This window comes from Heterocephalus glaber, unplaced genomic scaffold (genome assembly GCF_053883595.1).
Source record: "Heterocephalus glaber isolate CG9 unplaced genomic scaffold, H.glaber_assembly_v1.0 deba00001729, whole genome shotgun sequence".
Classification (NCBI taxonomy): domain Eukaryota; kingdom Metazoa; phylum Chordata; class Mammalia; order Rodentia; family Bathyergidae; genus Heterocephalus; species Heterocephalus glaber.
Window position 1 is genome coordinate 225295 of NW_028258440.1, and position 72089 is coordinate 297383.

A 72089-nucleotide genomic window follows, 5' to 3' on the forward strand; every position below is an offset into this window, starting at 1 on the left:
GTCTAAGACATCCAGTTTGTGGTATTTTGTTACAGCAGCTTGAGAAATTCATATACAACTTGTTTCTGCCCAGCATATATTTATGTTTAGACTTTAGGAGATAATTAACTATAGATTGAATGCTTTCAAATCTCTTGAAATGCAAGCTAAGTTGTTATTAGGAAAGGAAAACTACACAAATAAAATAATGCCTGAATACTTAGGAAGAGTTATTATATGCTTGTAAAATTAACTTCAACTCTCTAATTAACCTAGAAAACAGCTCATAACTACAGCTAAGAAGAAATTGTTTATTAGCTGTCTAATAGGAAAAGTCCAATTTAAATCATACACTGTCCTAAATGTTAACACAGAACCTAACATTGACTTGGAGCTGTGTGGTTTTAAAAATAAAATCAAATTTCATAAAATCAATTTACAGAAAATACAAGGAATAAAAAACATATCAACACCACATGGAAGCAAAATCAAAAAGTGGGTCATTCTACAGGACAAATGGCCTGGTTTTGTCAATAAATAAATGGCATTAAAAAAAACAGGAGGAAAAGGCTACCTTAAATAGAGATCTAAAAGATATATCAAACCAAATGTCATGTTTGATCGTGTTTGAATCAGTAAAAAAAAAAGGATTTTCAAGAATCAGGAAAAATCTCACATGAATTTAGATGACATTAAGAAATTAATGTGTTACATGTACTGATGGTACGGTGAAGATGTCTTTCTCATGTCCATAAACTTAAGTAAAAAGATATGTTAGGGATTTACTTTAAAGTACTTTCCCTCCTTCCCTACCCCAAATAGAAAGGGCTAGATGACAAAGTGACATTTCATTTTTTTATTGTTGTTTTGAAAAATGATTTTTTAAATGTGGATAATTTTTAAATTTGAGTGTTGGGTATATGGGAGTTCTATTTATATATATATATATATATATATATATATATATATATATGTTTTAAAATTTCCATTAAAACATTAATGCAGTATGCCTGGAACATATATACATTAATTCATTTCACGTGCAAAACAGTCCTGATATACCTATTATTATTTCTTTCATTTTTACTGAAACATTCAGGAATTTAATGGGGGACAGAACCAGAGATTTCTGTTTTATACTTAAAAGGTTAAGTTCAATAACAAAAAAAGTCATGGTTAAATAATGTATATAAAGAAACATTCAACTTAAGATATCTATTAGACCATGAAATTGCTGAGAATAAGTCATTATTTTCCATTTAATCAGTACTCAGGTTGAAGATTAATGCTATTTCTATTTTCTTATCTCATTCATTTTCTACTTGATTTTCACTTTAAATGTTTATAACATATATTCCATCACTATAGAAATAAGCTGCTTTACAACCTGTATTACTAACAGGTTCAATTAGACTTTGTTTCAAATTTCATGAACAAACAGTACCACACAGTCAATTTTCATATTCTCAGTTTAATTTAGAGGAAGCAAAGATACAATGTGCACAGATATATCAGAGGTTATTTTAAGTTCTAGTTTGAAGATCTTTCATTCTTTAAGAATCTCTAAAATAGCCTCGTATTCGCAAAGACCAATAAAAAAGAAAAAAGTTGTATCTGTAAAAAGAATTTTTAAAATTTCAATTAACAGTCAAGAGATTGGAAAAAAACACTACACATCCATCAGTACAAGAAATGATTGTTTACACTATATAATGGAATGTTATTTAGTCTAAAAATAAAGAAAAGAAAAAAATGGAAACAAAGTCTATGTAAATAGGGAAGAGTGGAGGGGGTGAAGAGCGCACAGGTAATGGGGAAAAAATAAGAACCAAGATACATCATGTACAGGTACAAGCACCCAATGATAAATGTAAATGTATTGTATACCTAAAATGTACCAATAAAAGAATTTAAGCAAAATAAATAAATAAAGAAATCTTGTCATATATAAAAAAAAGAATATTTTTGTCATACTTTCTTCCTAGTGGTTGGTAACCTCAACCTTAGGGAAGCATGGTTCAGGAGAGAGAGAGAATAAGAGGAAAAGGAAGCAAGAGTTGGAGAGCTAACAACTAGGATTACAAAACTGTTACAGGGTTTGTGCCACTGAAATAGGCAAAAGGGAGTCAGAAAGGATCTAGTAATTTGGGGCTCCATCTTGGCTCTAACATTCATGAAATCTGGACTTTGGGTAAATCACTACATTTCTCCCATCTTTAATCTCTGACCGTATAAAGTTGTGAGATTGAATGAGACCACAGATGTAAAGTACCTATTATAGTGCTAAGTGAATAATAAAAGCCTTAAAACTGTTAAGCAGCTCCTTGAAAAAAGTCTGCTTGTAGCTGGGGCTGAAAAATCCTACCACCTGTGGTGGAGTGGTGATTTGATCTTTTGAGTTCTGTGGCTAATCCTCAGATAATTAAAAGATTTAATTCTGTACTTGGCTTGTGCTATTAAACACACATACACACACATACACATGCATGCACACATAAACCAGTGAGGTACAATGTGTCCTTGAACTCAGATCACTAAGAACTTAACACAAAACACTTGCATAACACCATTTTATCTGTCAAAAAACAAATTCTTCATCTGAGAATTTTTTTAAAGTGATAGCTGTTTATTATGAAGCCCCAAATTAATTTTTATATCTAGCATTCTTCTCTGAGGCTCTTGGAAGAAAGAAGCTGGATTCAAGATAGAACGGTATGTAGTATTTCTGAAAACTATCAATGCATTAAAATAGTAATTCAAATAAATAGAAGGTTTTGTAGTTTGGTTTTCATAAGAAACCAATCCTGGGATTAAAAACTTAATAACATGATCTGGTTTGAAATTACTAAAGCATAAGTCTTTTTAAAAAATAAAATAAGATTTTACTTTTGTTAATGAACAGCTGTCAATTTTGAAGCTCTCCTTACCTGTTCAATTTGATGCAGGCAGTTGGCAGAAGGACAAATAGAAGTAGAAACAACTGAAATTTAAAACATAAAAATCAAGCACGCTTTAATGTTTCTTATTAGTTCTAAACAACACGGCAATGTTGACTTACCGAAAATATTTATTGGGTGCTTAAGGTATGCCAGCAATGGTAAGAGTTAAATTCAAATTTTTAAAAATTCAATTAATTCTTCACTAAATTACTGAAATCAGATGTCTATATGTTTCAAAATATAATAAAATAACTTAACATAAGAAATATGGGACAGAACATCAATAAAATATTTTATCTCTACCTTTCCTAAGGCACAACATCTTAAAATCACCTCATTTTTCTCGCCCATTATAGCCCATCATTAAAGCTTAGTGAGGCATTACCAGAACAAACAGCTGAAACAGTCATTATACCAGCAGCTAATTTGCCAAGCATACAAAAACAAAACAAAACAAAACAAAACAAACAGAATAACTTCATCAAATATCTTGGAATCTAGCCAGGTAAACCAAATTCTCATAATATGGATTGACTTAAGGCAATCACTTGCAAGTAGTTTAGCACATTTCATTCTTGGTTGCTAAGATACTTGTTTGAATCCTTTCTCTGTTTCAAGGCTATTTTCTCCCTTTAGGTCTTTTCTCAGTGCTTATGAGTACCCATACAAGAGGGGCACAAACAATGGAGGGATTTAAAGCTAAGTGTGAATATGGAACTTGAAAATCACTCTCAGAATTTATTTACCCATTCTATCTGTACCCTGGTTGTTTTTGGAAATGTTAGATAGTGAATTTATCATATTAAACTTTCACATTATAGTATATCTTAGAAGTACACAGAATTGTGCATTCAAAATTATTTAATGAGCACCTACTATGTGCTAAAGTATTGTGCTAAGTCTTGAGGATCCACAGATAAATAAACCATTTTCCTGTCCTTGAGACATCCAGTGTGTGTTAAGGAAAACCAGGCACATTATGAAAATAAATAACCTTCCAAAGCGAAAGTGTGATTTATACACAGTTTTGGATATTCATCCTCAGTGTTCTCCTTCAGTAGCACTAATCATTGAGAAGTTGTGCAGTGACATGAACTGAATCTGAACATTTTGTTTTGCTCCTCCTCAAACTCTCAACTATATGTGTGTGCACATATACATTTCTTTAAACAGGGAGAATTTTATTAAATTTAATTCACTCTACTGATGTTCATACCTTCATCATTCAAATGTCCAGAAAGCTCACAATATATGATAAAACACTAAGATTTATAATCTAATTGAGGAGACATGCTAACCTAAATTTAAATATATACATATACTCTTTATATAGAAATTGTGGTACTGGGCCGGGGATTTAGCTCAGTGGTTCCGCTGCTTGCCTCGAAAGTGCAAGGTCCCGAGTTTGATCCCAGGTACCAAAAAAAAAAAAAAAAAAGAAAGAAATTGTGGTACTTTAGCTGCATTATAAAACACGTTATTTTTTTCACAAGGAATTGCAATAATGTGGCAAATTGTTCTAAACTAATTGTGAAAGATATCCTGGAAGAGATTGCTTTTAACCGCTACTTAAAAGACGGGAAGGAACCAGTTTAGTTTCAGGTAAAGACTCAGAATTTCCCTTTGGAAGACTTTATCCAGGAAATCACAAGATCACCTGACTGAAACTGATGACATTGACAGGGCTGTAGTGTGAAATATCTACATTGGGTAGGATTTAAACATGAGCTACAGAATCATAAGCCACAAGAAAGTTTTTTTAATTTAACAAAATGTAGATCAAATGTTCAATTAGCTGATTCTTTAAGTAACTGTGTAGGAAATTAGTTGGAGAAAACAAGGCTTCTGGAAGAGAATTTTCTCCAAGGTTAAGTATACAGGTGGTGCTTGCAAGGGATTGCTTTAGATAATTTTTTCTACATTAAAGTATGTACTAAAATAGAAATAGAATTTCTTTTTTTTTTATTAAATTCTTTTATTGGTACATTGTAGGCATACAACACAATTACATTTCTCATTGGGAATTGTACCTTTATATAATGCATCTTGTTTCTTATTTTTTCCCCATTCCTAGCCCTCCCTTCATGCCCTCCACCCTTCCCTATTTACAAAGACTTTATTTCCATTTCTCATCATTTTTTCCTTTCCCTTCTTTCCTTTCCCCTGTGCCTCCCACTACCCCTACCCCTTTGGAACTTTTCTTCCTTAGAAATAGAATTTCTTGAGATGTTAATAATACTCTCTAGTATCTTTTGTGCACAATTTTCACTGTGCCTTTCTCTTACATTTTAGGGGGAAAAAGTCTTTGGAAGGAAGCCAGAGTCCACCCCAAGTACTGATATCATGGGGTGTGTGTGTGTGTGTATGTGTATGTGTGTGTGTATGTGTGTGTGCATGTGAGCTGAGGGGGACAGAGGTAAGATGGGTTTTTTACCTGGACTCCAGGGGAAACTGATTCCCAAGAATTATTTCCAGTGAAGAAATTAAGATAGGAGGAAAGAACAACATGCACCATTCGAGAGAAACCACAAAATTAATATTGTAGACATTCAATTTTTAAAAATAATTTTAACTTCCTAAGTTTGCTATATTTAGCTCATTTTAAACTGTAGTTACCAGAGACAAAACATTTGGAAAATCCTAAATGAAGGTTTGCACGCTATGTTTAGAAATGTCTTTGCTTGGTTCCAGAAATGACTGTAGATGGCTTACAATGGTAGTTAACAAGAATTGAATGCAGGCTGGATGGACAGGGCACAAAGCAAGGCCTGGAATGAATTATACACTTGTTACTGGATTTAGGGTTTGTAGCTGCCAATGTGAAAAGCAAAGCCTAATCTGATAAAGATCAGTAGCCATGAAATTAAAATAGATGAATTGCTCAAGAAAAGCACAATCTTTCACTAGGAAGATAAGACATTTTTGCTGCTTCTTCTTTTGGAATAGGAGGGGGCAGGTGGGGATGGAGAAATGTTACAGCTGCACACAGTTTCAGCAAAAGTGCCAGGAGGAGAATTCCTGGTGGAGGGGTGGGGAACAGGCATGCCAATCTTAGAATTCTTAAGAGACAGAAGGGCTGATTTAGAGGAAAGGCATAGTCCCAATAGTCTGGAGAGGCCCTTGGGTTTCTGCTTGTCAAGACTGGAATGAAGTAATCTCTTGAGAGCAGTGAAGAAAATAATGCTTAAACAAAATAATTGTGAAATAACTGTTTTTTACAATGCTTGAGAAATGTTTATCTTGTGTGTAGAGACCATGAAATCCATGGTTCTCTAATGCCTTTTCTCACAGAGTTTTTTTCTAAAATATGTTTTACCTATACTAAAATACATGGAAAGTAGCACAGATTTTAATTGTGGTTAAATTTATAATCTTAACTAGGTTTAAGTGTACAATTCAATAATTTTACATACATGCACATTGTGCAACGGATCACCAGAACTTTTTCCATCTTCCAAAACTGAAACTTATAACTATTGAATAATACCTCTTCCTTTCTTCTTCTTCCTAGCCCCTGGCAACTACCATTCTACTTTCTGTCTCTATGAAATTGACTGCTCTAAGTACCATCAGTATCATTTTTAAGGATAATTCAATATGAGCTAAGACTCTTCAAATATAGTTTATGCTATCCCTCAATACTTATGTTTTTCAGGAATAATGGTTTTATTTTGTAATGTTATACGTTAGCTAGGAATGAAACCATATTTTATTCTTCATACTTTGTGAAAAATATATAAGTACTATAGAAATGATCAAAACAAGTTACATTCTTCCTATAATTTTATGTTCTAGAGATAACTGTTAATAATACATTGATACATATCTTTGTTGCCATCTATAATATATATGAAATCATACTACTCATAGATCTTGAGGCTTGGGTCAATTACTAGGGGCATTCGTTAGTGAGGCTGCTGACAATAAGAAAGTGAAAAAATGAAAAGAGCTTGGGTTTCTGATGACATTGCTGAGCCACTGAACCCACCAAGCATGACATTGGGTCCAGTGGACCCATCCCTTCCTTTTCTACTGTAAATTTGTACTTTAGCATAATAGTAGCTGGCTGTGTGTCACAGTACCTTTCCCTGAGGGATACAGGAAGCAATGTATGTGTTTACCCCCTTGGCATGATGAACAACAAGGTGTGTACATGTGTGCAAAAGTGAAAAAATGGGATTTTTACCCACATTAGGCTCCATTTAACTGGTTTTGCATATGCTTACTTAAGAAACACAGAGAGTCCAATAGAAGCACACCACTCCAGGGTTTGTTTAAAAAACTTTTCTTTTGATTTTTCTGGTAGAAGTAGCCCGATTCAGTACAATAGCACATGAAAAACCCGATTTGCAAGTTTTGGAGGAAGTCGAAAGTGAATCATCAGATTACTCATGCATGGATGATGAAGATGATCCATTACGGTAAAATACATGTTTGCATAACAGAAGAGTGGTGTGCGTGTACGATGATGATTATGATGATGATGATGATGATGACGACTTTGACATTGGCCATGTGAGCGAAAGTTCCTGTGACATTGAAATGGACCAAGAACTGACTGACGCAGACACAGGGAATGCAGACTTCCTTGATTCAGATGATGAAGAACACAGCAATGTGAGTACATATTTGACGAGTTGAAATGTTGCAAAATGGCCATGCAACCAAATGGAATGATCCAGTGTTAGAACTAGGTCCAAAAATATAGCAAGGGTCTTGGCAGGGGTGAAATGTATTGGACAGAATGCCAGCACTGCCATTCAATTTGGACATTTGTCCTAGAACTCAACCATCAGGTCCTTATTCATATAGTAATAAACTGAATGATGCTGTGAACAGACTTGTTGCTCCCATCTCCCAAACTAATCAGAATGTGACATTTGGTATTTGGTTTACCAGTTTCCAGTTGATGTTACAATTGGTAACAGAGCACAAGTTGACCAGTGCAGGAACTGCATGCAAGAACAAAACAGAAATTCCCAATGAAAGGTTGCAATTTCAAAACAGAGAATTGTATAGTACAATCTTTGGATATCAGAAAGATTTACATTGGCCTTGTATATGGCAAAGAAAAATAAACTGGTACTACTCATGTCAACATTGCACCATGATGGAAATATTGATAGGGAAACCTCAATAAAGAAGAAGGCTGAGATGGAAACTTTCTACAACAAAACCAAAGGTGGAGTAGATGTTATTGATGAGTTATGCAGCAACTATTATGTCATTCAAAACACAAAGCGTTGGCCAATGGTTGTGCTTTACTCCATCCAAAACATGTGTGGCATAAATAGTTTGATAGTTTACAAAGAAAATAACAAGTGTCAAATATCACAGATAAATTTTCTTAGAGGATTGGGACTGGAAGTCAAATAAGAGATCATTTACAGCAGAGGAAAAACAAAATATTTCTGCCCAGGGAACTATGCAAAAAGATTTTGGAGCACGCTGGTGAGCTGACATGTGAACAGGCAGGTGCAGCATCCCAAAGACCTACTACGACAACAAGAAAACCAAACAGATGTCAACTGTGCCCTACATGACAGGACAGGAGAACAAAACGTATGTGCTATCAGTGTAAGCAATACTTGTGTATGGAACATGCAGCTGTCATGTGTGAAGACTCCCTTGGGTGTGATAGTTGAAGGAAAGATTATTTCTGTGGTAGACTTTTGTTTGTGTTTCCATAGGATTTTATTTATGATGTTATCTTTTGGGTTTTGTAAGCAAGTACACAGCTGATGTGAAAATGTTGATGTCTATTCTATATGTACAATACATATTAAGAATTTAATACTTTTTATTGATATTTTATGTTCCTGTTAACTGCACATTGTATAATATAATAAGAAACTCCTGACAAAACAGCAAGACCAATGAGATGTCAAGTATGTCCTACAAAAGAACCAGGAAAGCAAAACACATGTGCTGTCAATCTAAGTGATACGTGTGTATGGAATGAGCTGTTGTCATTCGTGCAGACTGACTTAGGTGTGATAATTGAAGTAAAGGGGTTTTTTTGTAAAGTGCTGTTGGTATTTTCATTGTAGTTCATATAAGAATTTACTTTTGTTGTTCTTTTTTAGACTTTGTATACCAAAAAACAGTCCACGTTGAAAATTTTGATGCTCTTTTTTTTTTCTTTCATTAAGTGTATTGGTACATTTTAGTTATAAAATACAGTTACATTCATCGTTCGGATCTTGTACCTTTACATGATGTATCTTAGTTCTTATTTTTTCCCCATTTCCCTGCCCTCCCTTCACCCCCTCTACCCTTCCCTATTTACAGAGACTTTGTTTCCATTTTTTCCTTTTCTCATATTTTCCCTTTTCCCTTCTTTCCTTTGCCCTACCCTTCCCACTTCCCCAACTCCTTTAGACCTTTTCTTCCTATTTCACAGGGGCTGGGGGCAGAAAGGAACCCTCCATTGCTGGTGGGAGTGCAGACTTGTGCAACCACTGTGGAAATCGATATGGAGATACCTCAAAAAACTAGGTTTAGAGGTCCCATTTGACCCAGCTATTCTCCTGCTGGAAATCTTTCCAAAAGAATTAAAAGAATCATACCACAGTGATATATGCACACCCATGTTTATAGCGGCACAGTTTGTAATAGCTAAAACTTGGAAACAGCCCAAATGCCCATCAACAGGAGACTGAATAAAGAAGATGTGGTTTTTCTATAAAATGGAGTACTACTCAGCCATAAAGAATGAGAAACTAGAGACATTTATAGCTAAATAGATGCACATTGAGGCCATACTCTTAAGTGAAATAAATAGGACACACGTGTAAATACCAAATAATTTCTCTAGTGTGAGAAACTGAAAGTGTAAATAAGGTTCATTCAATACATTATTTTTGTGATTTTTTTTCCTGTAAAGTATTCATTGTTTAATATAATAAAACTCATAAAATTAAAATTAATAATTCATCAGTAGAAATATTCTAAAAACTAAACATGGATCTAACAGACCCACGTTTATGTACCTTTATGAGAAAATTAGCGTTATGCTCCATGAGTTAACCAAACTTGGAACTTCCTTTCCTTGGGTTATCTTACTATATGAAGTAATAAATACGGTATTCCTTCTTGTTTAAGTCTTTTCTAATTGAATTTTGTTGCTTTTGCAAAAAGCCTTCTACCTCATCATATCATTCTCCTAGATAAGTCAGCATTTCTACACTAAAGACAAACCTATACTTACATTAGTCTTATAATAATGAAGTGATACTTTGACACAATATAAACTTTTGCTTGGTGCTGCTGCAGCAAGTTAGACCAATAAGCCTTGAAATTCCTATCATCAAATAAGTTAAAATGACTTCCATTCTGTCAAACATATTCTGTTATGTAAGATAATTTATTTTAACTAATCATTATATTAAACTGAACATTACACAAATTAAGAGCGTAAGATTCCTAAGGAACATTTTTGCATTAAAAATGTCACATATATGATATACTATTATGAATAAAGAGGTCTAATATTTATTAAGCATTTAGTATGTTCCAATGCTGTGCCAAGTGCTTTACACTGATTAATGCAATCAGCACAACAAATCTATATGGCAGATATTATTGCATTCTCATTTTACAAATGAAGGAATTAAGGCATAGAAAGGGTAATATGCCCCCCCAAGGAACTGAGCTTGTATGTATAGTGCTATTTATAGGTACTCAGCTCTCAGTCATTCTTCAACACAATACAACATGGCTTCATTGCACCCCGCCCCTCTTTCCACTGAAATTGCTTTCAAATATAAGAAACTCGTGAACAATCTCAGTTTCAGTAACCCAAAGGACACTTTTCAATCTGACCACTTGACAGCATATGACTTATTATTTTCTATGGTTTTTCTTAAACTCTCTTCTGAGTTTCCTTCTGTCTGTCTCACTCTCCCATTGTAGTCGTTGGGTTCTTCTGACTGATGTTTAAGTCCTGGTAATCTTTAAAGCTTTCTTCAATACTCTCTCTCTCTCTCTCTAGGTAATGTCATTCATTTCAATATGTTATGAACTGGATCCAAACTGTTCTCCAAAAATCTCATATTTTAGGTATTTGATCCCCAATGCAGAAATGTTCAGAGGTGGGGATTTGGGGAAGTGACTAGATCATGAGGGTTCTAACTTCATCAATGAGTTAATTTATTAATGAGTTTATAGCTCAATGACCTTATTAGGAGGTGGGGCCAATTGGATGAAGCAGCTCACCGAGGGTGTGGCTTTAAAGGATGGAAATATTTTGTTCTTAGTCCCTTTTCTCTTTGGCATCTCCCCCCTCCTCTCTATTTCCTGGTTTCCAAAAGGTGAACAACTTTCCTCTGCCACACACTGCTGCCATGAGGTTCTGTCTCACCATATCCTAAAAGTAATGGAGCCAGCTGACCATGGACCAAAACCTCTTAAGCTGTGAGCCAAAATAAATATTTCCTTCCGTATCAGTCAGTGCTTACTAGAGAAATAGGTTTAATACAAGATATACAAATATATAAGTATTTACAAGATAGGCTTACAATGGCCGCCCACAGAGTCAGGAATGAAAGAGTGCAAAAGAGCTATCTGTATGCTGGAGATCTGAAGGATCCAGCCAAAGGCATGGTGCTCACTGCAGTGTCCCGTGCAAGTCTGGATCAGGAGGCTGAAGGGTCTGCTCTGGAAGGCTGAAAAGTCTGCACTAGAAGCCAGGAGATGATGTCCAAGGTGAAGGTGAAGATGAAGACGAGCTCCTCTGAAGAAACAGAAGTGAGCCTTCCTTCATTTCCCTTTTGTTGGCATTTAGGCAAAAAGCCTATTGGTTGGTGCCACTCACACACAGGATGTATCTTCTGTATTCAGTAGAACCCTTCAGCCACACCCAGAACTATGCTGCTCCAATTTATTTGGGCATTTCTTACTCAAGTTGATACATTTAACTATCACACTTCCTTTAATTTGATATTCTCAAGTATTTTGTCACAGTAACAAAAGCTACCTAACATGTCATAGCTTTAAATAATGATCTACTGATGGTTCCAAAATATGTATCCCTAACCCAGATTTTTATCATGAGGTTCAAACTAGTATATCCAACATCTCCATTTAGAGGTCCCAAAGAACCTCAAATATATCAGCTCCAGTGCTAAATCTTTCTAAATCTCCTCTAGTTCCAATATTGCCTTCCTTTGAATGTAGCCTATGCAGATCACAAACTCACATTCCTCCTTCCTCAGCCTTCCAAGTGCTGTGATTACAGGATTCCGTCACCATGCAATATTGCCTTGTTGTTCTATACGATCACTGTCTCCTCAGTTGCATAAACCAGAGATCTAGGAGTCATCCTTGCCTCCACTGTTTCGTACCCTCCATTGAATCTAACATTGTTGAGTCTGTTTGAAATATCTCATTAATCTTCCACTTTTGTCCCTTCCCACTACCACCATATTAGTCCAAGTTACAATCAGCTCTTTGTCAGGGTTATTGCAGGAGCCTCCTGTCCAATATTTTGCATTCATATTTGCCCTCCTCCAATCCACTTTCCAATCTGCATCCAAGGCAATCATTTAAAAATGCAAATATGTTCATGCCAACCACTGACTTAGAATTCTTCAAATGCTTCTTATTGGCTATAGGATAAAGTGAAAAATCTTTAGTATGACTTGAAGGCCCTACCAGATTTTGTACTAGTCTACTGCTCCAACCATACTTCGCATTACTTTGTCTCAACCTCTACTGTGGCTATAATGTGCTTCTTCCTAGTCTGTACACACTCCATTTTCTATACACTGCATTCTTTTCACTTCAAGCCCTTCCAACATGCTATTTTCTAATGGGAATATTGTCTGTCCTGCCACCAATATCCCAAACGAGCTAACTCCTATACAAGTAATATCTCAACTAACATGTCATTTCCTTCCTAAACTCCCAAAACTAGGTTAGTACATCTTGGCACTTAGATCATGTCCTAATACATATTAGGTTCTAAAATATTTGTTGACTTGGCCAAGTGGAAAGATGGGTTAGGTACGGGGAACTTTAATAAGCAAGTAGTTGCTCAATAGATAATACTGAATGAATATGTAAATGACAAAATATTTAAAAATGATCAATTCTAATTTTTCTTACCATAACTTTAATGCACTTGTGAGAGTAATATTGCATATCATCCTATGAAGAAGAAAATGTCCAGTTTTAAGATTAGGAGATAATATTTTTAAATTGGTTCCAAGCTGTAATGTTTCAATGAAATAGATTCTATCAATTCAAACAGAAATTCATAAGAGAAATTATGAATAATTACATGACAAGTTAGATAATCTATATGAAATGGAGAAATTCCTAGAAACATATAAATTACAGAACTGATTCAAAACTATAACAACAGATAGAATCTGTAGTTAAATCTTCCCAACAAAAATAATGTCCAGTTTAGGCGCCTGCCTCGCAAGCGCAAGGTCCCGAGTTTGATCCCCAGTACCAAAAAAATAATAATAATAGTAATAATGTCCAGGAATAGATAGCTTCATTGGTGAAATGCACGAAACATTTAAGAGTCAATAACAATCCTACTCAAACTATTCCAAAAATAGAACAGGAGGGATTAAGGGTGTAGCTCAGTGTTAGATCATGAGTTTAGCATGCATGAGGCCCTAGGTTCAATTCTCACTCCTGCAAGAAAGGCTTATTTTATTTATTTTTTTTGTTTTGTTTTTTGGTACTGGGGATTGAACTCGGGTCCTTGCGCTTGTGAAGCAGGCAGCGAAACCACTGAGCTAAATCCCCGGCCCAGGCTTATTGTTTTTTAATGTGGAAGGAAAACTTTCTAATACATTGAACAAGGGCAGCATTACCCAGATACCAAAGCCAGCAAAAATACCACAAGAAAAGAAAAATACAGACCAATGCTCCTTATGAATATAGACGCAAAAAGATTTATCCCAGGAATTCTAGAGTGGTTCAACATAAAAAAATCTATGTAATACATTATATTATAGAACAAAAGAGGAAAACACATGATCATCTCAAAAATATTTAAAAGCCGTTGCAATAATCCAATATCCTTTTGTGATAAAAAAAAAAAAACTCAGTGAATAGGAGTAGAAAGGGAACTCCTAAACATGATAAAGGGCATTTACCCAAAACCCAGAGCTAACATCATAGTCAATGGTAAAAAATTGAAGAGAGACTTCCAGGAGACAGCAGAGTGGTAAGCAGCAACAAATCAATCTCTCCAAGGTTGGAAATCCAGACACTAGAAATAACAACTTGGGGAAGAAAAGAAAGAGGGAGGTGGATCTCTGGGACTCAGGAAGGATCCAAAGGGAAAATTGGAGCCTGCAAAGAAAGTGAAGAGACAGACAACAGCACAGAAAAAGGAAGGGGCAATCTGCACTTTCTCCCCAGGTCCTGGGTCATGGCAAGAGAAAGGAAGATTGAATCTACAGAGACACAGTGAAAGCAGGTGACTTCAGAGGCCTCCAGGGAGAATTCCACCAGTACAACAGAGCAGTGGATGCTCTGTGCTACCAATGGCTGGTGATTGACACTGATCTAAGCAACTGTGGTGACCTCTGGAAACAGTGCTTGGTCAGATGTCATTTTAGGGAGAAGCCAACTGAGCCTGGGGCTCAGAGCAGCCATAGTTGGCTTCATCTCAGGGCTCCCACAGTGACTGGGTGATGGACAACAACAGGAGATGTCTAGGGTGAGAGAGCCACAGTTAGGCCAGCAAGAGACACCCAGAGTGTTATAATCTAAACAACTCAGGCCCCAACCCCACAACCAGAGGCTAGGATCAGCCTGAACTTCTGTGGATTTGAAAGTACCAGAACTGTTACCGAGCCCTAATCCTGCTGCTAGCTTGCTAGGATTATCCAGCACAGATCTGGGCTCTGACTGCCTCCTTTGTCTACCAGCAAGAGCAGAATCATGCGCTGAATTGGACACCAGCACAAAACTGTAGACCCAAGAAGATAACCACAGGCTTGAAATCATGGAGAAACTTTTTTTTTCGGTGCTTTTAGAGTTTTTCCTTTTTTGTTCATTTGGGTTTCATTTGGGTTTTATTTTTGTTTTGGGTTGTTTATTTTGTGTGTGTGTGTGAGTGTGAACATGTTCTGTTTTGTTTTTGTTTTTGTTTTTTCCCTTTTTCTTTCCCTCCTATCTTCTTGACTAGTTTCTAAAGGCTTGAGTAATCTTCCATTGTCCCTCAGCCTTGCTCCTGATCATTTTCTCTTTTAGTTCTCTTTTAGTTCTCTATTTTTTCTTTTTATCCCTTTTAAATTTTCTTCCCTTATGGTAAAAGTACTCTACTGAGTGGATATTGACTGTATATATTTCTGTGCTTTGTTTTAGATTTTGTTATGTAACTATAAATTTTGTACCTATGGTTAAAAGTGGCAAATTAATAGCTATCACAGTTTGTCATTTTCCAGTCTATGTTTGATGCTATTGTTATTACTGATTGTACTACTTTAGCCAAGGTGACACAATTGTAATCAATTGATCTTCCCTGTATGCTAATATTTAGATTGTCTGAAGGCCATAAACAATACTCTAGTCCAGTACCAAAGAACTGGGTGCTAGGCCAAATAGGCAATAACAATTCACTCCTAATAAATTGAAGAGGCAGGATCCTGGGACAGACTCAAAAGCCAACAGCCAGCCACACCTAGAAGACATTTCTGAAAAGTAAAAATTTCTTAAGGAGGTTTTGATACTAGTAGTAAAGTAATCTATAAGCAATTTACAAGGCTCAATGCAGAAAACAAATTTTAAAAAGTAGAAAATGAGAATACATGGAAGCAAGATGCAACCGTAACCCCAACTCACCCTAGGAAAATCAAGGTGGCAAGGGTCATCAAGATGGAAGAAATCAAAAGCCACGACTTTTATGATGTGGTAGCAGTGAAAGTAAAAAAACAGATGAATAAGACTCCTGACAAAAACAAAACAGATAATTAAAGAAATGAAGATCATAATGAAGGATTTGGTTAGTGAATCTAGAGATTTTAATACAGATTAAAATATAGAGGAGCTTAGGAAAGACATGGAAACCATGAATGCTCAACATAAAAAAGAACTGTATTCCATAAAACAGATTCAAATAGAAATCCAGGAGATGGAAAATATTACTGAAAGTATACACAGCAGAGTCAACCAAAGTGAAGATAGAATATCAGACCTAGAATTCAGTGTTATGGTTGGTGATCATTAAATGAAAGATCGCTGAAAAAGAGCAAGAGGTCCCGAGTTCAATCCTTGGCACCACCACCACCACCAAAAAAAAACCCCAGGGATTTAGCTCAGTGGTTCCACCTCCTGCCTCGAAAGCTAAAGGTCCTGAGTTCGATCCCTGGTACAAAAAAAAAAAAAAAAGAGCAAGGGACCATGAAAAATCAATCCAACAGCTGCCTGATGATGCAAAGAAGACTAATATAAGATTAATTGGAATCAAAAAAGAATCAGAAGCTAGCACAAAGGCCATAAAATCCTGTTCACAGGAGTAACAGCAGAAAACTTTCCAGGTGTGGAAAAGGAATTTGACATACAGATAAGTGAGGCATGTTGAACTTCAAATAGTTATAATCAGAAAAAAACTACACCAAGGCATATAATAGGCAAGATTCTAGAAATTTAATACAAGAACAAAATACTAAAAGCTATTAGAGAAAATAAACAAATCACCTACAAAGGAAAACTCATCAAAATCCCAATAGACTTCTCAATGCAAACACCTAGGTCAAGGAGAGCTTAGGGTGAAGTATTTCAAGCTCTAAAAGAAAACAACCCTCAACCCAGATTTGTATACCCTGCAAAATATCTTTCAAAATTGCTGGAGAAATAAGATACCTCCGTGATAAAGAGCACCTGATGAAATTCATGACCACCAAACCAAAACTCCAGAAAGTTCTGAAGGATATTCTAGAAAAAGATAATGAAGACAATTCCAAGAATCCCAATAAAATGAATCCACCAGGCAAGCCAAGCAAGAAAACAGAAGAGAAAGAAAGGGAACCAAAAAGGGAAAATAATATGAAAAGGATAAGTAAAACATATGACTTGTAACAAGTAATGTAAATAGTCTCAACTCACCAATCAAAAGAAACAGATTGGCAGAATGGATCAATAAACAAGATCCAACAATATACTGCAGGAAACAGCTCAAATGCCCATCAACTGATGAATGGATAAAGATGTGGTTATTTTATACAATGGCATACTACTCTGCCACAAAGAAGGATAAACTTGAGACATTTCTAGCTAAATGGATGCACTTTGAGATCATACTCTTAAGTGAAATAAATCGGACACACATGTTTAAATATCACATTGGTTCTCTAGTGTGAGGAACCAAAAGGGTAAATTAGGACCAAAGTACATAATAGACATTGGGAAATAGGAAGAAAATGTTCAAGTGGGAGGGAACAAGGGAAGGGAGAAGGAGAAAGGAAGGAAGGGAAAAGAAAAAAAGAGAATAGAAGGGGAAAAGTGGAAACAAAGCTTTTGTAAATAAGGAGAGGAAGAGGGGTTGAAAAGAGAGGAGGGGACTGGTGAAAAAAGAAGAATCAAGATATATTCTGTACAAATACAAATTCCCTATGATGAATGTGATCATTATGTATATCTAAAATGTACCAATAAAGTTAATTTCAACAAACCAATATACTGCATACAAGAAGCACATTTAATTAAAAGAGAAATTCATAGACTGAAAGGCAATACAATACTCCATGTGACAGGAACCTGGAAAAAAGCACGAGTAGCTATTCTATTTGCAGACAAAATGAATTTCAAGCCAAGACTGATCAGAAGAGACAAAGAAGATCACTACATACTTGTTAAGTGAACAATCTTAGAAAAAAAGACAACAATCATAAATATATATAAAATATAAATAGAATATATATAATATAAAACAAACATTAGTGGATATGAAAAATCAGATAAGCACTAATACAGTTGTATTGCGGGACCTCAATACCCCACTGGCACAAATATACAGATCATCTAGACAAAAAAATCAACAAAGAAATATCAGAGCTGAACCAAACCTTTCAATAAAGGAATTTAGTGGATATCTACAGAGTGTTCCGCAACACTCCGCAGCTCTCCAACAATAGAATACACATTCTTCTCACCAGAACATGGGACTTTCTTCAAAATAGAAAATATACTAGCTCATAAAACATGCTTAAGTAAATTCAAAGAAATGGAAATTATCCCATGCATATCATCAGATAATAATACAATGAAATTGCAAATCAATGCTTAAAAACTTCATAAATATATGGATATTAACTAACACACTCTCAGACAACCAATGGGTCATGGATAAAATTAAAGACGAAACTATACAGTTTCTACAAATAAACTATAACTAATATGATATACTGGTACTTAGGAGATGCTATGAAAGCAGTCCTACAAGAGAAATTTATAGCAGTGAATTCCCACATCAGAAAAATAGGGCAAGCTCAAATAAATAACAATGTTGAACCTCAAGTTTCTAGAAAAAGAACAAGTTAATCCCAAATCTCATACAAGGAAGGAAATTATAAAGATTAGATCAGAGATCAATACAATTGAGACTAAGAAAACAATACAAAGAATCAATGGATCAGCAAATTGGTTCTTTGAAAGATAAAATGAAATAGACTAGCCCTTAGACAACCTTATCCGAAAAGGAAAGAAAAGATGCGAACCATGCAATTAGGAAATGGGAAAAAAGGAGAAGCAAGATATATCATGTACAGGTACAAATTCCCTATGATGAATGTTATCATTATGTATATCTAAAATGTACCAATAATTTTTTTTAAAAAATTGAATGAAAAGGGTGAAATAACAATGGATCCCACAGAAATCCAGAAGATCAATATCTACTTTGAGAACTTGTTCTCTAATAAGATAGAAAACTCAGAAGAAATGGACAAATTCCTACATGCATATGTATTACCAAAGCTGAATTAAGAAGATACAGAAATTCTAAATAACCCAATATCAGACAAGGAAATTGAAGAAGTCATAAAAGAAACTACCAACAAAGAGAAGCCCAGGTCTCATGGATTCACTGCTGAATTCTACAAGAATTTTAAAGAAGTTGTAATGCTACTAGTCCTCAAACTCTTTAATGAAATTTAAAGAAAAGAAACACTCCCCAAATCATTACTGGAAGCAAACATTACCCTGATACCAAAACCAGAGAAAGATCCAACCGAAAAAGAGAACTATAGGCCAATCTCCTTAATGAACATAAATGCAAAAATCCTCAATAAGATACTGGCAAACAGAATACAGCAAATAATAAAAAAGATTATATATCATGAACAAGTAGGTTTTATTTCAGGCATGCTTCAACATACATAGATCGATAAATGTAATGCACCACATTAACAGAACCAAGGACAAAAATCACATGATCATCTCAAAAGATGCAGAAAAAGCATCTGACAAAGTTCAACACCCATTCATGATGAAACACCATACAGAAAGTTGGAATGGGTCTTTTCGTTTTGTTTTTGTTTTTTTGAGACAGGGTCTTGCAATTGAACTCATTATTTAGTCCAGGTTGGCCTCATGGTGATTCTCCTGACTCTGCCTCCCTAGTGGTGGATTTACAGGCATGTGCCACCAAGACTAGCAGAATAGAAGGTCATTATCTCAATCTGATAAAAGCCATCTACAGCAAACCAACAGTCAACATCATACTAAATGGACAAAAACTGAAAGCTTTCACTTTAAAGTCAGGAACTAGACAAGGATGTCCACTGTCACCAGTCTTATTCAATATAGCTCTGGAAACATTAGTCACAGCAGTTAAACAAGAGAAAGAAATAAAAAGAATAAGGATAGGAAAGGGAGAAGTTAAATTATTATTTGCAAATGGCATGATACTCTACATAGAAGACCCCAAAAACCCCACCAAAAGACTCCTAGATTTCATACCCAAATTAAGTAGAGTAGCTGGATACAAGGTCAACACTCAAAATCAATAGCCTTCTTGTACACAAATAACAAACTCACTGACAGAGAACTTAGGGAAACAACACCTTTTACAATAGCATCCAAAAAAAAATGAAATCCCTAGGAATCAATCTAATGAAGGAAGTAAAAAGCCTTCACATTGAAAACTAAGGTACTCTGAAAAGAAGATCCAAGAGGATATCAAAAAATGGAAAGATACCCCTTGTTCTTGGAGAGGAAGAACCAATATAGTGAAAATAGCCACACTTCCAAAATTGTTATAGAGATTTAATGCAACCCCAATCAAAATTCCAATAGTATATCTCACAGAATTAGAAAAAACAATCCTAAAATTTATTTGGAACCAGAAGAGAGCTAGAATACCAAAGGCAATTCTGGACAACAAAGGCAAAACAGGGAGTATCACAATCCATGACTTTATTTATTTATTTGGTTTGCTAAAAGATGTTTTATCGTTATCTGCTTAAACTAGTTATTGCTTTGAATTCTTTTTTTTAAATTTTATTTTATTGGTACATTTTAGGTATACAATATAATGACATTCATCAGTGGAAGTTTGCACCTTTTCATAATCTCTCTTGGTTCTTATTTTTCCCCCTTCCCTGCCCTCCCTTCAACCCCTCCATTCCTCCTTATTTACAAAGACTTTGTTTCCATTTTTTTATTTTCTCATATTAATTCCATTCCCTTCTTTCCTTTCCCCTACCCCTCCCACTTCCCTCTCCCTTTTGCCCCTTTTCTTCCTATTTCATATTATCTATTATACCTTTTAGTCCTTATTTACACTTTCAGGTTCTCACACTAGAGAAACTATTCAGTATTTACACATGTGTGTCCTATTTATTTCACTTAAGAGTATCGCCTCAATGTGCATCCATTTAGCTATAAATTATACTACAAAGCTATGGTGATAGAAACAGCATGGTACTGGCAAAGAAACAGACCTGAGGATCAATGGAACAGATTAGAAGATGCAGAAACAACTCCAGACATACTCATACACCTTATCTTTGACAAAGGAGCCAAACACCTCCACTGGAAGAAAGATAGCTTCTTTAATAAATGGTGCTGGAAAAACTGGCTTTCCACATGCCGAAGATTGAAACTAGACCTATATCTTTCATCATGCACTAACCTAAAATCAAAATGGATCAAAGGTCTAGATATTAAAACAGAGACACTGAATCTGCTGAAAGAGGGAATAGGTAGAACATTTGAGGATATAGGAGGAGGCAAAGACTTCATGAACAAAACCCAGACCACAGGGGAAATACTACAAAGAATCAGCAACTGGGACCTCATCTTATTAAAAATAATTTAGAAAGCAAGAGAAACCACCAAGAAAGTTAAGAGACAGCCCACATCATGGGGAAAAAATTTTACCAGCTATTCATCAGACAAAGAACTACTATCCAGAATATATAGAGAACTCAAGAAAATCAGACTCCCCCCTAAATTTAAAGACCCAATCGAAAAATGGGCATCTGAAATGAATAGACACTTCTCAAATGAAGAAGTAGAAACAGCAAATAGATACATGAAAAAATTTTCACCATCACAGGTCATTCAAGAAATGCAAATGAAAACAACACTGAGATTCCATCTCACTCCAGAAAGAATGGCTGCTATCATGAATTCAACCAATAACAAATGCTGGAGGGGCTGTGGGGAGAAAGGAACCCTTCTCCACTGCTGGTGGGAGTGTAGACTGGTGCAACCACTGTGGAAATCAGTGTGGAGATTTCTCAAGAAACCTAAAACTAGAGATCCCATTTGACCCAGCTATTCCCCTTCTTGTTATCTTCCTGAAAGAACTAAAAGCATCATACCACAGAGATATACGTACACCCATATTTATAGAGGCACAGTTTGTAATAGCTAAAGCTTGGAAACAGCCCAAGTGCCCATTAAGCGATGAATGGATAAAGATGTGGTATTTTGTATACAATGAAGTACCACTCTGCCATAAAGAAGGATGTGCTTCAGACGTTTATAGCTAAATGGATGGACCTTGAGACCATACTCTTAAGTGAAATAAATCAGACATACATGCTTAAATACTGCATTGTTTCTCTGGTGTGAGAAATCAAAAGTGGAAATAAGGACTAAAATGTATACTAGATATTGGGAAATGGGAAGAAAATGTTCAAATGGGAAGGGGAACAAGGGCGGGGGGAGGGAGAAAGGAAGAAAGTTACAAGAAAAAAAGAAGGAAAATATGGAAACAAAGCTTTTGTACTTAGGGAGGGAAGAGGGCTTGAGGGGAGGAAAGGAATGGGAAAAGAGAGGTGGGATGTATCATGTACAGGCACAAATTGCCTACCATGAATGTAATCATTATGTATCGTTAAATGTACCAATAAATGTTTTGCTATTAAAAATGAAACAAAAACAAATCTCAGTGTTAAATCCACATGGAATTTAAAAAAAAATTGTATTTGGGTTTTCTTTGAGACAGGGTCTTGCTGTGTAGTCCAGGCTGGCCTAGAACTCACTATGTAGCCCAGGCTGGCCTTGAACTTGTGACAATCCTCCTGCCTCTGCCTCTGTTATGGTGAGATTATAGGCGTGTGTCACCACAACTGGATTCCATGTGAAATTTAAAAGTTAATTCTACCTCAGCTGAAACAAAACTGTCATGTGTTGATTTGTTCCTTCAGTAATGTTTAAAGCAGTGTTTCTCAAAGTAGAAACTTTTTAGAAATACTGAATCAGAAACTCTGGGGCTGAGACTTGGCTATCTGAATTTTAACAAGCCCTAGGTATGCACACTCAAATTTGAAAACAACTGTCTAAGATCAATAAGCACATGTTCTGGTTAAGGAGGCTGCTGCTATAAGCATTTTTTTTTAATCAGGCCATGTCAGTTCATAAACATTGCTTTGTTTCTTCTAATTCTTAACATGTTAGCTTAGGACACCTGTGAATTACCACTAAGAAGAAAAAGTAACACTTGCCATATAAAAGCCATTTCAAACTTCCTAAAGAAGTAAGATTGCTAATATTTAAACAGAAATGTTATGAATGTAAGTGGCTTCTCTGTGGAGAGAGCTGTGCTGATGTGAAAATCACGAGAGAGAGAGAGAGAGAGAGAGAGAGAGAGGCTGCTAAGCTTTAATAAGTTTCCATGTAAGGTAAGGAATTCTTAAGCATTCTACTTTACCTCTTATCATGTTACTAAGAATAAGAATAATTTATTGTGACCTTGGAAATATATCATTTTCAGCATCAACCTGTAAGTGATTTGGATTTCTGTTTGGAGCTACAACTTGCAAACACAAATTCCCCTCAACTCCCAAACTTTTACATGAACAAGAGGGATAACCAACAGCAGGGATCAACAGAACTGAAATCTTTCACAGACATAATTTGTTTTACCTACATGGTGTTCAAAATGCTTTTGAACCTAGGCATAAGGCATAGTGCCATATGCCCATAATCCCAGCTCTTCAGGAGACAGAGGCAGGAGGATCACAAGTTTGAGGCCAGCCTGGGTAACTTAGTGAGAAAATAAAAATTGTTGCAAAATAAAAATTGCTGGGCTGTAGCTCAGTGGTAGTGTGCTTGTGTGTGGGTGCCTCTGAGTTCAATCATCTGCACTGGAAAACGTTTTAAAATTCATTTTGCACACTGAGAGATTTCACATAAAATCCAGACTTCACATCTCTAGCTTCTTTTGAAAATTTGGACATTTCTGCAGTACTCGGCTACATTTTCATGTGCAACATTGGACTGAAACCAAGCAGCTGCTGCCCCCTGAAAATGCAGTCTATGTCCTCAGCTTTGATGCTTGCCTACCCAGGTAACCTCAATTCCATTTGCATTTTATAACTCTCAAGAAGTCATCTTTTCCATCTAATGTTTGCATTTTATTATAACTTTTTATTTTGAAACAGTTTAAGACTTACAGGAAATTACAAGGAGAACACAGATGGTTCCCATGTACCCTTGATCCAGGTTTTTCCAAAGAGAATAATAAATCACTTTTTTTTCATTAATAATTTGGCCTTCTCCATCCCCTTCACAGTGGGCCATGAGGGTGGAATTCACAGTATCCGTCATCCTTCATGTGTTTCCAAGGCAGACAGGCAGAGCACACAGAAGGGCAAGAACATCTTCCTAACCTCAATTCACAGTCACTTACATAAAAATGAGAGAAGGGGAACTATTGTGGGGGATCTTCTTAAATGACAGCCATTGCAGAAGTGGCCAGCTGAGAGCCAGGCCTTGGAGAGGACAGGGGAGGGGCCCAAGGACCTTAGCCCCACCCTCGGAGCCAAGTGGCTCCTGGTTCCAGGCCTAATGCAGGCCCTCAGCAAAATCATCATTTCCTAAGGTGGGGACTTGTGCTGTTCCTGTCCCCAGGGGGCCCCAGCACTTGCACAAGATGGCACACACAGCAGGGGCTCAGTGGGGATTTCCTGAACTGTGGCACTCACTCGGGAGACACAGCCAAACCCAGGCTGACTTTCTATGGGTCATGTGACACCCACTGTGGCCTGGATCTGAGAGCGGGGAGGTGAGCCTGATTTGTTCATCTGTGTCCATCTGGCAGGGAAGGCCAATGTCACAACAGAAAGGTGAAAGGCTGGAGTGATATGCACTGCCACCTCTGCGAAGAGGCAGGGATGTGACAGCCATAGAGGCAATGGCCACATATCACACATGTGGGTTGGCAAGGTCACTCTGGAGAGGTGATGTGGGAGACCAAAGGGATCATGGGGGTAAAATTACAGTCCTGTCATGGAACACAAGTCATCCACACAGAGCTGAACCCAAATGTTTTATGGCTCCTCTTTCTTCTCCCCACACTGAGTGGAAAGATTTCAAAGCCCCCGACCCAAGGGGAGCAAGGCTGCTTGGCATGGAGAGTAGAGAGGCAGCTCCACAGCTTTTCATCAGTGGCTCATTTTATGTGACTTGTGAACTGGACTCTGATGCTAGGAATGGCTCTGAAGACTGTGGCTTTGCCAGATGGATCTCACTGAAGGGGAGCAGCCACATGGTCACCCTCTTCTGAGCTCAGAGGACAGAGCCTGGATCCAACCCCGTCCACTCCCATCGCACTTTTCCTTTCTGGATGTGGAGCCTCCTGCAGCCTAACCTCCACTGGTGGGCCTCTTTGCCACTGGGAACTTTCCTCTGTAGGTGATGGTCTCTGGCAAGGCCAGGCGGGATGCTCTCACATCAAAGACTCTCCAGATCCAGCTCCTCCTACTCGTTTGACATAAGCAGAAGGCCTGGCACTGTTGGGAAGGGGTCTGCAGACAGGGCTCATGAGGTGGGGAGACAGGGAGGGACAGTCTCATGCCCTCAGCTGAGCTTAGACCTTGGACTAAACAATCTGGAAGAGGAAAAAGAGTTTCACTAGGGCAGGGAAGTGGAAGAGGTGGACAGGTCTAGAACCTTCTACCATGACTGACAATGGGTTTCTAAAGTGCCAGGGTCACCCTGTAGCTAGGACAGGGGTTCAGGTACTTGCTGTCCACTTCTGCCTCTCTCTCTCCCTCCACCATTTTCTCTGTTCTCACTCATTAAGCCTTATGGTGCCCTCAGCTGTAGGGTCAGATGCCGGCAAGGGGCCCTGGCTCCCAGGGTTTGCCCCAGGGCTTCACACAAGAAACACTAGCTCAAAGATATCACCTCAGCTGGCAACAGAAGCCCTGGCTAGGAACCACTAGATCTGTCCCGATATTACTTGGATTCTGTCTACTGTTCCACTGGATTAGAGGGGTTGGAAGGTGAAGCCAAGGTCTCCAGGACTTCTTATCCCCTGTAATTTGCCTCAGTTCCTAGGCAGGATTTTCTCGGCAAGACAAGGAAGGGACCTGGCCAAAGCAGGGGCCAGGTCAAACCTTGTGCTCCCACCTCTTCCAGCCCTACCCTTAACCCAGCCATAACCACGTTTTTCTTCCTTCTGGCCAAGCATTGGGCTCCCCAGCCCTATAAGATTCTCCAAGTGCCTTCTTCCATCCCCAGGTGCAAGTGCCCTTATGCACGGACTGTGTTATTATCTATTATAAAACATCAAGTTCACTTGGCAGAAATATATGTCTGAACATTTGCTGTCAGTTAGGACCAGTCTGGTTTTTGTTGGGGTCTTACTAAGATGGCAGGAATGGTTCTATCTCCGGGGACCCATGTGTCTTTGTGACAAACAGTCGGAATGGAGGACTTGCCCTCCTGGTTTGCACTGTTGGACAGGTGGAGTGGTTTCTCATTTTTGTTGTTGCTGTGATGGTTGTTTGTGTGTTTTTAAAACACATTTAAAAAACAAGCAGGCAGCAGAACAACTGCACATCTGGCTACATCTTTTGGTTACTGGACTCCAGGGCACTGAGGCCAAACCTCTCAAAACAGGGTACAACTTTGCTGCTGTTAATGTGAGCTGACTTCCAGAAGTGCCCGGCTTTCAAGAGCCACCGGTTCAGCTTGAGCATCTTCTCCAGCAGGTCCACCAGCAGGCTGAAGCAGGGTCTCTCCTGCAGGTCAAAAGCCCAGCAGGCAGACAGGATCTCACTGACTTCCTTCCCCAAGCTGATGGAGCCCAGGACCTACTCCATTCCTTCCTGTTTCTGATCTGCCAGATCAGGGTCTCTGCAGGCTGGTGCTTAAAGGGCCAGTCTCTTGCTTTTAGCTTACACCACACAGTCCCAAATGCATAGATTTCTGCACCCTTGGAGAAGGGCAGCTGGTCCTTGTCCTTCCCAGGGGTCATCTTGTGCACAATCTCAGGGGCCAGGTGGCACAGCCAGTCATGGGACAGCTTCAGCTGATTCTCATGCCATTTGTCTCGGACCATACCCAAGACCCCAAACAGTCTGAAGTCTGTGATGGCCTCTTTGCCATTGTCATAAAAGACATTCTTGGGTGTGAGGTCTTTGTGCATGATGCCCTTGGCATGCAGGTAGCCCATGCCCTTGATGATGTCCTGAGCAATCTGCCTCGTCTTGTTGACGTCCAGCGATGTCTTGGGGTCCCTCACAAATGACTGCAATGTCTGCCCCTTGCAGAAGCTGGTGATGATGGCTAGGTGGGGAGGGTTCCTGCAGGCGCCTGAGAAGAGCACCATGTTCTCGTGCCATGTCTGCCACAAGTTCATTGCCTCCTTCTTGAACAACTTCAGGTGGTCCTGGTTCTGGCCGTCTATCTCCAGCAGGTGAGTGGCCACCTCGCCATGCCAGTGGCCACGGTGCACCCGGCCCCAACAGCCCTGCCCAGTGAGCTCACCCAGCTCCACCTGCTTGAAGGGGATGGCCCACTCCTGCAGGTATATGCTGGTCTGGCTGGCCTTGTGGGAGATGGGGCCCCACCAGGGCCAGCAGGAGCTCGGCAGGTTGTCCACCCCATCCTCATCATCTTTTGCCTCTGACTTGCCAGCCTCTGGCTCCTCAGCCTCCACCTCATGATTCTCCAGCACCTCGGCTTTTGGCTGGTCACTGGGCGGGCACTGTCAGCAGCATCTTGGAGTGGGGCTGCCTGTGGAAAGACTGAAATGTCTGGGAAGTTGAACCTGCTGTCCCACTGGCCAGGTGAGGGGATGGAGGTTGTGGTGGCACTGGATGGGTTGGATGATGTTGGGAAGGGTCCTGGCAAAGAGGGCATGGAGGACGTAGTGGAGGACGGGTTGCTGCTGGAGTCCAGGTGGTTCATGGCTGGAGGATGCTACTTCTTTGTCAGTGCCTTGGGGAGGGTTCCAAAATGGGGTTCAGTGGCTCTGTCCACCGGCTTGCTGATGTCTGAGGGGACAGATTCTGTCCTCCACAGCCTAGTTAGTGCAAGGAAGGAGATTCTACAGGTGGGGGGCTTCCTTTGTACACTTGTTGAGACAAAAAATATCATTTTAGCGTTTTCTTTTTTGCTGCTTTTATACAGTTAGGTACCAGTCTTTTACGTTTTACCTCTATACACTCTTTCATATGCATTTTTTTCTTTTTAGGCTCCTTGTCAAAAACCAACTCAAACCCTTTTTCCTTTTCCACAGACTGCACAATAAGGTCCCATTAGCCTTCTCTCCTCTATTTGCTCTCTGCTCCAAGCTATCCACAGACTACCAGTAGGGTAACTTTCCTGAAGAATAGCTTGCTGTCCTGCTCACAACTTTCAGGGATTTTCATCATTGTCCACCAAATTCAACTCTTTACTATGACATTCAATGCCATTACAATTTGTCTCCACACTTTTGAATTTCAGGGACTAGTAAAACTGTGAAACAAAATCTAGGCACTAACATACTTGCCACATCTTCTTTTTCTCTTACCAAGTACAGCACAGTGGAGTAGCCATAGTTCAAAACAAAGGTTTATATATTTTATGAATCACCAGAAGAGCTGGAAGGCTCCAAATACAAAGTAATAAGAATATAGAAATGCTAATTATCCTCACTTGATCAATACACACTTTATGCATATATCCAAATATTACACTGAGCCTCATAAATAGGTACAATTGTTCTGTGCTAATCTAAATTGTTACAAAATGTTTAAGGAAAACCAGACGTGGTGGCTGGAACATGCCTATAATCTCAGCATTCAAGAGGCTGAGGCAGGAGGAGCACAAGTTTGAGGCTAGTTTAGGCTATGTAACAAGTTCAAGGCTATCCCAAACTACATGGTGAGACCCGGTCCTCAAAAAAACTAAAAACATGTTAGAGCCAGGAATATAGCTCAGAGGCACTGCACCTGCCTGGCAAGTGCAAGGTCCTGAGTTCGATTCTGGTTCTGAAAAAAAAATGTTTAAGGAGACGGAAATACTAACTAGGTCTCATTTTATCATTATATACTGTACGTACATATTAAATTATCACACTGTACCTCATAAATATGTATAATTAAAATAATGGTAATTCATTTTTAAGGAATCCCATCACTGACCAACATGAAAGTTTCACTTATAATTTGATACTAAAAATGTAAGGGACTAACAATCTGAGTAAAGTATAGTCTTGCTCAGGAAAGGACAATTAGCAACTACATATTTTTTAAGTATGCTGCACTTTACTTTTTTTTTTTTTTTGTAACCAGGGATCGAACTCGGGACCTTGTGCTTGCGAGGCAGGCAGTGGCACCACTGAGCTAAATCCCTGGCCCATGCACTTAACTTTCTAAAAATATGGATTGGTTAAAAAAAAACAACAACAAAAACTTCACTTGGAATGCACTAGTCAGCAGATAAACATGTGGAAGCCAGTGCTGCAGGTAAAGCTGACCATCCAGCTCTCTGAAATACACATATGCTTTCCTGCTTCTAAGCCTGTTCTGTGCACTCGAAATGCTGTCCCAGCCATCTGGCTCCTCTCTTCCACTGCGCATTCTATGGATCCATGAAGGTCCATCTCAAATGCCACTTTCTCGAACATTTTCCTTATCCTTCACCAATCCTGCTTCAATTTCTCACTTCCTTCTTTGAATTCCTCTAGCACTTCCTTTACCTCCCTAAGCACTTATCTTACTCTACCACACATTTAAGTCTTTGGAGTATTTATTTTCCCTGTTAAATTAATAAGAATCACATAAAGAGGCAAAAAACGTACTACCTTTAAATATAGTTATTGACACCAATAATAAAAGTCAGCCAAGTATAAAAATGCAAGAGGTTCAAAACGTTTGACATTTGCAAGTTTATTGAAACATCAAGAAAAATTAGAAAATTACTTGAAAGAGGTACAACAATATTTAGCAAGATACAGACAGAATACTTTCATATTTGGTATAATTTAGAAAGAGGCAAGACACCAAGTACTAGAGGCCTAAGTAAGGGAAAGTGAGAAAAACAGGCAGTGTACATTGGTAACTGTAAAGAATTGAGGTGAAAATGAATTCATCTAAGGCTCAGTGTAATCCAAGCCCATATTTTAATTTTTTTTGCTTCAGAATAATTTCTTTGAACACACCCCAAGCTCACTACAACAGCACAAAATATGACCTCAGATCAGTTGGGAAAGTTTCCTGATCTCAGGCATGCTATATACACAATTCCTATGTTACTTCTTACCTTGTTCTTATAGAACAGAGCCTCTGGAGTTGGTCTACTTTGCAGTCTCTATATCTTCAGCTCCTACCAGATAAGTATCCTATTAAGCGTCACCTTTCTGTACAAATGAATTTAATGCATCGGGATTGTAAGCTATTAAATGCAACTCTATATACTGTAATATGATTTTTTAAAAACTTCAAATCTATTATACAACAAACCAACGTATGAAAGCATAACTGAGCTCTCTCTTTGCTTCAAGGACTTTGAGGATTAGAGAAGTGGGTCTAAAGCATTCCCTCCCTGGAGTGTTTAATACATTAAACAGGATTCATGTATTTCTGCAAGCATATAACCTCCATTATCTCTCTGCAACCTGTTTCTTTTCAGAAAGCCTTCCCAATAAAACCAATATCCACAAGCTTGGGTGTGGCTGAGCGGTAGAGCACGTTCCCAGCATGTGCTAAGGCCCTAGGGTTCAGTGATCCCCAGACTCCCAAAAAAACAAGGGAAGAAAACTTTATTTCTCTCTTCTACCAGCAGGCTGGGTCTCATATCAATCCTTTTATTCCCATAGCAGGATTAGAGCAAAATCCTGAGTCTATAAAATGTGACTGTTCTCCACACAACATGCCTGCTGCCTTTATTTTTCCATCTGCCTATTTTTAAAAGGTAATGTATTCTTTTTCTGGTCAATTTTAGTTTCCTTTACATTTTGTGACAATATATTCTTTCATGCCTCAAATGACTTGAAAGCTGCATTTGTTTAATCAGCTTAGATATTTATCAGTAGTGGACAGAACACTAGATTTTAGGAGCCAGGAGACACTGGTTCCTAGAACTAGCTCTGTCATTATGTCATTTTGTAGATTTGGTGGAGAGGCTCAGTTTCTTAATACGTAAAACAAAGGGGATTGATTTGCTCTCTGACAGTCTATGATATGTACATTACAACTATCAATGGATATAATACCATAGCAGGTGAGAAGCAAAGTAAGTAACATGTAGTAAATGCATTTTTCAGGCTTTTTATAACATCTAGAAACCCTTCTGAAACTTGGATGTGAGCGCTAAGATCTGTTTTGTGTTTGTGTGTGTGGCGATGGGGATCTAACCCATGGCAGCACACGGTAAGCAAGTGTTCTAACCCTAAACCGCATCCCAAGCCCCAGAATTTCATTTTAAAACTTTGAGAAGGGATGGGGATTGAGCTCAGTGGTTCCGCCGCCTGCCTCGCAAGTGCAAGGACCTGAGTTTAATCCCCGGTACCAAAAAAACCCAACAAAACTTGGAGAAATAATGAGCGTTAATAGTGCCAGACCTTCTGTTATGTGCAAGAAATAGTTAACTCTCATTTACTGCAGAACTTCTAAATTTTTTTTTTTTGCTTTATCGGACTTCTACAGAGCCTTTTTCAGACAATTTTTCCCCTCATCACTTGCCACTTACCAAATTTTAACGCCAGCGGTACACTGCCTGTTTATGTACCACATGTGTATCTGTGCTTTATATATAGAAAGAGTAAACTTTTTTCAAAAGTCACCAAGAACCAATTTTCTTCCTCCTAAGGCAAAACTATTACCCACCGTGAGCCCATAATTTAGGAAATCAAGTTTCCGTGGTACCTAAACTTTTTGTTCAAGTAAAAACAAATATAAAAAGGTCCACTATTTGATTGACAAACATTTTCATCTCGAGGGTGCAAAATTGCTCCTGACAAAAGCTAGAGGCAGAGTGGAGGGCACAATCATTTTCTTCAAAGGAGTAAGAGATGGGGTGAAATTAGAAAGAAATCACTCTCTACACCAATTGGTTTGGCTGCTTCCGGGTCTAGGTGGACTGCTAGAGGACGTGCAGGATCAGCCTGGGGCGGAATATGAGTTCTCCCTTGGATCAGCCTGTCTCATGCCCTGTCTCCACCAGGCTGAGGGTAGGATCTCCGCATACCAGGAACACGGGCAATACCTGCAAAATCTCGATAAATAAAAGGATGGAAATACTATCCAAACACCTTCCCCCAGCCCACTTGCCTCCTCCTGTATCTCAACTCTGCTCACCCAAATCCACTGCTCAAAGGGATGCTGTTGAGTCCTCTTGAGTTGCTGCCATCTGTGGTGGTGGAATTCAGCAGCAGCTCCAAGTCCACTTCCATCTTCTTTCGTGCCATGTCTGTGTCGAGGATGAGCACATAAAGGCAAGAAGTCTTGGTGGGGAGATAACGTAAGGGGAGAGGCAAATGAAAAAAGAGAAGAGAGGAGAAAGCTCTTAGATGAGTAGAAGTGCTCACCTTTATACCCTGGTACCCTAATACCAATGGGCACAAAGTTGGGCAGATCTAGTTCCAAACCTCCTATCTTCATGATGCTCTGGGGGCCTGCACAACTAAAATACAAATGAGAAATCCATATCAGTCACTGCCGCAAATTCACCTTTCACTTTTTTTTTTATTTTTTAGACAGAGTCTCGCTATATAGTTCAGCCTAATCTTCAACTCACTGTGTAGTCCAGGCTGGCCTCGAACTCGTGGCAATCTTCCTGTCTCAGCCTCCCCAGAGCTAGGATTGCAGGCATGTGCACTGTACCCAGCATTCTTTAACTATCTAAACCATAGCCACCCCTGGTAAGCCTTTCCAGCCAAAACAAAACTAGAGCTTGACGCCTATTAGAATTCATTGGGCCCAGGCCCTCTGCGCACGCGCTCTGTATCCTGCCAGGTGCCCCAGGCTTACTATGCAGGCAATCAGCGTCATCTCAGGAGCCTTTGCCAGCCTCGCCAGGGGTGCACGCACAGTCAGAAGCCACCTTTGCCTAGCCAGTCTGTCCCTCTCTTCTCTCCTCCTAGTGCAGACTCGGCTGGTCATTCATCTCTTCCTATGCTAACCTTGGCATGGCATTCTCGGCTATTATTTAGGAAGGGGGGGGGTGGGACGGAGAGAGAGTTGTATGGGAGCACCATCCTCTCTGCCCTGTGTCTAATACTCAGTTTTCTCAGTGTTGTCTAGCTCATCAGCCCCTTATGACTGAGGCCAACAAGCTTGTTAACCTCCCTAACACATTTTCCCATCCTGTGACAGCAAACACACTACACCTTTGTAATTAAAAACAACAACAAACCCCTAATGTCCGGGGAAAAATACCACCACTAAGTGCTCAGGCTCTTGGTAAGGTGCTTACCCAATTGAATGAAATGTGAAAATTGTTTTCATTGAGGTTTCTTTTTTTTTTTTTTTTACCATAATCATACAGTATGTATTTTACTTTGGATAAAATGTGGCTCTTCATAGTTTTTAATCTAAGGAATAAAGCTAATTCACAAAGATGGCAGTTAAAGTAATGAGAGGTACTTGCTTAAATATCTGAGAATCAACCAAATCAGTATTTCTCTCTCAGGCAGCATTAGAGCTTAAGCACATTTTAATAGTACTGTCATGACTCATCACATTTTTTTCTTTCTTTTTTTTTTTCCAGGTATCAGGGATCGAACTCAGGTCCTTGTGCTTTCAAGGCAGGCGCGGAGCAACTGAGCTAAATCCCTGGCAACATTTAAAGAACTACTGTCTTAGAATTTTTCACCATTGCTTAGCAAGCCACACTGAGTACTGAAATGATAACCCTATGTTAAATATTGTAAAACCAAATATTTTAGGAACCAGACAGAGAAATGGCAGAGAAGGTAACTGTACCTAGTGAAATGGGAGTTATTAACATTGCTATAGCACTTTTCACTTTTATAGACGTTTTCACATACTTATCTCAAATGGTTCAATCATCAACTCTGCTCAGTCAGTGGTGAGCTTAAAATAATGGGATTGTCTGGAGACAATTCGTGACAAGTTATGATATGTATGATCATAATCATTTATTTTTCATATACCCTGGGAATAGAATAAGAAAAGCTTGATTGTATTAGGCAGAATTAGATTACCTAAATCCCAGACATGAGTATATGATTTTGAGTCTCCATTCCTGATGTATGATAGGTTAATAATAGCTACTATTTATTGGGCACTTATGTGCCTGGTACTGTCCTAATCATTTTAAATATGTGATTGCATTGAATGCTTGCAATAATTCTGTGAGGTAGGCAGCACCACAATGCTCATTTTTCAAAGGAGGGAACCAATGCCCAGGGGGTAACTCAAATTACAACTACTAAGTGGCAAAGCCAAGATTCCTCTGTTCTTCAGTATAGTGAGTGAAAAGACAGATGAGGTGCCTCTGAGTGTTTCCCTGTATACTATTTCTGTACTCATAAGCTCTGGATACATATTTATTATTGTAAGAATGAATAGAAACCTGTCCTTCCCAGCTGTCTTGGGAAGGGAATAAATCATTTCCATTTTACAGTTCATAAAATTCCACAGAGATTAATGGTACATAGGTAGCAGCAGAATCCAGGCTAGTACCAAGATTTGAAAGTCACTGTTAAAATTCTTAGAGTACCTGAAAATTTTACAAAAGGTGGTGTTTAAAACTGAGTAAAGTAGTGTGAACGCAAGTCAGTAAAGAGAGAACAGAAGGTCAAAACTAAACTGTTTCAATAACATAACAACAAACTGTCTCAATAACATACTGCAGTACATCAGTAAACAAGTGGTTCTTACCTCCATTCTACGGTTTGTTTTACTATTCACAGAGTTTATTAATCTTCTTGGCAGGCAGAAAGGTTTAATGAATATATATTGAATAAATAGACAAAATTTCATATGCTTAAATATTACAGAAATCTAATTTTTTAGAAAACAATGTATAAATAACATGAAGAAAATACAGGAGCTATAATACAACAACAAGGGAAGAACAACTAAGGGACAATGTTTCTAGAAAATGGGGCAGTACAGTATTGTAAAACTATATATATGATGGCAATGTGGTTTCAGCTATTACCAAAGAGAGGTACTTTTCTTCGTCTAGAGAGCAGCTACATGTCAGAAACCTAAAATTCTAAACAGGATTCATAGTACATACACAGGTTGGAATATCAAAAGGAACAAGTACTACAAAACCAAAAAGAAATTCTGTAGGTTACATGGCAAACACAACATATAAAGACATTACTTTTACTTCTCTCCATTTCTGCCTACACGTTATTGTACCAACCTGGCTGTATTTCGTGATCAGCGCTTCCTGTTCCATAGCAACAGGCCACTGATATGTTTGAATCTATACCTTACAACATGCTACTGCTTTCTTTGTATGTCCCAGTCTGTGCCATCTGCCCAAGGCCTCTTTACCTGTAAAAAGCGTCTCACAAACATGTCACAATCAAGTCTTTATTTTACCAGTTGACTTGGAAACTTTAAAGTTACATTTCAGGCTTTAGTTATCACAAGAGCGTCAAATATAAGTTGAACCCCAGGCCACAAACACCCCCAACTTCCCAAAAGATTTACATGAAGGGTAAAGAAAACTAGGTAAGACCAGGTATACAAGAACAATGTGAATCAAACCTGGAAATAATGGCCAAAGAAGCATCCTTCTTCTCACATATCCTTGAGCTTCTAAACTAAGCTCCTGCAAGTTCAGAATTCAATAAACGGTTTGACTTCTCAAAGATAAGGACTGTGCATGTGATCAACAAATGGTTGTTTAGTAGCTATTGTGAACAAAGACATTTATTATGACTTTTTGAGCAAGCTGTGTGCTGAGACCTTGAGATAAAAATACATAAATTGCTCAGTTTGCTTTTTCTAATCTAGCTAGTAGATTAAAGGAAATTATCCAAGGGCCAGGGATGTAGCTCAGTGGCACCGCGCCTGCCTAGCAAGTGCAAGGTCCTGAGTTCCATCCCCAGTACTGCAAAAAAAAAAAAAAATTGAAAAAAAAATTGAAAAAAAGGAAATTAACCGAAAGTGCTTTAAAGGGCAACTCAACTGGTGATCATTAAATGAGTTAATACTTCTACATCTGTTAGAATACTGCCTGATACATAGTAAGTGCTATGTAGGTGTTTGTTAAATAAATAAATGAATTCAATCTCACACTCCCCAGGTCATGATTAGTTAGGTTCTCTGTAAGCTCTAGGAATATATATATGACATATTATATATTACATATTACATATATTACATATTACATATAATATATATAATTAGTGTGTCTAAATGGATGTTTGAAAAAGAAATCAGCCCGTCCAAAACCCAACAAAATCGAGGAATTTAAGAAATGAGTGGGGAGGGGCTGGGGATTTAGCTCAGTGGTTTCGCTGCCTGCTGCGCAAGCGCAAGGACCCGAGTTCGATCCCCGGTACCAAAAAAAAAAAAAAAAAAGAAAAGAAATGAGTGGGGATCATAAAGATTGGAGTGTACAAGCTAAGAATAAACTTGGAAATCCCATGTTCCTGTTGCCCTTGAATATTGGCTCAAAATCCTGAATATGATGCTTCAGAGTCTCCAAACTATTGGCTCTTTTTGAAATTGGGCGCCAGGATTCCCGGGCCAATGCCATAGAAGAAGGCACCGGCTCCCGGAAACGCTCCTTCCCTTTGAGGGGCTGGAGGGGGGGGGGCGGGGCTTCCGCGCATGCTCTGTACCCTCAGGCCCTCATCGGAGCGGCCGCTCGACGCATGCGCAGGACTTAATGGGTGCCCGGACGCGGAAGAACTGGCCCCACGGAGGCTCCGGCTTCCGAAGCGAAGCGTGGGAGGTTATAGAGGTGGCAGGTTATAGATATTGATCTTGGCCCTTAGGGTTCCCCGGGCCATCAGAACCTGAGAGGAAGAGAAGGCACCGCGGTGGTGGCCGAGGGGAGGAATCTTTCCTCCAGTCCTCGAGGCGGGAGGGGCCAGGGTCGGGAGTAGCCCCGATCCCCGGGCTGAGGAGTCTCTGGACCGGATCCCGGAGCATGGGAGGCTGGACAAAGTCCCCGACCATGGGGAGCTCGATCTGCCGAGACCTCTCAGCCAGGCCCTGCCCGACTGTCGGGTCCTGGTTGCTAACGCTGCCCAGGCAGCCACGGCATCTATAGCCGGTCCCGGCCAGTGGCCCGCGGCGAGAAAGAGAGCGGCATGAGTTCTGCCATTGCCTAGTTTCCTCCCCTTCTTTTCTCCCGCTGGCCTTCCTCTCTTCTCTTCCCCATACCTCCTCCTCCTTCCTTCCCGTCCTGTGCTATTTTCCTCCCGTCTTTCCTCCTTTCCCGCTTCTGCCCGCTCTTACCTCTGCCCTGCCTTTCCATCTATCCTCCTTCCATCCCTCTTCCTCTTTTCCCTCTTCCCTGCGCTTGCCTTCCCGCCGCCCTTCTTTCCTCCGTCCCCCTTCTTCATCCTGTCGCCTTCCAACACAACCTCCACCCTTCTCCCCTTTCTCACCGCGGTCCTCCCTCATCAGCTTCCTCCTTCCCTCCTCCTCCCTCCTCTATTTTCTCCGCCCCTAAGCCTCCGCCCCTTAGCCCCCGCCCCCAGCTGCCAGTCCCCAGAAGCTCAGTCCTGCAGTGAGTCTTGCGAGCCCATAGCTAAGCACCAGGAGCTGAGTACTGCCCGCTGTGCCTGCCTGCAAGTCTCTGACATGGCTCAGGAGAAAATGGATCTGGACTTTGAGCCTGGCATATCTCGTGGGAGAACCCTGAGGAGGTCCAACAGCGCTCCCCTGATCCACGGGCTCAGGTGAGCAGGAGTGGGGAGGATGCTTCTGGACCCTTTGCAGGCAGTCTTTCTTTTAGGTGTGGGTTTGAGCTCTCCAAACCGAAGGGTTGGAGACTTGTATGCTTGACAATGACTTGGGTCCCAGTGGGGAGCGAAAGTTTGACCTCAAACTCTGGTCCATATCGGGGAAACGCCACCCCCCACACCTGGGGACTATGTTGTCCCACTCTAAAAGGAACTGCGGAAAGCTTCTGGCTCTTCTGACAGGTTGCTTGCCCTAGCCAGTTTACACCAGGGAATGTCAGACTGAAGCCCCTGGAACTAGGCTTGCAACTTGACACTTGTCTGTAAGAGCTGCTATTTCCAATCTGAGTTTAGAACCCTGGCATTAGCAGAGGTTTGCTTTAATACATCACAATTTATTTAATAACTTGTAATTGAACGGTGTGTTCATGTCACATTAAGTGATTTGGATTTGCCCAAATGTTTTTAGATTCTAAAGCTGCCAGAAGTGTATTTCAGTGAATAAAAAAGAAAGATGGCTTGTAGCTTAGGTTAGTGGAAACACAGGTTTGAGACAACAATGGAAAGAATCGACCCTTTAATTTCAGTGGCAGAGTCTCGTGTTTTCATGTGAATAAGACACCAGAGAGTCTATTTAAAAGTAGAATCTTGCAATAGTGAAAAAGTTAGGTCGGCTAACCTACTAAGCCATTACATTTTACTTTTATAAATAGACAATTCATCTTAGGTAGAGAACCAACTTGTGAGAACCCTTCAAAAATGGCATTAGTCCATAAAATGAGGTGGGAGTACAATTAGCCAGAACTATATTAATCAAGCACAGTGAAGGCATAGAAAGATAATTTGTGTCTCTTGAACTGATTATAACATCTGTATTTTGGTGACAAAACAGGTTTACCTTTTTTTCATTAAATATAATTTTGGAACTGAGGAGTGATGGAGTGACTTTTTTTTTCTGATGCTATTCTTGGCTTTGCATTTTTTTTAATATACATTAAGAACAAATTGCGAGCTCTCTCTCGCTCTCTCTCCCTCTCTCCCTCTCTCCCTCTCTCTCCCTCTCTCCCTCTCTCTCCATCCCTCCCTCCCTCTCTTCCTCTCTACCTCTCCCTCCTCCCCTCCCCCCTTCTGTCTTTTACAATCTGTTAAGCAAGCGGTTGCTAGGGACTTGGATGGTCCTACTGACCTGCATTTAGATAATTATTAAAAAAAAACATACTGTTTTGTGAATCACAATTTAAGTAATTATTTGACAGGTACTATGATATGACAGAAGAGGCACGAAGAGACCTTAGCCTTATCCCAATTTTCACTAACTAGCTGTGCTCATGAATGAGTCATTTAACCTTTCTGAATCTGTTTTCTCATGTAAAAATTAGGGGAACTGAAATATGCAATCTCAGTGGTCCCTTGGAGCCCAATCCAATCGCATTCGGAAAATCCTTCAGCTCTTTTGTTTTCAGTGTTGGAAATGGAACCCTAGGCCTTGTGCGTGCTGGGCAAGCACTGAGCCACTGAACTTCTTGAACTGTTGTAATCGTAGACACAGCCTTTACTAGGCACTGCGGGGATATTATATAAAGATGAATAAAGCATCTCTGTACCAAGAGGTTTAAGACACATGCACACTGTTTTGTTCTTTTTATTTTCCTGTGCTGGGAAATACTTTTTCTTTTTTGGGGGGGTGGCTTTTTTTTGAAACAAGGTCTTGCTCTATAGTTCAGGCCAGCCTTGAACTCACTATGTAGCCCAGGCTGGCCTCGAATTCAAGGTGATCCTCCTGTCTCAGTCTCCAGAGGGCTGGGATTACAGGCATACACCACCATGCCTGGCTGGGGAATACTTTTTCTTTAATAAAAGGTAAAGTAGGGGCTGAGGGTATAGCTCAGTGGTAGAACCCATTCTTAGCATATGTGAGGCCTTGGGTTCATCCCCAGTACTATAGAAAAACAAAACCAAGAAAGCAGAGCTGTGAATGTAGTTTAGTGGTAGAGTGAGCTTGAGATGTGTAAAGCCCTGGGTTTGATCCCCAGCACCATTAAAGTATTTTTTAGCTGGGCGTGGTGGTGAGGGTTTGAGCTCCCCAGGGTTCAAGAGCAGCTTGGGCTGTATGCTGAGACCCTCTCTTAAAAAAATATGTCTCAAGAAATGTGCCATCTCCCCGTGTGTTCTTCGGGTTTAAAGGAGGGGATGGTAGCATTAGTTCTGTGGAGTGAGTAGAGGTTTGTGCAGTGCCTTCGTGCAGGGCATGGTGTTTGAGGTGAGTATGGAAGGAAAGGACCTTGAGAGATGACAGTATGAGGGTGTTCCTGGCACAAGTGACAACCTGGGCAGGGAAGACAAAACATGAGGTAAGTTTATTCACTTAAGCAGCTTTCAGAGGTACAGCGCGTTTTTCCAGTGGTCTTCTGAGATGTGCTAATTGGCTGGCTTCTCCCCTACAATGGGTGAAGGAAGGCACACGCAGAATGCCATAATTGTGGGTCTATGAGGGAGAGAGAAATGGCTCCGTTGGGGGCGTGGGTTTGACTGGAACCAGCTGGATTGAACCCGTCTGAGGCTCCGCCCCACGCCTGTAGGAACCGCCCCCCAATGGCTGAGATCAGTTCTTGGCAAATGCCTTCAGTGGACAGTTCCCCGCAGAGGACGAGAGGACAGTGAGGGGCTTCTTTGTCGGGAACTGAGAGACTTCGAAGATTTCATTGTTAAGTACAGAATTGAGGCTAATACAGCTGAAAGATATCTGTCTTTAGAAGACATTAATCATTTTATTTTTACTTTGCAGTGACCTTTCACAGGTTTTTCAACCTTACACATTTAAAACTCGGAGGAACAGTACAACAATTATGAACACTCACAGTCTGGTAAGTAGCAAAGTGTCTGAAGTGATTTGGATCAGAGAAAATACTTCGAAACACAGTCTCCTTGGAAATCATGTGCTATGCACGATTGTTTTAAAAATAAAAGATATTATCTGCCTTGTGTACTACTTTTGCTGTGGCCATTCAGCTTTTGTTACAAAAGGAGACTGTAAAAATTTTATTTTTCTTTGCTGTAGGATTTGGTATTTTAAAAAATTGTTGATTGTTATTTATCACTACTTTTATCGTGCTTGGGAGGTAAATCAAGAGACTTAATTTCTAACTATACCTACAGATAGTAGTTTTTACTTGTCCTAGAATACAGTGGAAGAATGTTTATTTCTGAAATTCATGTGTCAGATGAGGATGATTTTCTAAAAACTGTAAAATGTTTGTATTTCTGTTCTCAGAAGAGTTGCTGATTGTGACTGTGGTTGATAGAGATGTTGCAGATCACATTATTAGATGGTTGCTATAGAAAAAATTAGGAAGATTTTTATATAGTAGCACTTCACATGCAGAACTCTCTCATCCAGCAGCTACAGTGCTCGGGAAGACATCTGAGGTGTAAGCACACGGACCTCTAAATGGCTGGACTGGATTTCCATAGTCTATACACAAATGTTCATCATTTTATTTATAGGAGTGCCTCTCTGACCTCTGAATCATCTAAAATTTGTGCATAATTGTAATAAGCTCCCAACCAAGTAGTATTTGAGAAATAGCAAATCAGATGAGGTACACTTGGCTTAAAGGTATACTGATAGCTGCTAGCAAAGGAGGAGAGGGTAAAACTGAAAAAGGTTTTTAAAAAATTAGTTTGTAGCTAAGAACCTATTGGTAGTCCCTGAGCGTGTCACTAGTGTAGGGCCATATAATAATGTTCTTAAGGATTAACCTTTTCTTAAATTCCAGTAATACCTACACTTGAATGATATTTTACATGGTACAAAGTACTTACTGTCACAGGTTTAATTTTTATAACAACCTCTATGAAGTAAGCAGGGCAATAAGTATTTTTCCCATTTAAAAGCAGGACCAGCTGACTCAGACAACATAAGTGATTTGCTCAGAATCACACAATAATAAGTGGTAGAATAGAGATCTTCCAGTGCCATTCTGTTTGGTATAATCTGTTTGAGAAGGGAAAATATAACACATTTTAAAAAGATTTCCAGCTGAAGTGACTAAAAATACTTGAAGGGGGAAATGTTAGCTATCTAGAGATTTGCTTTGCTTCACCTCCTTCCTGGGGCATACTGGAAAATGCAACCACTTATTTTTGCTGGCTATGTGAAAGGTGTTTTTACATTTTATACAACTGTGATCCTGATAAGAGTAGCATAGCAAAAAAGGAAAAAATGAATTTTCCTCTCTACACTTCAGTTACCTTTTTTGTAAAACGTGAAGATTCTTACCAGCTCTGGTCTAGGTTCATCTCATTACTCCCTAACAAACACCTTTGGCAGCGGCTGCTCACAAATACCTCATTTTCTGAAGGGGCTTTGGTGATTCACTGCTCTTGGTTGATCCTTGTGCTACCCTTCACCCCCATCCTATTGTCTTTCTAGCTTTCCGGTCCTTTGAAACCAAGTTTAATCCTTGTATCTCCTTTACCCAGGTTTCCACTCTAATGATAATAATGACACTGCCTATATGATGTTACATTGCACTCTAAATCATAATGTTCTTATCTGTGTTTTATAGTAACCTGCTAAGAGTCAAGTGTTTGCAAACATAATGGAAAAGAGGGGAAGGTGAGAGACAGGCAGAAATAGGATCTTCATTATTTGCCAGCTAGTTAGATGTTAGTGTAGGGAGAAGGAGGACTCTGAAGTGATTGAAATTGTGTTTCTTGGTGACCAGGGGAAGGGAGTTGCCTTGATTAGTACTAGAGAAATCAAAAGAACTGGTATTTGAGGGCAAAGAAGGTGAATTCTTTGGGGGAAAGTGGGGTTTAAGGTACCACTCGTTCCGGGATGTTCTCCAAAGCCATATTCTGAGTCACTGTTTTTTGATTTAGACCCTGCCAGTTTCCTGTCTCACCATGTTTCACTTCCAGCCCAGGACCCTTCTCATTTTGCAGAGAAGATAGACACTTGTCTTGTATAAACGGCAGCTTTCTTCTTCTTAAAATGCCTTCGCCTTCACACATGGCACTACTCCCTGATGGTTCACACATCTCTGACTGTCCTGTCACTTCGCTCGGCTATTATCTCCTCTGTAGCTTCAGTCTTTCTCTCTGGCGCTTTCCCTCCCACCTTCTTCTCCCGACTCACCCATTCCAAGGAAAATAAACTGTTTTCTGTTTCATAGGTTTCTCCTTCCCTTTCCTTCCTTTCCCCAAGCTTTGCCAGAGCACAATCAACACTCAACTGACTCTCAGTCTTTGTCTCCTAATTTAGCGCCAATTAAATACTATTAAAAAACTGCCTTTGAAAACGTCACTCATGTCCACTTAATTGCTAATGTCAAAGGGCTCATTCCTTATTTGAAGCTCAGCTTTACTTAACACCATTAGCAACACTTCCTTGAAGCTCTTGGCTTTTTTTTTCAGCTGATACATCATTCTCATTTCTGGTTCTAGACACAGCTTTGCTGTTCTCTGTCCCTCTTTCTGGGTCACTTGTCTAGTTTTGTCTAAAATTGACAAGTTGTATATTATGTAAGCACAACATGTACATTTCTGACTTTCTCCACAATCAAGTTTGTAGCCATCTTCACTTCGGCTTTCCTAGTTTCACTGCCTTTTGGGTTTCTTTGGTTCGCTGACTGACACATGTGTTCGTGCTTCCCTGTCAGTCTATTAGAAAGGCTCCCTACCCTTTCTGCTTGTTTGGTAGCTTAGTGTTTAGCCTCATGAAGAGTTCAGGGGCTGGGGATTTAGCTCAGTGGTTCGGCTGCCTGCCTCCCAAGTGCAAGGTTGTTCGATCCCCGGTACCAAAAAAAAAAAATGTTCACCAGTAAATACATATTGCTTTCCTAATGGAAAACAACTTGAAAAGGATTTTCCTTGTAAAGTTTTTGTCTTTTCAAAACCTAGAAGAAGAAAAAAAAGCAAAAGAAAGGGATGGATAGTGGAGGGATACTTTTTGAAGTAAAATTATGTTTCAGTGGACAGTTTTTTAAAAATTTTACCTGATTTAGCTTTTGCCTAAAAAAAATGTTAAGCTAGGTGTGGAAGCATACACCTGTGCTCCAAGTACTCTAGGAGGCTGAGGCAGGAGGATTGCAAGTTTGAGCCCAGCCTGAGGGGCTTAGCAAACCCTGTTTCAAAAGAAAAAATAAAAAGGGCTGAAGATGTAGCTCAGTACAAAGGCCCTGGGTTCAATCCCCAATACCACTACCACCATTACTAAATAAATAAACATATACTGCTTGCTACATTAGTATTTATAAAGTTTTAATAGCATAGGACCTCTTAAACAGGATAAGTATCTTATTTGGTTTTATAATAGTAGAGCTTACATGCAGTACTTGTTTATGTTATGACAATTAAAACCCTTTAAGATCTGTTGATTATGAATTCCGTCTTACATTTTGTGTCAAGATTGTGATTTTTTTTTGAAGGATTAGAAATTTGGCCACCAAATTATTTCAGTTTTGTGTTGTTCAGAAAAGGATGATGTAAGGGAAAGCAACAGTTACAGCTTGCATTGTGATAGTATTTGTGATCAAATCTCAAGAGTTCATAAATCTCATTTCAATTTTAAAGTATTTTGAAGAATATAAGTCACAGACAAAATATTACACTGGGCTTGTTAGCCTGTCTTCTGTTGGGTGCATTGGTAATAAAATTCATCACGCTAGTGTTTTTTCTTTCTGTTCTCATCTAGTTCCTTATTTTAGGTAAGTGGGGTAATGGATATTTCCAAGGTCCAGAGTCTTTCCCCCAGATTTACACAGCTCTGCATTCATTTGGGAAAAGTGCTAAAGTCAGTGCTGTCTAGCGACAGATGGTGCTTTGAGGTTGGACACCTGGTGTACTTTCTAAAGACTGAATGTACTGCCTCTAATGCATTAATGTTCAGGGATTTAAAGCGCTAAATTTCTAAGAAGAATATGAAAAATTATTTAGGAAGCGGTCATACACCAGAACTGATAGCAGACTGCTGCTTTGTGACTCAGAAAATAGTAAATGTTTACTTTTTCTTTCCAGTTGCTGTCATCTTCAACTAATCGTATCCCTAGTAGCAGACTGCATCAAATCAAAAGGGTAAATTTTACTTACTAGCTCAGATCCGAAATTTTTGGATTTTACAGTTTTATTTTGATTTTGAAGGTTTAAATATTAGAAAGAGTCACAATGCAACTCTGGTTAGGTTGGATATAGATTAAAGTTCTTGGGAGAATGCAGATAAAATACAGATGTGGCGTTGTTGACATTCTTAGAATGTTCTGCTCACCTGTGATTATGCCAATAAAGGTAGAGAAGTCTTTTAATTTTATTTGGAATAGCAAACCATGTGGTGAAAAATGATGTTAGCACCTATGTTTGTCCTTATAGGAAGAAGGCCTGGATATAATGAATAGAGAAACTGCGCATGAAAGGTTAGTGCTTTGCGAGACCAAGACTTTAGCCTCATATGTCTTGTTTGTAAACACTGATGGCCTTTCCTTTTGCTTATTTAGGGAAGTGCAAGCAGCAATGCAAATAAGCCAATCATGGGATGAAAGCTTGAGCCTGGTAAAGTTTTCCCCTGTTTGCTTATTTTTCATTTTCTAGAAATCTTTGTGTTGTTCCCTGGCTTTGTTAACTATTTCGTATGTTTCCTTCCTGTCTGCTTCCAAATTGATTCTTGTTTTTGATCTCTGCTTTTCCAGCAGAATATTAAAGTAGACACATTTCTGCTCATAAAATTTAGGTGTGTTGTGGAAGTAAGAGCTACCTTGTGCTGAATAATTATGAGTAAACGACACTTTCTGTTTACAGAGTGATAGTGATTTTGACAAGCCGGAGAAATTATATTCTCCTAAGAGAATTGACTTCACTCCAGTTTCCCCAGCACCTTCACCCACCAGAGGATCTGGAAAGGTAGGATCATTGATGATGTATTAACTGTCTTTTTATATACACTGAGCAGTTTACTGCCTAAAACATTTTTGTCCACAAATCACCTCACTTTTAAAGTATACAGTATCTTGAATAAAAATCTATGTCAAAAGAATCCTTTGAAAACTGGAGTATAAGAACTATTCTAATATTCAATTATTTTTTCTAGCAGTGCTTTTCGCCATCTTTGCAAATGTTTGTGAGTAACAGTGGGTTGCCATCAAGTTCTGTCTCTAATCCAAGACGATTTTCAACGTAAGTGAACTTGAAATTTCAATGTGATTGAAGTGCCACTCATTACATTTATCTCTCAAATTAGTTTTTTCTCAGTATTTTATTATAGAAATTTTCAAACATGCAGCAAAATTGAAAAGATTTCCCAGTGAACATGTAGTCTGCCAAAAAATGTAAACACCAGGAAAAGAAAAACTTGATAAATATTTTAATACTAAATTAATTGAGACATCATGAGATTAATACATGTTACCTTTGGCCTCTGTAGTTACAAGAGGTGCTCAAAGTGGTGGCCATTAGCTTCCAGACATTTATTAGTATGGCAAACTGCTGAAGTGTGTCTACTTGTTTTTGGTGGACTCTGTGTATGCCCACTGCCTATATTCTGCCATTAATATTTTACCAGATTCTGGTTTTTTTGAAACTCTGTGCTGATTTATATTGAGAGGGGACACAGACATACATTCACACATACCACAATATACCCTTTTTAAGGAAAAAACAATTAAGATTGTAGGTCACTCAAAATCCAAACAACTTTTTAATAAGATATCTTTTCCTTTAAACTGTTTAGGGTATTTTATCTTGTAGAAGATTTTTTTAAGTGGCTTAAAATGCATGTTATTCCAAATTGCCATCTGCTCGGTCAAATCATGTATCAGCATTCCAGTTACTCAGCCTGTTACACAAGCACTTCCTATTTCTGCTTGTATGAGGGTAAACTTTATTTATTTATTTGGTTTATTTGGTGGGCTGGTTATCTTGCATCGTGGAAGTACTTCACCTCATTCTGTTTGTTTATTCACTAAAGCAGGAGAAGTCAGAGTCCAGTGAAGTGCATTAGACCCAGTGTTCTTGGTCCTCTTAAAAGAAAAGGTATGTAGCAGCATAATGTCTGTGGTGGACAGTACCGTGTACTTGAAACCTGCCAGGAGAGTACATTTTAAATGTTTTTATCACACATGGAAAAGGTATGTGAGGTGATAAATGTGTTAACTAATTTGATTGTGATCATCATTTTTCAGTATACGTACTGAAAATATACATCATATCAAATCATATACCCCTTAAATATACAGTTTTGTCAGTTTTACCTCAATAAAGCTGGAGGAAAAAAAGAAAAGATGCATCACACTTCTGATATTAAAGTGAGTGAAGCTTAAATTAAAAGCTAGGATTTCTATTTGAAATGAGCTCATATCATTGCTTTCCTCTTTTTCTAAAGAAATGTGAAGTATTCCCAACATATGCAATACTGTTCTAAGTTTTGTAAATTAGCTACCTGATAATGCCTATATTTTCTTATACCTGGATCATATCCGTAGTGACAGTATATATTCCAAAATCATTGCCTCTCACTGATCTGAATGTAGAAAAGATGCATAGTTGTTATGATGCAGAAATATATATAATAGTGTCGTAGCAAATATATCTGTAAACATATGGTATGTTCAAATATTAGGTGAGATTTACACCAAATTACACCTAAACACATTATTCATATCTGTAGAGTTTTGGTATAATAGAGTGCTTTCTTAATTACCTTATTTTGAGCCAAAAAAGGACTAATGAGTCAGCACAGTTTCAGATACTTACAGAATGTACCAGATGGCATAAAAAGGGAAAACAAATTAACACTGGTTTAGTCATTATTCCTGAGGATATGACTGTATGATTTTGAGAATCACATGTTAATCAAACAAGAGTTTTACAATGAATTTTAAAAAGCAATCCTTGGGCCAGGGATTTAGTTCATTGGTTCCGCTGCCTGCCTTGCAAGCACAAGGTCCTGAGTTTGATCCCTGGTACCAAAAAAAAAAAAGCAATCCTGTAAGTAGTTTCTTTCTACAGACCATCTTCAGGGCCAATAAACAAATTAACACCTAATATTAAGAGAATGGATATTTGTTGGCTTTGGTGAAATATTTCCAATGATAGGGTCACATACAGACTCAAAAAGTGCTATATTTTAGGCAATTTAAAATTAAAGGTGATGTGATCTGGAAAACAGATCCTAATATAGTAACAAGGTTTGTGTTTAGTGAATATGTTTTATGTTATAAAGAGTCTTTTTGTTTAATCTTGCAAGGAGTTATTTACAATCTTAAGAATGTTCTCAGGCCAATTAAATAGAAATAACACTTGTAAATAAAGCTCTTGTTACTGTTAACTTACTATTTGTTGCTGGAAATTAATGGAATTAGTATGGTTGTTTAGTTTCATAGCTATTCCAAAATATACCAGCAGATGGAGGGATTCTTTCGTTTAAAAGGGCTGAAGTCTTTTGCTAGTGAGGTGGAGTTGAAACCTCACCATATTTTTATTAAAGGATAGGGAAAAAGTAAACACAGATATAACTTTTTCTGAACTTCAGTAATTTTTAGAATAGTTCCAGATAAAAGACAATACTACTAATTAATTAGTGATATGGAGAAATGTTGTGTTTGTTCTTATTTAATCTTTTTCTGTCGTTAGAATCTTGTATAGTTCTAAAGTCAGTTATTAATTTCTTCTTAGAGTATAGATAGATCCACTAATTAAAATGTCATTACAGGCCTGGGGATTTAGCTCAATGGTTCCGCCACCTGTCTCTGCAAGCGCAAGGTCCCAAGTTCGATCCCTGGTACCAAAAAACAAACAACAACAACAACAACAAATGTCATTAACATTCTATTTTCAAGTGCAGATAGAGTTTCAAGAACTTACTTACTTAGAGGCCTCTTCTGTCTAACCTAGGGTTGTTAGACAACCCTCACTAGCTGATAATAAAATGTTTAACACTATTCCTTTTGGTTCCGAGTTTTATTATTAGCTCTGAGAAAATCTATAGGATTGACTTAGCCAGTACAATACCAAACTTGTTAATTGAATAGGAGTTGCTTTCAATTGCAGGTGTGCTTTCACACTTACATTTTTAATCTTCATTTGAAGTAGCGCAACCTTTTACTTATACACTATTTAACAGACAGCACATTTTTAACCCATATGATGTCATCTCAGGAGATGATCAGATATTAAAGTATATAAAGTCATCTTTGTTAACCATCTAGCATAAAATATTCACTGTGAACTTTAGCTATTTGAGAATATTTTTACTGTTGATTATCTTTATTTTGCTTGTAATCAACATTATACCCTTCTGTTAAAGAATGTGTGTATATAACATGCTACATATACTAAATGAGGTTTTTTAAGGCTGCTGACTTTTTTGGTTGAGGTTATGTGGAACTATTTTTTTTAATGTTAAAACACATAGAAAAATAGTTTTTTAAGTAATGGCTTGAAGAAGTATTCTAAGTTTTCATTAAATAAAGATCATCCTATTTCAGCACCAATCCTGCATTTGTAAAATTATTTTACAGTAGTATCATATTTTTCTGATACAGGTGAGATGGAGACAGAAAGCCAGCCGAAGAGATTCTTTCAAGGCGCCCCCGGCATGCTCTCTCCGGATACAGCGCAACTGTCTGATCTCAGTTCATGGTAAAAAGTGAAATAAGATCAAAAGTATATCAGAGTATGACCCCTTTGAAAACGCATCATTACAAGTATTGAGATAATTTAAAATGTATTCAACTTTTTCTTCATGCTCCCATAGAGGGGCATTCTGGAGAGAGGGGTACATAATTTTGATCAAGATCACTGAGAAGCCATGTATGTTTCCTTTGGAAGCGTGCATACCCTTTTGGTACTTTCCCTTTCATTTCCAGCTCCTGTTAGGTCAGCCTGGGGAGATGGGATGATGCAGTAGTGTGTCAGCAGCTGGCTGCTGTGAGCAACAGTCTCTGGGTTGCTGGGCTAATGGACATCAGTTGTGGGTGCTCTGCTTGCAGTTTGTATTACATACTTTTGGCTTAGCAGAGAAGACCAGCATGGTACTCTCTAAATGGCATGATCTGTTGTATGAAATGTCTTTGAAAGTTTTGGGGTGTTCTGTCACAGTACTCACTAAGGTTGCATTTTTATAGTAACACTTCCTGATTCTTATGGTCCCATCCCAGAACTATTAGTCTTACCCAGCCTAGTTTAGGTCTCTTAACTTAAGAGCCTTCAGCATTTTCCTTACACCTGAAGTTGAGCAATTGGATGCTGACATACATGTGGGTGAAATCAGAGGGAATAGTAGCAGTAACCATGGACTATTGTAAGATCTTCCCATGTGCTCTAGTCAACTTGCTGAGTACCCATGTTCTAGACACAGTTGTGTAATGCCTTTCAGAATTTTTTTGTTCTGTAGTTTTTACAGCCAAGAGTCTTATTTTTAAAAAACTCATTGGAGCACTCACTTTAAAAATAGGATGATATTCTCTTAACGAGAAGAAATAGCTAAGATAAGCCACTTATAAGGTACAAGGATCAATGCTTCCTTCTTTCCATATCACTGTTATCATTTTGTGTAAGATAACCCACATTTCCAGTTGAACAAGAAGTCACACGTTATTCTTGTTAGACTTATTGATCTGTACTGTTATAATCTTGGAATAGATGCCTTTTAGATTGTTCTAGCTATTTTCAACCCCACGGACTCTTTTTGCCCTCATCTCTGTGCCCTTGGTAGCTAAGTGATAATTTTGGTATAGTGCCTTTCCAGGTATGTAGATGATTGCAAAGAGCAGTCCCCGAAGCTTGTCAAGAGGACTAACGTGAAACTATACTTACTGTGAACTGCGTATCGCTTTTATGGTAAAGGGTGTTTGAATAGAGGCACGTGACTATAGATAGGTTTGCTTACTCAGTTACCAACCAGGTAACCAAGTTAAGTAAAAGATGACAGCCTTTTGTCAAGCTAAAAAATACAGGGTGAGGGGCTGGACTGTAGCTTAGTGGTAGAGGCCCTGGATTTAATCCTCGGCACAGCAAAACAAATGAGTAAATAAAGTATGTTATTTTTATTTGTTTTTACCAGTACTGGGGATTGAACCCAGTGAGCTCTGAGATACATCCCCATCCCAATTCATTTTATGACAATCTCACTAAATGATCCAGGCTCACCTCAAATTTGAAAAGCTCCTGCCTCAGCCTCCTAAGTAGCTGGTATTACATGCATGTGCCGCTACACCTGGTTGAGATTTATTTTTGTATTGTCTTAGGCTGACTGCTGCATGCTATAAAACAGGTTCACATAAATAAGTAAGAAAGGAAAAAGATGGTGCAGTACTTACTTACCAGTGGTCCTCACTCCTTGTCCAGACATTTCTTCCTCTGAGAAGTACAGCCTCGGCCCTCTGTGGCACTGGCTGTTGTAGACTTGTTTCTGTGAGTGGGTGTTGAGACCCCTGTTAGCATTGATATTAGTGATGAAGGAAACTTTTGGCCTTTAAATACACAAGGATGTTGCCTCCTATAGGAGAGCTTTGCTTTATTCACGAGCACTCACAGAGCGCCAACGTAAGGCTCAAATGAAGTGATAAAGAAATGTATTTCTCAAAATTCACGGGATCAAATGTTGAAGACATTGAAGTATTAGTCAGATGTGTCTACATGTACCTGTAGTCCCAGCTGCTCATGAGGCTGAGGCAGGAACATTGCTATAGTGGTCAAGTTCAAGACTAGCTTGGGCAACATAGAAAAACTCCATCTCAAAAAAAGGTTAAATAATTAAGCAAACTTTCAAGTAATGCTTTTAGTCACTTTGTAGCATCTGTGCTTCTGAGAGGTTTTTAAAGCTTATAATTGTGCTAAGACTTTTAGGGCACCTTATATACTAATGATACTGACATTTATGCCTGCATGAAAAGATTTTGAATATAAATTGCTTTTTATGTAGAACCTGGATCCTGCTTTTGCAGAAAATTTCTTCTGTCTCTTATGTGTAATTTCACTGATCAAAATCAGACATCCATATTTTTAGAAATGGGGACAGAGATAGGAACCAGCTGCATTCTGGTTTCCATTAACAAGAATGGCAGTCTACTTGATAATGAAACTAAGGAAACAATTTTGTACTACCTTTTAGAGAGCAGATAAAGGATCAGATCATTAGCAGTTATCTCATCGTTTTAATCTTTATGGTTTGTTCCCTGCCCCACCCTGCACAGAAATGGAGTAGATAGGTTTTACAGCCTCTAAGTTTATGTACTAGATAATAATCTTTAAAATCTGACATCTTTGAAGTATAAATTAAATTTAAAATTTGAGGATAGACCTATTTGGAGTTTGTCCAGTGACACATACTTTTATATTTTTTACTAAATAAAAATTCTGAAATCATTGCCAGCCAAATCTGGGGAACATCGCCAACCACAATGCAGGAATTAGGTCATTCTGTATTTAGTTCTTGGGAACATCCAGAGTTGGAGCACACCTTTGCATGCCTCTGCATGGTACTTGGGTTCTTTTTGCACATTGGAAACTCTTATTCTGCTCTTTATTCTGTTGGGAGTAGGACTCTATGCATCTGCAGCATGCTCTATCAAATAAAGGGGTTTTCAGGACCCCTGACCCTTCAGTGAAGATTATTTAATAATAATAATAGTTTATTTTTCCTACATTAAAGGAAAAATTGTCCTGTAAGTTTCCTTGCCCTGTGCACCAGTGCATCAATGTTAACATGATGTCTTATTTTTACTTTTTTTTTTTCAGACAGTGTCTCACTGTGTAGTTCAGGCTGGCCTTGAACTCACTGTGTAGCCCAGGTTGGCCTTGAACTCGTGGTGATCTTCCTGCATCTGCCTCCCAGGTTCTGGGATTACAGGCATGCGCCACCACACCCAGCACGGCTATATATTTTTACATTTTGCATTAGATTCATCTTAGTGGTTCTGGAGTACTAACATTTTTGTTTTTGTTTTTTTTGTTACCAAGGATGAAACTCAGGTCCGTGCGCTTGCAAGGCAGGCACGGTGCCACTGTGCTAAATCCCTGGCCCTGGAGTACTAACATTTTTAATGCCATATGTGTCATGGCTAAAACCCATCATCATAAATATATGACAAGTACAAAAATAAGTTTTAATCATGATTTGTTTAATAAAATAATAGGAATGTATACATACACAGTACTGTAGAGATGTTTATATGGACAGCTTAAACATCTGTGCTAATATATTTAAACTGTCAACAAGGTAACTGGTAATGATCAGATTGAAATGTGTGATCTTAAAAACTTGGAGGTTATTTGGAATGATAATGCTGGGCCTTTCTGAGGCAAGAGAGTAGAGACAGAAGTCAGATGTACCAGTTCAGCTCCTAACAAAGGGCGTGCAGATGCCTATGGCTAGTTTCTGGTACATTACCAGCCTGCCATTAATCTGATAGGACCCAGCTTATTAGTCAGACAAGGTGCACAGTGACTCAGGCAGATGGGTGCTGGCATAAGTCACACTGGACATTCTAGTTTTGCCCTTAGAATATTTTAATGATTGACTTGCTTTCACCCTTACTTTTTCTGGAGAGGGTACTACTTGCACAGTCACGGCACTTTCGATTCTGTGGTTCTAGTGTTGCCTCAACATGTCTATTCATTGGCTGGAATGAATTAGTTTCCTTTGGATTCAGGTACTCCCATGTCCAATGTGAATTGTCTCAGTCCTTTGATTTTCTGCAGTAGTCAGCCATTAGTGGAAATAAGGCTCATTAGCATCTCCAACAGAGCTTAAGCAAGAAAAAGAAGAAGAGAGGAATTCAAATCAGAACAAGACTTTGTTGCTGTTAGAAGCTCTGTCATAAGATTTAATAGTAGTCAGTATGAAAATTACTTTGTATAGTCATCTCTCTGTGGATTAAAGAATTATGTAAGTCTTACTTTATGTGGATAAAACTGGGTGATTTGTGATCTGCAGTTTCTGATTCCATGCCGATATGTAGTCATGCCAGAATTATTAGAAGAGAAACTAGATTTTATTTTAGTAAAAATGTCTGGACAAAACTTTACCAAGTCTTGCATCTAAATGCAGTAGAGACTAAATGTAAGTATGCTATTTTTTTGTTAATCAACTGTGTGTGTGTGTGTGTGTGTGTGTGTTAATTGAGAGGAAAGTCTGAAATAAAATGTTCATGTTTTTAAATAATTTTTTGGTAATTTCTTTAGTTTATTTCTTTTAAGGTGATCAACAGTGTTAGGAGAAAAATTTCACTACATGAACCGTATTTTATGTTTTTGAATGAATTCAAGATTCACTCGAGCAAGCAGATCTTAATCCAAATGGAATCTTTTAACCCAGGACTCACCATAAGTCTGGTGGTTGGAATAAAGAATTCTTTATTTATATTCAGATTATCTGCACTGTGGCCAAATTTTAATCTAAGCCTGTTTCTTCCTGCCAAATAGCATAGAGCGTGTCCTTCAGCTGCCCAGGCAATATGTGCTTTAAGAAAGTAAATTCATTTTAATATTAGTCTAGGTAAAAAGCTGCAGGAGGAAAAAAATCACATATGTTCCAAAGGCAAATAGAAAAGTGTTTTGATTTTCCAGTGTCTTGGATTATCTGTGCAACTCTCTTTCAGTAGTTTGAATAATTCATATTTTAGACCTATTTTGCCACTTGGTTGAACAAATATCAGAGCCAGCTAAATTTTCCAAACTTCTTACTTAAAAGTCATATTATTAATGATGCATTTGACAGCAACAAGCATAATATAGGAGTAGTGTGGAGTATACTATTTCCAATTTTATTTTTGCTTTTCCAACTCCTATTCATAGTCTGTTTCCATCTAAAACTCAACAAGCAATAAAAATAAACGGCACTTGGGGCCTGGGGGTATAGCTAAGTGGTAGAGTGCTTGTCTAGCATACTGAAGGCCCTGGGTTCAATCCTCAGCATTGTAAAAAAGAAAAAAAAAGTGGCATTTATTTCTATTGCTCTTGCAATTTTAGATGGAAACAGACTACAAATAGGAGTTGGAAAAGCATACTTTCTGCACTGGCGAACGAACATTCGGTAAATATTAGAATAAGTGAAGGAGTGAATTCAGGGCAAATAGAGCATTGGATTTATATATTGGATCAATGGGGAGCAAAGCCAGAAAGGCAGCTTGATGGCAAATTGTGAAGAGTCTTTGTTCCCTGCTGAAGTAGGAAGCCAAATTTATGAGCTGGGCCGCTTGGTCATTGGGAGCAGTGAGCACCTGGGCCGAATGGGGAAGTTATCCTTACACTGTAGAGACACTTGGTTTCCAGAGCAGTTTGAGTGGAAGGATCTGAACAGAGGTCAGTTACTAGGTTTAAAGAGGCAGTGGACATGAGGGTATTGGTACCATAGCTAGAGAGCATGCATTTTAGAAGCTTACCTGGAGAATAAAGTGAGAGATCAAAGAAAAGGAGTTTTTTAGAGATAGGTTACCCTTTGTGGTTTGAAAGCAGGAAGAAAGGAAACTGTAAGGAATTCATAAAAAGAGAAGAATTTGAAAGATACATGACTAGAGGGAAAACTCAGAATAAAAATGCATTTGATTTGAAGGCCTCTTGGGTGATTGAAAGACTTGATTGTAGAGTAGAGGACTTGGGAGGCAGTATGCTTGGTGGCAACCTTCAGCCAGTCCAAGAATGGGTGCCTCGGTGCATAACCACTCCTCTTACTTCAAGCCTGATGGCAAGAAGATAAATAAGGATGGAAGTTTCATGAGCAGGTCAGGGAACCCCCTCATCAAAACCATGGCACATCAGGAAGAATATTTATTGTGTGTTACACAGCATTATATCTTTTTTAAAATTTTATTGGTACATTTTAGGTATACAATATAATGACATTCATCATTGGAAATTTGCCCCTTTACATAGTCTCTCTTGGTTCTTATTTTTTCCCCTTCCCCTGCCCTCCCTTCAACCCTCCGTCCCTCCCTATTTACAAAGACTTTGTTTCCACTTTTTCATTTTCTCATATTAATTTCATTCCCTTCTTTCCTTTCCCCTACCCCTCCCACTTCCCCTTCCCCTTTGCCCCTTTTCTTCCTATTTCACATTATCTATTATACCTTTTAGTCCTTATTTACACTTTCAGTTTCTCACACTAGAGAAACTATTCCATATTTACACATGTAAATACTTATTTCACTTAAGAGTATGGCCTCAATGTGCATCCATTTAGCTATAAATGTCTCTAATTTCTCCTTTTTTATGGCTGAGTAGTACTCCATTTTATTAAAAAAACACACTTTCTTTATCCAGTCTCCAGTTAATGGGCAATTGGGCTGCTTCCAGGTTTTAGCTGTTACAAATTGTGCTGCTGTGAACATGGGTGCACATATATCACTGTGGTATGATTCTTTTAATTCTTTGGGGAAGATACCCAGCAGGGAATAGCTGGGTCAAATGGGACTTCCAGTCCTAGTTCTTTGAGGTATCTCCTTGCTGATTTCCACAGTGGTTGGACCAGTCTACACTCCCACCAGCAGTGGAGCAGTGTTCCACTTTCCCCACAGCCCCGCCAGAATTTGTATTGGTTGATTTCATGATAGCAGCCATTCTTTCTGGAGTGAGGTGGAATCTCAGTGTTGTTTTCATTTGCATCTCTCGAATGACCAGTGATGTTGAGCACCTTTTCATATGTTTATTTGCTATTTCTGCTTCTTTGTCTGAGAAATGTCTGTTCATTTCAGATGTCCATTTTTGGATTGGGTCTTTAAATTTGGGAAATCTGATTTTTTTAAGTTCTTTATAGATTCGAGATAGTAGACCTTTGTCTGAGGGACCACTGGTGAAAATTTTTTCCCACATTGTGGGTTGTCTCTTCACACTGCTGGTGGTTTCTCTTGCACACAGCATTATATCTTGGGGTGGGGGGCAGGTGATACAAGACTTTGTCTTTCGGTTTTTGTCATTTCATAAATTCTCAGATTTCTCAATATAATACATTGCATAGTTCATTGTTGCTTTTATGCTTTTTATTATTTACAAATGCTCTACCAGTGTGTGAGTCCTTGAAACCATGTTCTTGCATGTTATGTTTTCCCTGATAGACGCATTTGCCTATAATTCTTTTTGCTTTGTCCTCAGTCCAGATATTTTGGATGGCAGTAGTAGCAGCAGTGGCTTATCCTCAGACTCACTGGCTACAGGCAGCGCTCCCGCAGAATCTCCAGTAGCATGCTCCAATTCATGCTCTCCGTTCATCTTGGTGGATGATCTCTCATACAAGTGACTTACCCTTTTCTGATTGAGTGTTTTAACTGCTGTTTCCCACATAAAACATTTCATAAGAAAAGCAGAGAACTTTGATCCTTAGTGAGGATTAAAGTCTGACAGATTTCAACCATTCTGATGCTGTTCTTTTTGGGCATCTCTTTCCTCCAAAGTTCAATTTTGTGAAGTTACTAATGTCTGGTTTTGCTTATCTCGTTTTACATCTAGTAACTAAATCTCAAATACTCATTTATCACTTTGAGGATATTTTTTGTCTTAGCACCTCAGTGAGAACCCATTTTCAAATCTGTGTGTTCAAGAAAGTCACTGATGTGTATTTTCTATAATGGTTCTTTTCCCCAGCAGTGATACAACAGAGTTGATCAGAAATTCTCTTGCTTGAGAGATTTTTTTGTTCCCTGTGTATGTATGACTACATACTTTCTAATCTCTTTATTTTATAGTGATATACAAATTGCTTTTGATTATATTAAATTTTCACTTTTCTTCATTGGCTTAAAGTGCATTATTTTGTTTCCCTTTCGTTTTTGAGCTGCTTCCTTGCCATTCCTCACAGAGGGGAAGAAACGTAGCTGCTTCCATCACTACCCTTATTGCTTTTTTGCTGTTGTAGTGTATGAAGTGAGCATTGATTTAATATTGAGAATGTAATTGAACTTACAGGATTAGTCACTGCGGGTCTTTATGACTTTGATACCACACTTGATATTTCTCTCCCCAGACCTGTTGCCCTAAGGAATATATAAAATATTGTTGATATTTCTAGGTGGTGTCACCAAGGAGAAGAAATTCCTGCCTTGACCAGATGTGTGGAGCATCTACAAATGAACGAGTAATGTTCTTTACACATAACCACTGTGTACAAAAGCAGCCGTCCACGGAGCTGTCAGTGTTTCTGGTGGTGTCATGAGGCCTTAGGTGCCTTGGTACATTGTCATGCTAGAAGGGATTTATATCGTAAGGTCGCATGGAAAAGGAGGCTTTATGTGTGTGATTGCCACATACTGTTTTGGTTGCTGCTTTTTTTGATTCCTTTTTGTCATTGGATTTGTTTGTTTTGTTGTGTGGTGATTGGTGTTTTGGTTATTGTGTTGCTGTCAGAGTGGGAATCCAGTTCTTATTCATGCTGTGTTACAATTTGGCAGTTTATTATCTACAAGGAAGCTTTTAGGAGTTGTAAAGTCAGTGTTAGTGTGCATTCCGCTCTAAAGAAGCTGTTTAAGCTGTAAACAACATACATTCTAGTAAGTGTGAAATACCAAATGTTATTTAATTTTTACAAGAATCTCCTGAATGATTCATTTAAGAAATCTTGAGTGTAATCTAATGTTACATGATGTACTATTTATTTCACTCTGTAAATGTCTGTTCTCGTAAGTTTCTTTTAATATTTGGACATTGTGGTTGAAATGTCTGTATTTAATATGCACATTTACACACTAAGATCATAATACTCCATTTTTAAGTGAATGTAAGGAACGAAAACTACTGCACTTGTGTCTTTTGAAGGCAAAGATCCTTGGACTTCAAAGGAAAATGATGTGCTTTGAAGGCACTTAGAGACTAGTAATAGTGAATGGTTTGAAGGGAAACCCATTCTCTTTTGACCATTAGAGAACATCACTTGGCTTGCAGTACAGTAGTTCTGTCACAGAATCAGACATGTTCTTTGTTTTAAATTGTAATCGGCACCCTAACAGCCCTCACTAACTTTAGTTCTCGAGTTGCTTTTGCCTGTTCAAAGTGCATAATCAGTCAAGCCTAATATAAATGTATCTGTTATGAAAATTGCCCCCTTGTGTGCCATTTTAAAGAAAAATTTCTTTGATGGTATTCAGTGTATCTATTCTGTTTGTAAAAGGACTGTGCTAAGGTGTTTTTACCCCTGTAGTGATAATAGATGGTTTTCTCTTTCAGGAGATTTGTCTACTTTCATTCTATTATCTTATTTGCCTTAAAAGGACACTTGTAGGTTCTAATGTAGGACTATTAAGAGATAATCTTTGAAATGTGATGATCTTTAAATTTATTTTTGAATTTCAGTGGTGGGATAGAACCTGTGTAAGAAATTATTTCAGTGGTCTTGAGTACCAGGAGGCAGGGTAATTCACTTTGTTTAAAAGAAGGTTCATTTTTGTTTCTTATTGTTGAAATGGACTAGTGGCTGGACATGGTGTACACACCTGTAATCCCAGATACTTAGGAGGCTGAGGCAGGAGGGTCACAGCAAGTTCAAGACTAGCCTGGGCAACTTAGCAAGACCCTGTCCCAAAGGGCTGGGGGAGTAGCAGTGTGGTAAAGCACTTGCCTATCTTGTGGGAGGCCCTGGTGCAGTCTCCAGTACCAAAATAAATAAATGTATAAATAAATGGACTAGAAAGTGAAGTTTGTGCAGACATTGTTCTGAAATAAGTAAGAGATATGCTAGCCCACAGATGAGCTTTGTTGACAGTATCCCTTTATTTTTATATAAAGTCTTAATATTTGAAAAGTGGTTATTGTTATAAAGTAAAATTCTCTTCTTATTCTGATATATCATATTTCATGTTTCTATTTGAAAACAAGTTATTATGAGAAATAATACATTAGGGAAATCCTATAGATAGTGTTTTGGCTTGATATGTAATCACTGTGTTTCATAATAGCTTTCGGAATAACAAAGTTTTGTGAAATGCTGGCCTTGTGTATATCTTAGAATGCAAAGGTAATAAAGTGTATACATGCATAAAATACAATATTTTAAAGTCTGTCTCTTCAATTCTTTTTTATTTCTTTAATTCTTATTGGTTATCATTTTCTGCCTCCATATCCTAATAGTTCATTCTGTCTGTCTAAGGGGAGGTCAAGTTTTACGTAAAAGGGTATCAGGAGCACAAAAGAACTAATAGCTATGTTAAAATCCAGACTGTTTCCCCAAAGAGAAATCACTCCATACAATCTGTCAAATTTTCAACAGTATTTTGAAGAATTTGACAATTTAGAAGGTTTTTGCCAGGGTTACACATATTTCTTATTTGATTTGTTTTATTATATTTTTTACATATTTATAAGCCTCTATAAATTATTTTTAGAACAAGATGTGGGGATGGTTAAACATGCAAAAATAAAGCTTTTTATATATGACTGAGGTTATAAATGCTCCATTTTATTTTTAGTTTTTTAAAAAATTGACAACTTGATGTTAATTTCATATTTACAAAAACATTGCAAAAATGGCCTAAAGAACTTTCACATATCCTTCACCCAGGTTTCCTAATTGTCATCATTTAGCCACATTTGCTTTGTTCTATTTGTGTGTGTGTGTGTGTGTGTGTGTGTACCACTGAGACTAAGTTCTGAACCATGTGATAATAAGCTGCAGGCACAATAGTCCACTCCCCTTAAATGCTTCAGTATCAGTTTCCTAAAGACAAGGACATTCTCAGTAACCACATTACAGCTATCAAAATCAAGAAATTAATGTTGATATAAAAGTACTATCAAGTCTACAGACCCATTCCAATTTGACTATGATCCAGGTTCTGCTTATATTCGCAAACAAAAATATTTTTTTGTCCAGGATTTAGCCCAGATTCTGCATCATTGTTATGTGTCTAGTCTCCCCCTATCTAAAATTCCCTGTTGTTCCTTTTGTGATCCTCACACTTTTGAAAAGTACCAGTCAGTTATATTATAAAATGTTCCTGAACTGAAGTTTGTTTCCCCATGAGGAAATTCAGGTTATTTGGGAAAGATACACAGAAGTGATGCTGTGTTCTCCTTGTATCATTTCATGATGCACATGGCGTCTCTTTGTCCTGGAAAGTGTTGGTTACTTTGATCCTTGGTGTCTACTATGTTTCTCCACTGTACGTGTCTTTTCCCCATAGAAAGTAATTCTTTTGTGTGGAGATACTTTTGAGAGAGTACAATATAAATATTCTATTTCCTCTTCTTTCACCCAGAAGTTTTAGTATTCATTGATTTTTCTTGCCCAGTAGTATTATGATGACTACCTAATAGTGGCTCGATGTAATTCTATCACTCCTTCCACATATTAGTTGATAACCTACTGTAAAGAACTTTCTCATCTCCACCATCTGTGTGGACTCATGGAATCCTGTTTCCGTTAGTAGGTTTTAATTCATTACCATAATTATTTTGGTATTCAATTTGTCTCAGATTTGGACAGTAATATCCCCCCTAAGCTCATTCTGTGTCCTATCATTTTTGGGCAGCTTTTACTTTCTGGCACAAGACATCCACATTTATGCTTTTCTTGCCCTAGCGCTGGAATCAGTTATTTAAGGATCTATGATTTCTTTTAATAGAGAAGGGGATTTAAAAACCAAGACACAAGTATAAGGTGTGGTCTTGCCACTGGGCAGCTTTGTTTACAGACCTTTGTAGCACAGAGGAAGCACATGCATGTGAATATCCGTATACCATGTAAGTGTATGTGTATACACACATTTATCTCTCTATTAAAAAAACAATGAGCTTAAACTAGTACCTGCGATTCCAACACACCATCTCAGGGTTTGTTCCAGTGTCCTCCATAAACATTTGTAACCTCACACTCTTACCTCTAGGAGAATCATCAAGCTTTGTCTTCCAGTCATTCCTGAGGAAAACTTGCCTGAGAAATCTTAGTCAAGGAATCCCCTCTCAGTAATATTTATTAATATATATCTAATATTTACCCTCTGTCTGTGGCATGAAATAATGGTTTCCATTTATAATAGTGATTTGAAGTTCTCTACTGAAATAAATTTAGCAGATAACATTTTAAATATATATATATTTTTGGTTCTGGGGATCGAACTTGGGTCCTTGCGCTTGTGTACCAGGCGGCGAAACCACTGAGCTAAATCCCCAGCCCTAAGTATATATATTTTAAAAATAGAGAAAAAGTGAGTTAAAGAAACATCTTAAATAATGAGTGACATTTATATATGGCCAAAATCTTAGAAGTTAAATATATATAAGAACATCAATCCAAGAAAATACTGAGTTATATTAGTGTGTAGAACTGTTGTGAAGAAGTTAAAAACGTCAATCTGTGTGGAACACTCTTAGAGTTCCTCTTTGGGTTCTCTTTCTGAAGTTCTCTTTCTTCTGTGAAGTGTGATAAGAGATGTCTAGTATGTCTAGCTCTGAGAAGATAACCCCCTTGTTTTTCCCGAAGGGAAAGGGGCCTTAAGACCCCTTCAGATCTGGTTTGCTTACTTATCTCTTTGACCAAAAGAGAATTAAAGTCAGAATGTATCCCTTAAAGCAAAGTTTCCAGCCTGACTCCCTGAGGCCTGCTGCTGTGGGTGAAAGAAATTTTTTAGTCTAACTCCTGTGAGTTTTTATCTCCCTCCAGGACCTGTGGTTTAAGGCCAGGAATTCTAGGATTTGTAATCCTGAGCATGTATATTTTCTCAGAAACAAAACTCCCTGACCAGAGCTTTACTTTTTTTTATTGTTTCTTATCTTTTAAGAAGAAACAATGTTCATAATTTAAAAATTCCAATCTTATGGAAGTATTCAAAGTGAAAAAGACCTCTCCCTGCATCCTCTCATCCATAATAAGAAAGTTTGACTTGTGGCCCTCATTACCTTCTATACATATGCAAACGTACTTGTAATAGATGCACATGAACATGTTAGAACTTTCTTTGTGTGGTGCTGGGGATTGATCCCAGGGCCTGTGTGTACTAAGCACGCACTCTACCACTGAGCTATCCTCCCAGCCCCTTAAAACTTTTTTGAAGTATAACATACAAAAAAAAAATGTAGAGCTTAGAGAGCTGGGCATGGTGACACACCTGTAATCCCAGCATTCAGGAAGCTGAGGTATGAGGAACACAAGTTTGAAGTCAGCCTGGGCAGCCAAGGCAGTTCCAAGCCAGCCTGACTACAGAATAAGACCCTGTCTCCAAAAACGTATATAACTTGAATTATCACAAACAATGTTAAATGGAAAGTTCTGTGTGATTTGCATGATAGTCACATAACCTACATATGTGTTTATTATGTACTCTGAAAGAGTAAATGGCTGAAAGTGGACATTAGGGAGTGCCTCAGTTTTGAAATGTTCTATTGTAGACCTGGGTTATGGTTACATGTTTTTTGTTTTGTTTTGTTTTGTTTTTTTGAGACAGGGCCTCACTATGCAGTTCAGGTTGGCCTTGAACTCACTATGTTGCCCAGGCTGGCTTCAAACTCACCACAGTCCTCCTGCCTCAGCCTCCCAACTGCTGGGATTACCAGCATCTGCCACCATACCTGGCTACATGGGTTTTTCAGTTTGTCATAATTCCTTGAGAGTGAATGCCTGGAAGTGAGCATTAGAAGGTGCTTAAAGAATTCTGGAAATGTTCTGTGTACTCTCAGCAGTGGGTTTATTCAGTTTGTGATCATTACTAGAGAGTGACTCTATATAGTGGGTTCTTCAAGAATTCTGGAATGTTTTATGTTGAGCTATGTGATGATTTATGAATTTAGTTTTAGCAACTGTATAGTATTCCCTTTTGTGACTATTCCATAATTTAGTCTTCAATTGATGGCCATTTAGGTTCTGTATAATTTTTGTTTATACAGGTATATGTTCCTGTATATTTATCTTTGTCTGCTTCCCTAAGTATGCAGGATTCTTAGAAGTGATAAATTGTTGGGTCAAAAGGTATGCATTTTATTCACTGTTTTCCTTTTAGGAAGATAAGACAAGCTCAGTGTAAAAAAATTCAAATAGTAAAAAAGGCATTTAGGGAAATATCCCTCTTCCTCTTATCCTTTATCCGGTCTTATCTCATTAGATCCTTCCTTAGAAGCAGCCTGTGTTATCAGCTATGGCAGGTTCTGACAGAAATAGTCTCTGCATTGAATATGCATTTTTGTATTTCTATAGGCACTACTTAAATCCATGTTTCCACCCTACTATGAGTGTACCCATTGATAATCTCACCTGTAGAGTATAAGAGTTTCTGTTCTCTCCTGGAGATGATTCAAGGATTCTGGAAAGATTTCAATAAAAAGAACAGATTTCATCCATTCATTCATTGGAGATATGTTCACATGCTTCAAATTCAAAAGATGCAAAGGTCTCCCTCCCACCTTCCCTCAGCCACTGTAGCCCCTATCCCCTAAAGCAGTTGTTTTCAGTTTCAGGTACATCCTTACAAAGAAAGTTTGCATATGCAAAAAATGTTATATATTCTTTTTCCAAGACATTACACAAATAGTAGCACATTTATATGAATGATTATAGTTCAACCTTCCCATCCTTTACCCCTCAGAATCATGACAAAATAACAGTTATTCCTTTTTTCTCATGGGTCTATGGGTAAGCTGGGCAGTTATGCTGATCAGGATCAGACTCAGCTGATCATAGCCCGTCTGTTGGTAAATCAGTGGGTGATTGGTTTGTCTAGAATGGCTTTAGCTAGGCTTACCCAGCATTATTCCACGGGGGATCCCAGTCTCCAGCAGCCTAGTCTGAGCTTGTTCTTACTGTGATGTCAGGGTTTCACAAGAACAGAAGCATACAAGGGCTGTAGAGGCCTGGTCTCAGTCCCGTTCTTCTTTCTGACCAAAGCAAGTCACAAGACTAGGCCAGATTCAAGGAGTGTGATCAACTGTAGTCACAGTGCAAGGTTTGTGGGATTAGAAAAGGGAAAGAACTGGGACCATTTCCCCCAGCAAACACAACGCTGCAGGTATTGGACATTTTTTACCTCGCACTAGATCTTGGCAGTGATTTCCTATTGGTCCACACAAAGAGTTGCTTCAATTTTTTTTTTTTTCATTTTGTAGTCCCCTAATTGAAGGAAATTTATACTGCTCCCAACCTTTTGGTATTACATAACAAGGCTGTAATGAGTAACATTGAATATATTTCACATAAATCCCTAGAAGTGAAATTACTAGGTCAAAGACTATGAGTGTTATTTTGATATACTGAATGCCAATCCTGTTGGGTTTTAGTTTTGTTTTGGTACCAGGGATTGAACTCTGGACCTTGCACTTGCAAGGCAGGCACCGAAACCACTGAGCTAAATCGCCAGCCCAGAAGAATGCCAATCCTATAGAAAAGTTGAAAGAAGTACAAAACCCATATATACCTCATCAAGATTAAATACTTGTAAAAAATAGATTAAATACTTGTTAACATTTGTACACATTTCTTCTCTCTCCGTATATATGTATATATCACAGGTATGCACATTTAGGAACCACTTGAAATTAAGCTGCAGATCAAGAGAGTTGAAATCAAGACAGTTTTGTAGCCTGTATTTCCTAAAAACAAGGGCATTTGCCTATATAATCACATTTGTATTAACCTAACCAAGAAATGTTTAATTCACAGTCTATATTCAGAGACTTACATTGTTCCAATAATTTTCTTTAGAGCTTCTTTTTTCAATTGAATATCCAAAGTCAGGATGAAACATCATACAAATATGTTTACTTGTCATATCTAGTTTTCTTTCAAATAGAACAGTTTTCCAGCTTTTCCACCTTTCACGAAATATTCATTGTAAAGAGTATGGGCCAGTCTTCTTGTATAATGTGCTATAATTTGGATTTGTCACATTGTTTCTTTATAATTAGGTACAGGTTAAACATTTTTGACAAGAATGCCATATAGGAGACTCTTATTGCATCATATCAGGAGGTACATGATGTTAATTTTTCCCATTGGTGATGCCAAGTTTGATCACTTGGTCAAGGTAGTATTCCCCATATTTCTCTATTGTAAGTTTTTTCTCTTTGTAATTAGTATTCAATTAATATTTGAAAGGTAAGTGTGGGCTGGGTGTGGTAGGGCATGCCTGTAATCCCAACTACTCAGGGGTCTGAGGCAGGAAGATTGCAAATTTGAGGCTAGCCTGGACAACTTAGTGAGATCCTGTTTCAAAATAAAGTTGAAGAAGGGTTGGTGATGTGGCTTGGATCTTGAATGGTAGAGTACTTGCCAAGGATATGCAAAGCCTTGGGTTCCACCCCCAGCAACACCAAAACAAAACAAAACAAAACAGTAAAGTCCTGTTCCTTAATATCTTTCACCCAATGGTTTTAGCATCCATTATGACCCTACTTGAATCGGTTTCTAAGGTGGTGGCAAGTCAAGAAATGGGTCAGTGAAATGAACAGACATTTCACAGAGGAGGAAATACAAAGAGCCAACAAATACATGAAAAAATGTTCAACATCTCTGGACCTTAGAGAATTGCAAAGTAAAACAATGCTGGGTCCATCTTACTCCACAAAGAATGGCAATCATCAAGAAATCAAAAAATAACAATTCTGGGGAGGCTGTGGTAAAAAAGGAACCTTCCTACATTGTTGATGGGAATGTAAACTAGTATGACCATTATGAAAATCAGTATGGAGATTTCTGAAAGAACTAAAATTAGAAATTCCATATGACCCAGATATCCACCTTCCAAGTATCTTCCCCAAAGAGCTTAGGACTTTATACTACAGTGATACATGCATACCAATGTTTATAGCAGCACAATTCCTAATGCTAAATCCTGGAAGCAGCTTGTATACACATCAAGAGACAATTGGACAAAAAAATGTGGTATCTATACATAATGGAATACTGCTCAGCTATAAAGAAGGACAAATTTGAGACATTTGTAGGAAAATGGATACACCTAGAAAATATAATGTTGAGTGAAATAAACCAGACAAACAAGCTTAAATATCATATGGTAGCTCTCATTTCAGTAAGGCAAAGTACAAATGAGATTAATAAAGGATGGATGGAAGGAGACAGGGAGATGGATCTCTTGCAAATGAAGGGGGGCCCAAGAGACTAAGGGCAGGGGGGAATAAGTAGAATAAAGATATGCTATGTGTAGGAACCTAATAACCAAAGTGAAAGTATATGCTAAACATGAGCTAAGATTAATATCAAGATTGAAAATGGGGAAAGGGGAATTAGAGAAAGAGAGGAGGGAGGGAAGGGGATTAAAAACAGAAACAAGGTGACTATAAACTGGATGTACTACAAACATGTACTGATTTTTTTTTTAAGATGGTGAGGGCCAGGGATTTAGCTCAGTGGTTCCACTGCCTGTCTCTCAAGCACAAGGTCCCGAGTTCGATCCCTGGTACCTAAATAAATAAATAAAAATTTAAAAATTTAAAAAAGGTGGTGGCAAGGTTGTGTTTTCTTAATTCTGTCATTCGTTCCATATTAGGTAGAGGTTTTCTATAAGAGAAGCTGACCCCTTTCATTTTGCATATCACTTCAGATTTTCAAAAATTATTCAAGGTGTTATAACCTATTAATATTATTGTACTGGTGCATGAATACACAAATCAATGGAACAAGGCATAGAGCCCAAAATTAGACCCAGGTATAAGTGAAATTTGTTATATAATAAATATGGTATACTAAAATCACTGGGGCAAAGATAGACTTTTTAGTAAATGCTATTAGGACAACTGGATAACCATTTGGATAATTTGGTCCCATACTTCATGTTATATTCTAGAATAAACTCCAAATAGATCCAAATGCAAAAATTAAGAGCATACACATACAGGTTCAGGGAAAAAATGAGGATTGATTCCTTTATAATCTAGGTGAGGAGAAAGCTTTTCCTACATATGACTCCAAATCCAGATGCAGTAAAAAGATGAGTAATTGCGATTATATAAAAATTTAAACCTTTTGCGTAACAAAAACAAATTAAAAGAGATGACACAAATGAGAAAAAATACTTAGATATCGAAAATAAAAGGCTAGCCTCCCAAATACCTATATTAAATAACTTAAAATCTTTAGAGAAGCCAGATGTGGTGACCCACATCTGTAATCCTAGGTTAAGTTCTCTCGTGGCACTCATGAGTCTCCCTAGGCTTCTCCTTTTAGGGCAGTTTTCTTGCTTATAATTATAGTATTTGTTTAATGTCTGTCTTGCATACCATATTACCAATTGTGAGGATAGCAACCAATACTGTTCTTGTTAGTATTCCCTGTTCCATGCACAAAATAAACACTCAATATTTGTTGACTGAATGGACAGTTGAACTGTTGGCTCCTCATATTCACCAGTGCAGCCTGCACTGTTTAGTTGAATGGATAGATGAACAAGATAGAAGCAAGGAATAGAATCTTACTCATATTTTTTTTTTTAGTTCCCTTTCCCCCCTCCTCTTTCTTGCCCAATCCCCGTGGCAAAATCTTTCTCCTCCCTAATTTCCATTTGTTATCTAAAATAAAACCTTCAGCAAGGCCCATATGCATAAAATTAATGCGTGGCCTGGTGTGATGGTACACAAGTGTAATCCCAAAACTTTGGGAGGCTGAAATAGGAGGAGTGCAAGTTGGAGCCCAGCCTGGGAAATTTAGCTACTTAGCACGAGACCCTATCTCAAAATATAAAAAGGACTGTGGATGTAGCTCAGTGTGAAGGTCTTGGGTTCAATCCTCAGTACCATAAGAAAAAAACTTTGTGCTTGGATTAAAAGTAAGACAAGTTGTACAATTTTCAAGAGAAGTTAGATTCTAGCAAGTAAAGTGCTTAAAAATTCCCTTTCTTATCTTTCTGTGTTAATCTCCTCATGTTCCAAAACTAGACGATAACACATAATTTATTAAAATAACTCCAGAATTTATCTTATTGCTAAAACTGCTTCCTACAATTTCATTGCAAACTTCCAGTACAGTATTTTAGTTTTACTTTTGTGAATTAACTTGGAACTCTAACCACCATTACCTTATTCCTTCAAAATGCCTTCTAGGAATCAACAAATAAATATGTTAATAAATGGTTGAAATCCAACACTCATAAATTGAAAGACTACATATTTATGAATGGCTGTTGATTCAATTTGTTAATGAGGCCTTGAACAATTGTCCTTGTTTTTCTACCAATAGATAAACTTGGTAGATCTTTCTGTTACAATTTTCAGCATGTAAAGTGAGGGCTTCCTTTATATGTTGATTTTTTAATCTCAGAAATTGAATGAGTCACTTGATATCACAAGCCCAGAAAAATAGGCTTCCCCAGATGGTTATTTGTAAAAGGAACTTCTTGGTAGTAGATCCTATTTTCTCTAATACTGTAATTATAAATTGACCTAATAAGCATTACTTTGAAATTCTGCTCATTTGAAAGACAATATAGAAAAATCACATGTATTAGACCAAAGCAGCTGGAATCTGTTTTATCTCTATCTTTGTGCATATTTTGGAATTCTAATAGCCTAGATAAAGAATCATGCTGCTTAGCAACAGTTTATTACAGTAAAACAGCATTTTGCATTTTTTCTTTGATGAATGTGAATCCATCCAAATTGAATTGGCACAACTAAAGGTTTGGGGTTAAAATTTAGTTAGCAATCTTTCAGTAATTTATTGTAAAAGTACTATATGCTCTTTGGAATATATATATATATATATATATATATATATATAAACGCACACACACACATATAGGGAAAATAGGAACATAACTTTTAAAGTGTAAATAAAAATTACTATAATTACACGAGGGAGAAACAGCTATGTATTGTATAGAGCTCATACTCTATATACAACATTTCAGTCTACAAAAGCAGTTAAACATTGGGGATATTTAAAAAATACATTACTATGCAGAGCCCTTAAGCTCCATGGGTTAGCACACTACTGTGATGGTTTGGGAAGACTGAGTCTAGAAATCGTCCATTGAGCCCTGTTTCAATTACCTGCAGATGTCCGTGTGGATCTGAGTGTGATTCAATGATTCAGCAGTTTGTTCCAGGATGTGGTGGGACAAGTGAAGTCCAGTTGTGAATGGGTTGCTTATTAAACAAACACCAGTTTCATTTGGAGAAGAAATATGAGCTGCAAGGACCTTGAGTGTCTGAAAGTTCTTTTTAGAAAATTTAAAAAAAAAACAGGGTTATATTCTCTGGTACACAGTTCACAGAAGATTATGTCCTCTTGTTCCCCCCTGAGTGTTTGACTAGTCTCTCTTTGATTACTTATAGTACTAAAGAAATGGAGTTGATGTCCTTGGGCTTATTAAATTTGACTTCAACCCAAATGGCAAGTCTGAGGGTTACATGTTGAGAGGGGTTGTTTACTTTCTGCTGTTATCATGTATTTAAACACAAAGCTGAAAACATGACCATTCCAACTCCAAGAGCATCATGTTTGCCATTGCTGGTGACTCATCTTAATTTTCTAGATGATTATCACTCTTTGATACAATTTTGTGACAAAAAGTCAGAGTGCTCATTAGGCTAGGAAATTATCGGAGAGACCTGCAATAGCTCATGATGTCAAAACACTGTTCTTTCTCGGGCCATGACACAAATCTACCATCTGTTTCTTGACTATAATTTGCTATATATATATATATATCTCAATACATTATATATATATATATATCAATACTATATATATATATATACTGGTACATAAATTGTTGGTAGCTTATGTTTACCTAGCAACAGAATCTGTTTGGCAGAAGGCTGTGGGAAAGAAGGCTTTGTGGAGGAGGATTTTCTTTTGCTTAAAAAAAGCAGTTGCTTCATCTACAAATTTTCATCAAGCACAAAAAAGGCAATGTGTTGGCCCAAACAATCTGCCTTTTATATCACATTGCCTAGTAAGTGCTCACTTTGGGAGTTAATTTTGCTACTTTGATTATCTTGTATATAACTGAATGCTCTCTTAAATTTGTTTTTCTTTTAGAAGCAAACTTTGTGCAAATCAATGTGAAAAACTGCCTTGACCTTGTAGCTGTAAAAGATCACAGTGTTTTGGGACATCCCACATCTGTCCAAAGTAAATTTCTCCTGTTTTCCCAGTGTTCTAAGTGTCACTTATGGGTTTTGAATGTTAAATTTACATTACAAGAACATTGGTCAGGGCCTGGTGATCTAAAAGTGTAACAAAACCAGGGATCCTGTACTCAGTGTCAGCATTACTTTAATTTCATGTAGCTGACTGAGCTACATATTTTGACTTTCCCTTTTCTTTGCTTTGAAATCAGAAAAAAAAAAAGGCAAAAGTATAAAACAAGTTTTGCCTTCCCTTCCTGTTGGTTATAGACATCATATGCCGTTCAAGGTTGCAGTGTACTTCACACACTCATTTTGAGAAGGGAAGGAGAGCGTTATCCTGTCAGCTTCCTTCATGTAGCGCCAAGCTTTAATTTGCTACAGGCTCATTGCATGATATCGCCCTTGTGAAAGTGGTTTTCCATTGTGACCTACAACTGTTGTATAGTTCGCTATGAAGACTCAATGAAGTGGTTACCAATCCAATCCCTCCTCCAAAACAAAAGGAAAATGAAAAGAAAAAAGAACTTTCGTGTCATCCAAAGGTCTTAAGTCCAGTCCTAAGAAAATACTAGGGCAGAATTACTACACAAAATTCCTTTTACCAGAGCTGTCCCATAACTCTCGTTTTACAGTTTTTGTTTGTGCCACCCCAAGTCCCAAAATTTTCATATGTCCAGAGCTCTCCTCACAATATAGCCTCTGAGGAAAGGACAAGATCACTTCTTCCAGCGCTAGATGCCCCCCTCAATGTGGCAAGGGACATAGGGTTTAACTGAGCTGGGGAGACAGAGTTCTCTGTATCACAGAGGGCATTCATTGGTAATATAAATGTTTATTCCTGGTGTTCTCCCAGTAATGCCAGACATGTAGGTAAGTAATCAGCAGCTCAAACTGTGAGATTGAGACACATTTGCATACAGTAGACAGTGAAAGGCAAGAGAGAAAAGGTGAGCTCATCAGAAGAGGGCTGGTAGAAGAGCAAAGGACTGGGATTTGGGGACAATAAGCACATGTAGGATGAAAGATCTGGGAGGAGTGAATGATCAAGAAGGGAGCTTATTGTGTTATTTAGCCAGCAATTCAGTAAGGGTGATGTGCCAAGGACAAGATGTGAGAGGAACAGGCTACAGAGAAAAAATTTTAGGAGGATGATAGCTGAAAAAAAATAGTGGAAGCTGCCTCAAAATCTTTGGTGGCTTTATTTCTGTGAAAAGGGTGCAGATTTCAGAGAACCGAGAAAGAAATGCAGCACTCATTCTAAAAGTTCAGAAGCATTCTAGAAACAGGAAGCTAGAATAGTAGGACGATCCCTTGCAGAAGAGTTGTTGATTTTGCTGTTGTTGATGATAAAGTTGTCTCTTTAATATTGAGTAAACCATGGCCTAGGAAAGAAATCAGAGGACTCCATTGAGAAAGAATGTCTGGTAGAACTTTTCAGTAATGATGTTAATATTCTGCAGTTACCAAGATCTACACACTAGCCACTAGCCACTAGCCACATGTGGCTGTTGAAAACTTGAAATGTGGCTACTGCAATCAAGTAACCGAATTTTTAGTTTTGTTTAATTTTCATTCGTTTCCATTTAAATAGTCACACATGGCTAGTGGCTACCATATAGGAGAGCACAGATCTAGAGGAA

The 72089-nt window shown here is 38.2% G+C and overlaps 1 protein-coding gene, 1 long non-coding RNA gene and 1 pseudogene across 28 annotated transcripts; 1 reads left to right on the plus strand and 2 right to left on the minus strand.

The window, feature by feature from the left end:
- Positions 1–26191: 26191 nt before the first annotated feature.
- On the minus strand, positions 26192–27839 carry LOC101706430 (kinase suppressor of Ras 1 pseudogene; annotated as a pseudogene).
- A 1644-nt stretch (positions 27840–29483) lies between these two features.
- LOC110344931 (uncharacterized) lies at positions 29484–37196 on the minus strand. The gene is made up of 4 exons (XR_015446835.1): positions 37165–37196; positions 32146–32240; positions 31916–32027; positions 29484–31823 (listed from the first exon to the last, which is right to left on the minus strand). It is a non-coding gene; the product is annotated as an uncharacterized LOC110344931 (long non-coding RNA).
- On the plus strand, positions 36397–59425 carry Pabir2 (PABIR family member 2). 27 transcript variants are annotated; one of them, XR_002387898.2, is made up of 11 exons: positions 36397–37458; positions 40247–40325; positions 44482–44538; positions 44830–44873; positions 44955–45009; positions 45256–45357; positions 45545–45630; positions 46184–46326; positions 46421–46485; positions 48996–49092; positions 57455–57537. XR_002387898.2 is itself a non-coding variant. In XM_004860088.4 (11 exons), the coding sequence occupies exons 1-11, from the start codon at positions 37361–37363 to the stop codon at positions 57522–57524; spliced, it is 894 nt and encodes a 297-aa protein (XP_004860145.2). In that variant the 5' UTR covers positions 36397–37360; the 3' UTR covers positions 57525–59425. The 27 variants fall into 27 exon arrangements, 23 of the variants coding, with proteins under 23 accessions (XP_004860145.2, XP_004860147.2, XP_021096217.1 ...); XR_002387900.2 differs by having other exon boundaries at positions 46424–46485; XR_002387901.2 differs by having other exon boundaries at positions 45548–45630.
- Positions 59426–72089: the final 12664 nt, after the last annotated feature.

Bases quoted from the DNA above. Each gene is read 5' to 3' on its own strand.
- Pabir2 (XM_004860088.4), top strand. From the start codon at position 37,361: ATGGCTCAGGAGAAAATGGATCTGGACTTTGAGCCTGGCATATCTCGT. The intron at 44,539-44,829 runs GTAAATTTTACT...TTGTCCTTATAG, and splicing joins GACTGCATCAAATCAAAAGG to GAAGAAGGCCTGGATATAAT. The intron at 44,874-44,954 runs GTTAGTGCTTTG...TTGCTTATTTAG, and splicing joins AGAGAAACTGCGCATGAAAG to GGAAGTGCAAGCAGCAATGC.